We start from the raw sequence: 72,089 nt of genomic DNA, 5'->3' as shown, positions 1-72,089 counted from the left end.
GGTCTTTGCCTTAGGGAAAAGTCTCAGCAGAGCCAGTATCACTTCCCTCATTCTACTTCCCAGGTTACTCAGCGCACACATCTCAGTACACCGAATATCCTAATCCCTAGTAGACTTGCCTGTATAGTTGCTTCCAGCTCCAAGCAGCTGTCACTAAAGCAAGGCTAATAATGCATGTAACCCATTTGTGAGTATGCACCCTGCAAAATGCATCACTTGCTCACTTTTCAGTGAAGCAAGCAGAGCCGTGCAAATGACCGTATTTGATCACACAAGCACACACAGAGAAATGGGCAGCAAACTGGCTCAGAAAAGTGATTTTTGCTATTGAATAAATCATATTCATATTTTATCATATTTCTGGCTTATCAATTTGATGAAAACTCAATCAGCTAGAGTGTCTCAGGTCTGGGGTTTCCCCCCTGATGGCAGTACCAGCAGAAATGGTTAAAGAGCGCTCCACAGCAGAACTGATTGAAAGAAAAAAGGCTTTGCCGTGGACAGGAAGGGTGTTCAGGGGGGGGAATTACTGCTTAGTCTTAATATGTAAGGGGCTATTTTGAGTGGCACTATCTGTTCCCTCTCTCTCCCACACAAAGCAATTGCTCCCACTGAGAGTGGTGCTGCTGAAGCTAACAAGGTAGATCCAAACATGTTCATTATCTGACAAGCCCCTTGCACCAGCATGTTGGTATATCCCCTCCTGATGCACTTCCACAGTTGGATGAAGATGATCTGAAGACACGTTGTCACCAGAAGGGATAGAGCAGCCCCCAGCTACATGCTCCTGTCCTGTGCCAGCGGCAGTGCTCACACAATCATCTGGCCAGCCAGACCCATGAGCTGGCATGCAGTTGGAAATTAACCCTGAAAACTAAGATTGCTGACACCTTAACGCTGGCAGAAAACAGCTAACTGAAAACAGATTTGGCTCACTCAACAGATGCCCATAAGTCAATGCTGGCACAGGGAAAGGAGCAGAAATAGGTAGGCAGGCAGAGGGCAGCAGTGACCATTTCCAGAGGTGCCACAGACTTGCATTAATTTAATCTGTCACTGAACTACACCCTGAAATCCACCCCTGCATTGCCTGTGAGGCCCTGTTCTCTCAGGCATGCTGTTTGTTTGTGATGTCATTTGCATCAAATCGTGGTTTAGGAACAACCAGGGACACCTAGCCAGGGAAGTGGGGGACAAAACTCCATCTTCCACCTGCCTCTCCCCTCAAGAAGTCCTATTCAATCTCCTCTGCTCTGTGGCCCATCCATGCATTCCAATGGTACATAAAATTACCTGAATCCCTAAGGATTAGCACCTGAAATAAATCCCTGCTGTAAAACTTCTCAGACTGCAAAAAGCACAAATAATCCTTTTCTTTTGGTGTAGTTTCTCTGGAGGAGGTTTCTCTTATGACCACATTCAGTGGAATGAATCAAAGGTTTCTCTTGCTCTTTCACAGTCTACCTTCTCTGGTTTAATGTAACTGGGACATCCAGTACAAGTTGCACAAATACAGCTGTGCAAGACTGGTAACAAGAGATGATAAATGAAGTGTGAAAAATCATCTGAATGGCATTTATTATCAAAAGACTATTGATTCATCATCAGCTCATTAGCTAATGGTTACTGGCTTCACCACAGTATGGAACAGGTTGATCACAGCAAACTCCTACAGAAGCTCACACCAGAGATGCAATTGCAACATATGCAAAATGAGGGACAGGCACTTTGGGGCATCTAAACCACAGACTATCTACTAAACTATTTCCTTCAAAGGTCTTTCTCAGTACTCAGGGAAGAAGTGAGTTACATGGAGCAAAACTAGAAATGAGTAGATTCAGATCGGATGTTAGGAAGAGATTCTTCCCCATGAGGGAGGTGAGACACTGGAACAGGTTGCCCAGGGAGGTGGTAGAAGCCCCATCCCTGGAGGTTTTTAAGGCCAGGCTGGATGTGGCTCTGAGCAAGCTGATCTAGTATAAGGGGTCACTGCCCATGGCAGGGGGTGGGAACTAGATGCTCCTTGAGGTCCCTTCCAACCCTGACAGTTCTATGATTCTACATGGGATGAAAGCTATGCCAAGGAAGAAAAGGTCCAAGAAGACACTATAGGAATATAGCCACTTAAGTTCCATGTAAGCATCCTTTTGCAAGCCTGATGAGAGTAAGCATTGTGTTGGTCCTTATGTGAACGCAACAGACAGAGAAAATGCAAACAAAGCTCAGTATTACATGTTTATCACACTTCAGGGCTGTAGGACCTCCACATAATGAGGTCTACAGGATATGCATCACAGACAGCTTGAACACAAAGCCAGAGAAACAGTATACTTTCCAGCTTCTGAAAATAATCAGAGGGCAATTATCAAAGTTTGAGCTATTTTTTTACCTTTGAGACTAGAACAAAGCAGCAGTTGATGAGTTAGTTGTAAAAACAAATGATTCAGGCTATACCGCGCCTCAGAGGGGGTAAACCTGAACCTGAAACAACGTTGCAGGGGGGGGAAAAAGAGAAAGAGAAATAAAACCATCTTCAACAGCAACAAAAAACCAACAACACGAAGCTGCCAGCCAACCAATAAAGAAGGCTTTACCTTTTATTTGATTACTAGCATGAAAGTCACTAAATCCCAACCCTCCTGATGAATCATGGAGAGTGGGTTCGCACAAGCCACCACTCTACATGTTTTGTTTCTTCAGAGTTGTGTGCTGTGGCCCAAAACACTGAATTTTTCTTGAGTCATCAAGGAGTCAGCTATCAGCATTAGGTTTAATCTTATTTGCTGAAAAGTGTTAAGGAAAAGCCACTTAAGCCAAATTACTTAGCTCATCATTGCTGAAGCAGACAAGAAATCCAGCTTGTTCTAGCAATGGAAAAGGGAAACATTTTAAAGCCATCCTACAATATAGCTGCTTGTGATTTGAAAACTAAATAGATAGAGCAGAATAAAATAGAATAGAGTAGAATAGAATAGAATTAACCAGGTTGGAAGAGACCTTTGAGATCATCGAGGCCAACCTATTGTCCAACACCATCTAGTCAACTAAACCATGGCACCAAGCACCCTATCAAGTCTCTTTTTAAACACCTCCAGTGATGGTGACTCCACCACCTCCCTGGGCAGCCCATTCCAATGGGCAATCACTCTTTCTGTGAAGAACTTCTTTCTAACATCCAGCCTAAACCTCCCCTGGTGCAGCTTGAGACTGTGTCCTCTTGTTCTGGTGCTGGTTGCCTAGGAGAAGAGACCAACCCCTTCCTGGCTACAACCTCTCTTCAGGTAGTTGTAGAGAGCAATAAGGTCTCCCCTGAGCCTCCTCTTCTCCAGGCTAAGCAACCCCAGCTCCCTCAGCGTCTCCTCACAGGGCTGTGCTCCAAGCCCCTCCCCAGCTTTGTTGCCCTTCTCTGGACACATTCCAACAACTCAACATCTTTCCTAAACTGAGGGGCCCAGAACTGGACACAGGACTCAAGGTGTGTGGCCTAACCAGCGCTGGGTACAGGGGCAGAATGACCTCCCTGTTCCTGCTGGCCACACTGTTCCTGATACAGGCCAGGATGCCATTGGCCTTCTTGGCTGCCTGGGCACACTGCTGGCTCATGTTCAGCCTACTATCAACCAGTACTCCCAGGTCCTTTTCTGCCTGGCTGCTCTCCAGCCACTCTGACCCCAGCCTGTAGCACTGCATGGGGTTGTTGTGGCCAAAGTGTAGAACCCAGCACTTGGATGTATTAAATCTCATGCCATTGGACCCTGCCCATCTGTCCAGCCTGTCGAGTTCTCTCTGCAGAGCTCTCCTAAATCAATAAACCAAGGTCCTTTTTGAGTACCTCCTTCTCACACCTTTCAGGAAAGTAGCAAGTGATCAACACATCTGAATATCAGATTTTGAGTCTGACTGGTTCCATTTCCTTGCCAGTGTGATTTACTGCCTTTATTACCACAGCTCAGAATCTATGCCTCTTTGTCTGTGCCACCCATAGCACTGAAGAGTAGACCAACAGAACCTATGCAGATTGAGCTCCAGAGGGGATTCTTCATAGTTGCCAATATCCTATGTATGGCAATAGTATTTCCAAACAGCTAAATCTTAGAAGCTATCACTGGCCATTGCTGGGAGAGACAGAAGTTATTAAACATAATCAAACCAGCTGCCACACAAACCTAAAATTGAGAAAGAAAAAAAAAGGGGGGGGGGGAAATAAGGTAGGTTTATAGAAAATGTCAGTAAGGGGGAAAAAAAAAAAAGAAAGAAAAAACCCACACCAAACCAAATCAAACAAAACAATGTCTCAAGGCTAACAGTGACCACAGCTTTTCCAAGTACATTCATACACAATAACCAACAGCCTTCACAACTGACAGCCTCTGCTTTGTGGCCTTTCACAGTTTAAAATGAAAGTGGGTCCTTCAGAGTGAAGGAGAGCAGAAGGAGAGCAGAAACATCTCCTTCTGCAAGGAGAGCAGAAACATCCCAACAAAGAAATAAAGCAGCCCGTAGCTAACATGATGTTAATCTCTACTGCACTTGAGCAGGGTAAGTGGAAAAACAGCCCTTTTGATCCTGATACAGTGACTGCCCTGAGGCCATTTGTATCAGATTTTCCAGAATGCACAATGTGACATGAGAAGTATGCAATTAACCTGGGCCCCAGTTGTCAAAGGTGAAGCTGAACCTTCATGTGCGTGCACACTGCATGTCAATGGGAACCAGGTGTGTTCAGCACCTTTCAGGATTGGAAGCACAGCTATAGTCACACAAGAAGCACCTCTGTCTCTCCCATTTCTTCTTACATCCAGTTTACTCTGTAGGTGCTTTGTCAGAATTCAGCCTTGGCAGGAAACATTCCTTCTCACAGATGATCAGCTCTTTTCATTTTTCAATTAGTCCATTCTAACACTGTTCATAGAAAGAAAGGGCTCTGTTTAGAAAGTGAGGGAGGTTTGGAGAGTCTCCCTCCTTGAAGCTATTTAAAAGCCATTTGGCCATGGTCCTAGGTAACTGGCTGCAGGTGGCCCTCCCTGAAAGTGACCAGACCAGAAAGTGCAAGTGACCCTTGCAACCTCAACCACTTTGTGATTCTGTGATGTGCAATCCCATCCCAGGCACCTGGAGAGGGATCTATAGTTCTGAATTACAAAGAAAGGTTCCCAGCATAGAACTGATTTCAGAACAACAGTCAGAATATTTGAGACCTCACCTAAGGTATGCAGCAAGGGCATTCTGTCTTCAGCCCCAGTCTTGCCCTGGGCTTAAATACCTGTATTAGTTTGGGTTTCACAAGCAGGAGCTATTTCAGAGCTTGGCTGCTAGCAGAAACAGCTCCCAATCCTTGTACAGTATCATCACTGTCCAAGCATCCCAACTGTGCTGCAGACTAGGCTTCTGCACACCCTTGTACAGTATCATTACTGTCCAAGCATCCCAACTGTGCTGCAGACTAGGCTTCTGCACACCCAGCCATCAGAGAGGATTCAAATCCACACATCTCTATCCCTAAAGCTGCTGGAGTTTTGCAGATGTTTAGGGGAAAGAAGATTTTTAGCCTGCCAGAAGCCACATTGTTGGACTAGAGTTGTACTTGTTCTCAAGCGTGAAAGGAATCAACAGTGTTTTTGCAGAGGTGTGTAGAGGAAGATTTGCCTTTGTTGCAATTAGAGAAAGCTATGTTTAGTCTGTAACTCAGACAAGAGTGTAAACACCTTGTAACTGAAAGAGAGAAACTAGGCAGAATTTGGTTGGATGTGTCAAAATATTGTTTTGTTATTTTAACCTATTGTATGCCTTAATTACACACATGCCAGTAGAACATAGCCAATTGAGATGTGACACCTATGCTTTCAAAAAGACTGTATAACTTTGCTGTATAACGGAATAAACGCCTTTGCCTGCTTACATCTTGTCCTGGAAGCTGTGCTCGAGGCAAATAGATCAACTATATGACAACAGAGGTGGGAAGATGCATTTCCGCTTCAGCATCATTAGAGCAAGGTCCTGAGAATCATAGAATGGCCTGGGTCAGAAGAGACCTCCAAAGGTCATCTAATCCAACCCCCTCTGCAGTCCAGAAGGGGCATCTTCAACTAGATCAGGTTGCCCAGAGCCCTGTTGAACCTTACCTTGAATATCTCCAGGGATGGGGCCCCAACCACCTCCCTGGATAACCTGTTCCAGTGTTCCCCTACCCTCATGACAAAGAGCTTGTTCCTAACATCCAAGGATGGCTGGCTCATGCCAGTTCTCTCATTTGTCCTAGATGAATGCAGTAACAACCAATCAACTCCACATACTTGGGATACTACTACCCCTCCATTATCCATGTTTTTTTGAGCTAAAGTGTCTATATCCACTATTAGCAGACCTTTTAGGTACCAGCTGCTGTCCTGTAGATACAGGGATTGACAGAGTGGAATTCTACAGCCCACAGGCACACTTGTCATTTAGGTCCCAAAGGAGGTTTGGAAACATCTAAAAAATGCCTTTTAGGACTTAGTCATCTAAGATTTAGCAAAACTAGGTGCCTAAATCTCTCTGCAGTTCTCTGGGATATGACTGCAGGTTGGGGCACACAAGTTAGAAAAGCCCAGAATGAAAAATGGAATACTTTTAAACAAGGCACAGCAATACAGGAGAATATGAATTATGTAGTACCTGAGAGTTTAACAACTCACTTCCTTTGACATTCTGCAGTGATAAACTACGAGGAAAGAGACAAAGAGACAAGACTATTAGTGTCATTTGTGGGACAAAAGTTTGGACAACTGAAAGAGATTTTTCATGCCTTAGGAGAAATAAGTATCTCTGCAAGTCACTGTTTAACAATGCTAAGACTAGCAAAAGAAGATACATCCAGAGTACTGGAAGGTAAATAATGGCCTTTTTATTTTCCCCCTTTTTGCCATTTATAAACTCCAGATTTAACATTCACCTAATTGCAAGCAGAGCACAATCTCCTCTAAGGATTCAGTTCTACGTCTGTTGCCAATAATGAACAGCATAAATTTAATCTTAGCTCCATAAAAATCTTCTTCCTTTCTCTCAGCAACGGCCATAAAGAAACATTGGGCTAATAAAGGTAGCAAGATTTATTTTGGAGGGTGGTAATACAAAGATGCTGCTCTAGAAGCAATGGTAACATATACCAAAAGGCACACATTTTTATTTCCAGACAGGAAGATTATGACTGCATAGTCTGGGCTGCTGTGAAGCATCAATGACAGGCAAAACATATGAGGATTGCAAAACTGGCTGTAAATTAAGAAATCTTATATCTTTAAGGAGAATCAATTTGGCCTAGACAAAAAGCCTGCTTGAAGACTCCTTCTCCCCTTCCCCACCCCCTTCCCATATAGAACCAATTAAACCCAAACCTTTTTGTTATCTGATTGCAAGCACTTCATCATCTAAGACAAGATTCTTTCTGACTTCATCTCCTTTGTAAAAGATGGATTACAACTTCAGGACACAGGCTTAGCCACAAAGATGATCAGGGGGCTGGAGCACCTCCCCTATGGGGACAGGCTGAGAGAGTTGGGGCTGTTCAGTCTGGAGAGGAGAAGGGTCCAGGGAGACCTTATAGTACCTGAAGGAGACCTATAAGAAAGTCAGGAAGGGACTTTTTGCACAGAGAAGCCAGAGAGCAGCAGAGTCAGCAGGCCCCGTCACAGCAGCAAACTACATTTCTGCACCAGCTGCCTGTAAATACCAGGTTTGGGTGTTTTGCTCCATACCATCCATTTCTGAAACCTGCCACTTCTGAGACACTGGAGAAACAAGCAGAACAAGAGGATTTACTACATAAGGCCTTCTAAGAAAGAAATTAGTGTGAACAAAGATGTCTGAGTTGCTGTTATCTGGAGAGAACATCCTTATTGGTTTCAAAAACCTGCCACATAACTCAAGAGAAACTGAGCCTGGGCAGGGAGCAGAAACAGGAATGAGCTGGTCAATCTGTAGGGCCAGGAAGAAGAAGAAATGCTTTGGGGTTGGTTTCTTTGGTGGTGATGGTGGGTTGGTTTGTTTGTTTTTAATGCAAAGCATCTTATGAGAGTTTTAATAAAGCCTTTGCAAACTCACTGGCACTTCAGCAGAGAACACTCAGTGATACCCTTTTAGCACATTTTAATGGATCTGAAGTGGTATGGGGTGCAGCCACCAGTGTCCCCACACTGAAAACAGATGCTTAACTGTGCAAGTTACATTTATCATCCATACCTGGACTAAATCTCTTTCACTGTCTTCTGTCATAATGAACATTGAATTGCAGTGAGGATTTTGAAAGCAGCAGTACATCACCAGGCCAAATTTGGTAGATACTACTACTGTGTAAGGCATCTGCACAAGACTGAGAAGGAAGAAACAGATGGAAGGACTGCTCTGTAAGTTAGAGAATTAGACCAGATGTTTAGTATGACATTTTCTTAGTCATATGGTGACACTACACAAGAAGTTCACTCTGTTTGTGAAGTATCAAGCATCAGGCTGGAGAAATTTCAGGCAGGAAACTTGTGGAATGAAATACAAAGGCAGAATTGCTGCTCTGGGATTCAATCATTAAAAATGTTGCAGCTAAGAATCCAGGTTACTATTCTGCTCAGTTTGAGCATCTTTGTAGAACTACAGAAGAAGTCTGGCCACAAAATTCTACACTTTCTGGAAGTATGAAAATACTCAGAGAAAAAAAAAATAAGAAAAAATCTTTTGGTTGTCCAAGCTGAAGTTTAGATTTGGTAATCTTAAACCAACTAACAAACTAAACAACAACAAAAGAAAAGAGAAGCAACAAAAAAGCCTCTCTCCATTTTCCAGCTGCAGTCACTTTCTCTCAACAAAGTCCAAATTAACTAATACTGCACCAGTTGCCCAAAGGTTTTTTGTTGGTTGTTTTTTTTCCCCTCCAAGTAATGCCCCCAGCCTTTTCTTCTTTATTCTCATTACAGTTTTGTTTAGAAGTGACCTTGCTACAGCAAACTCAAATAGTGTTCCTTTTTCTCAGTCAAAACTGAAAAGGTAAGCGAACTGTGGATAAGCAAACAGCATTGGTGACGTTCTAAGAGAGCATCCCAAAGGCAGGTCATCTCAACCAAATCATACAGAACAAAATGTTTCCAGTTCAGCCCCATACTGAGCAATGTTCAGAGAAACACAGTATTACAGTATTGCTAAGGTTGGAAAAGACCTCAAAGATCATCGAGTCCAACCTGTCACCACAGACCTCATGACCAGACCATGGCACCAAGTGCCACGTCCAGTCCCCTCTTGAACACCTCCAGGGATGGTGACTCCACCGCCTCCCTGGGCAGCCCATTCCAATGATGAATGACTCCCTCAGTGAAGAACTTTCTCCTCACCTGAAGCCTAAACTTCCCCTGGCATAGCTTGAGACTGTGTCCTCTTAATAACATAGAATAACATAGAATCTTAATAATAACATAGAATAAACCAGGTTGGAAGAGACCTTAAAGATCATCGCGTCCAACCCATCAACCAATCCAACCCACCTAAACAACTAACCCACGGCACCAAGCATCCCATCAAGTCTCCTCCTGAAAACCTCCAATGACAGTGACTCCACCACCTCCTTGGGCAGCCCATTCCAATGGGCAATCACTCTCTCTGTATAGAACTCTTGTTCTGGTGCTGGTTGCCTGGGAGAAGAGACCAACCCCTTCCTGGCTACAACCTCCCTCTAGGTAGTTGTAGAGAGCAACGAGGTCTCCCCTGAGCCTCCTCTTCTCCAGGCTAAACAATCCCAGCTCCCTCAGCCTCTCCTCACAGGGCTGTGCTCAAGGCCTCTCCCCAGCCTTGTTGCCCTTCTCTGGACACGTTCAAGTGTCTCGATGTCCTTCTTAAACTGAGAGGCCCAGAAACACACATATCATCTTGCAGTGCTGTACAGCCTGGTAGGAACAAAAGCCACCCAGCACTTGCAAGGATCACTTAGTTATATCAGCACTGGCTCTCAAGATCTAATTTCAAAAATAAACACAGAGAGCCATGACATGTGCTTCAAAATAGATTTCATTACCACCTGGCTGGAAGTCACAGTATTTGTACTTTCTTCTTCATCAGTAGTATAAGCAAGTAGCTTCACAGCTTTGCACTCAACAAGATGAGCACTGGATGTAATTTCAGGATCTCTGTGACATTCATTTAATCTTTGATATGTAGGTTTGGCATCCAAAGTCAAACAACATTTCTGAGATCAGGCCCTGGAGAGAAAGAGCTAAAAAGCAAGATAAAACAAGCTGAAGGTTTCAGCAGCACAAAGGCAGTGGTGGGTGAAGGTGGAGGTTTGAGCAGTGTGCTGTTTTCTTCTAAGACCCAGGGCACTGACTGAATACAACTGTGTTTGAGTGGCTGCTCTGACTACAGTAATTAGTTCTACAGTTGCTGCATGAAGGTGTCTAATCATTAGGGTTTCACTAGCTACATGTTTCTGTTAGATTGGCTTTGTCCTTTTGTGGCCTTTCACTGATGTGTGTTCAGACTTGATAGGGATGGTACCCTTGAGAAGGCAGATCTTTGCTCTTCAGGGTTTATTTTAGCCACCCAAAGCAAGTGGAGGGAAACACTGAGGCGCACGCCCCCCAGGCTAAGCATCCAGACCAGAGCAAACAGACTGTGGAAAGGTTGCTCACTAAAACAAGTCCTGAAGGAGGCAGGGAGCCCCACTAACTCCTGCTTTCCAGGACACACATCACCTTTAGCCAGGCAAGCCCAGATCAGGAATACAATTGTCCCTCAGCCAGGACAGCCTCTAAACCCTGTGCACTCTGCCAAAGCTGGTTTGAAAATGTGGTTGTTATTCCACATTAGATCAAAACCTCTAGAAGGACTAACTACATCAAAACCCTCACTGCCAGTTTCCACAGAACAACCTTAAATAATAATCGTTTGTTTCACTGCTTTAAAATCATCTCTTAAGTGTCTTTAAAAATCTGGGAGCTCCTTTTTAAGCAATCCTTTGTGGTCAGCTTCACATTTCTTTCCAGGAAGCAGCAAATTCCTATTTCAATGTTATGGACAAAATGATCTTCATGCTGAGAGTGACAATTAAGTGAGTTAAGACTGGCACAACCACCTTCATTTCCACAGCAAAAATAACCAGCTCTTTATGTGGCTTGTTACTCTCTCCCCAGGAAGGCAGGGGATTTGAAAGGAACAGAGCCTAGATTTGGGGCAATGGAGTAAGCAATACTCTTAAATGTTTCTGCAAATGAAATTCAGTGTTCACCAGCATCTGTGACTGCTTTCTATTTGCACTTCCCTGGAGATATTCACACCAGCAGCCCCAGCAGTAAACCCATCACCTCCATCAGAAGGACAACACACATTCCATAATGACATTTAGCACTGCTTTGAATGATGACAGAATCCATCACATCCAACAATAAATTGGTGTTGTGGAGGCACCCACAAAGCAGACAGCAACAGCTACCCACAATTGCAGATTTATTGTATCCAAAAGTACTAAGCACTCCTTCCAACACAAATTGCACATTCAGACTGCACAGCCAATCAAGCTTTAAGGAATTTTCTTTCTAGAAAGATGAACCAATATGCATATGCCCTCACTCATGAAGGGGAAACCTCCCACTCAAGGTTATCCAAGCGTGAGGACTCACTCAATCTGCAGAAGTGTCCTTAGATGGTGTCCCATTCTAAGGCTTGCTGCCAAAAGACCAACTCAAAATGTCTCTGTAGCAGGACTCCATTTATACCCTAAGTTGAGGGCCGACTTTTGCTGTTAATCACACACACAAAGTCCCAAACACCTATTGGGACAGATGGCACCTCAACGTGATGTTCCCTGACCCAGCCTCCTCACTGCTACAGGCTGAATGCTAATCTTCACACCCAGTGCTCCCCTGCTTCTGCACAGATCCAGCAAAACTGAGCACCAGCTTGGTAAGAAATATTCAAGCTCTTTCACAGTTTGTAAGTTGGCCAAAGAACTATTCCTGCACTCCCACGTAGATGCAATGGACCAGATGGAAAAGCACAATGGATCAGATCTGGCTCATGAATGTTCCTTCTCACCTCCATAAACAACAGACAGAATAAGTTAACCATCTTGCTGCTGATGTAACCACTCCCCACAGGGGAAATACCACAGGAGTGAGATGCTCTGTGAGCACATCAGACACTAATGCTGACACTCAGCTTGACCTTCCCCACCTTTAAAAGTATTTACAGCAAAGTTACGAGTCTCCCTCTGTGTGCACAAGAACGGAGGTATTTTTATCAATCAATACCAGATCTTTATCTAAAGGATGTGAATTAATCAAACAGGCATTAATCCAGGAAACCCTTAGGAACTGAGCCATGGAGGAGACCAGTCCTGACAACATGGTGCCTCTGTCACTGGTGTGAAGCACAGCACTCTAAGCCTAAGATGGATGGACATCTAACCTATGTCCCAGCCCCATCACTGGCAGCTTCAGGGTGCCCTGGGATGCCAGAGACAGAAGGCTCTTTGCCCTAAGTGCCATAGTTTGGCACTCAAGAGACCTTAGGGAAATGGTTAACACAATCTGGGGTAGAGGTCTCCTCTTGACAACTAAAAAGCCATTCACTCAAAATCTACTGCCAGAACTACCCCAAGCACAAAACAAACAACCCCCCAAAGCTGTGTATAGTGTTGGCTTTACAAAACCACAGTCAAAGCACTGAATGCTGCAGCTCTTATTTTACTTCTAGCAAAACCTGATGCTACAAAGGGGAAAGTATATAGACAAGGCTACTCCCATGAAACTGAAGCAAGCCTGCCACAGGTTTTATCCATCCTCACTACTCACATTTCAAATGATGTTGCAGAAATGCCTGGATTAGTTCCGAGAATGCACAAGAGTAGTGCTAGATTTACACCTCAGATCAGCCTAGAACATGCTTTCTATCTCCCCTTGTTCCAGTGCCTGCCTTCACCCATGGAGGGATGCCCAGGCACAGTCTGTGGCCAAAGGAGTCACACTCCCAGAGCACCACCCCTGTGTCCACAGAGCATATGCTGTCCATGGACAGGACTGAGAAGAGCAGTGTGGGACACAATTTGACAGAAAATTGATTTCCATTGCACCACAGAAAGAAATCTGTCAATGGAGTGCAGTAGAACATCTAAGCTGTCAAAGGGCTGAGCAAGGCTCCCCCAGACAACCACAAACCCAGATATATACACGATGATCTTAAAGGTCTCTTCCAACCTGGTCTATTCTATTCTATTCTATTCTATATGTACACTTCCTTAACGTAGCATTTCGTGTGACCTCTGTCTCTCCCAATGAAAGCAGTATCTCTGCTCACAAAGCAGGACCCTTCTTTTTATTCATCAAGATTTCAGAAACAAAATTACACTCCAAGCAATTATCCCCAGAGAAAAAGCAACAGCAAAACTGGAATGCATTAGCCATAAATGAGGCAATTAAGTCTAACCTTTGCTAACCTGGCAGGTCAATGGTACAAGCAGTATGCCAGGAGTTATTTGGGTCCTATAGATGCCCTTTAAAAAGCCCATTATCTGGAAATGAGTGACTCTGTCAGATGACAATACAGCAGTCCTTCAGAAATGGTGGGAGGGTCGGGGTGGGGGTGTCTCTCTGCCTGTCCCCCATGCAGCTTTTCAGTATAATTGAACATCTCTCACTGTACAAAGGAAGGCAAAGGTTTCTTTCAGGGGAAGGTCTCTGGAATTAATTACACTGCCTCTTACCAGGGAACGGCAGGGCACCGTTCACAACATTGGCACCGCTCAAAGCACTGCAAAGCGTTGCTTCAATGCTATGTCCACACACGAGTAGGTTTTTAAGAGGGATGGGGAAAAAAGTGCAAAAGCAAAGCAAATGAGAGCAGGGGCACAGCAAGCTGTAGAAGAGTGCCAAGTCTTCCAAAAATGCCAGGGTGAGATGGAACTGAGCCTGAGTTACTAAAAATAAAAAGAAAGCACTCAAACGGCCATCCCCCAGGGCCCATAGGCCAACTGCAGTTATAAAGCAGGTAGGAGAGGCACAGAAAGGGAAAGGTGTGCCTTGATTTCTGTTTGGCTTTCAAAACTAAAATACTCATCTACATGCCATTTAAAAAATACATTTCTAAAAAAGCAGCACACCAATCCCACCCCAGTGACTTCTCCAGATGATATGGCTGGTCTCACAGCAGGCATCGTAACCAAGAATGAGATTCCAGGGCCCAAATATAGCCCTGGGGTCAACTCTTTTGCCTCAGCCCTGAATCTATTTTTCCCCCCCCCAAGTCTGTGAAACAATATAGAATAGAATAGAATAGAATAGAATAGAATAGAATAGAATAGAATAGAATAGAATAGAATAGAATAGAATAGAATAGAATAGAATAGAATAGAATAGAATAGAATAGAATAGACCAGGCCAGACCAGGCTGGAAGAGACCTTCAAGATCATCACGTCCAACCTATCATCCAACAACACCTAATCAACTAAACCATGTAACCAAGCACCCTACCAAGTCTCCTCCTAAACACCTCCAATAATAACCCACCACATTCCATCACCTCCCCAGGCAGCACATTCCAATGGGCAATCACCCTCTCTGTGTAGAATTTCTTCCTAACATCCAGTCTGAACCTCCCCTGGCACAGCTTGAGACTGTGTTCTCTGGTTCTGGTGCTAGTTGCCTGGGAGAAGAGACCAACCCCCACCTGGCTACAATCTCCCTTCAGGGAGTTCAAGACAGCAATAAGGTCACATAGCAATAAGGACACATTCCAGCAACTCAACATCTTTCCTAAACTGAGGGGCCCAGAACTGGACACAGTACTCAAGGTGTGTGGCCTAACAAATGCAGAGTACAGGGGCACAATGACCTCCCTGCTCCTGCTGGCCACACTGTTCCTGATACAGGCCAGAATGCCATTGGCCCTCTTGGCTGCCTGGGCACACTGCAGGCTCATGTTCAGCCTACCACCAACCAGTACCCCCAGGTCCCTCTCTGCCTGGCTGCTCTCCAGCCACTCTGACCCCAGCCTGTAGCTCTGCATGGGGTTGTTGTGGCCAATGTGCAGAACCCGGCACTTGCATGTGTTCAATCTCACGCCCTTGGATCTAAATGCAGGCTGTGATGGGTTTAGGCTATGCCTTTAAAATTTAGTTACAGAATTTGAGCAGAAAAGTAGAAAAATATAAATAAATCACAATTGGATGTAAAAAGAAAAACTAAAGGTTATTCTAAACAATTTCATTGGTGAAAATGTCCAGTATAAGATTGAGTGTACCAGAACAATTCTTTCTGATCTCTTCTCTGCTTGCTTCACTCGGGAGAGATTAATCTGCTTCTGGCTGTCCTTGGCTGCATTATTTTATGTAAGTATAACCATTGCTTTCTCTCTACTCCTTTCTCTTTTGGCAGGGGAGGGGACAGTGGAACAGCTTCTCTGCTCTTTTTGACCAGGGGGGTTTTCATGTTGTTTGCTAATTTACAATTAGCAAACAATGGTTGCATGGTTTAGTCGATTGGGTGGTGTTGGATGATAGGTTGGACACGATGATCTTGAAGGTCTCTTCCAACCTGGTCTGGTCTATTCTATTCTATTCTATTCTATATATCTGTATAACATTGCAAATACTGTATATTGTGTACATATTCATTGCATTCCATTGTAGAGTGTAGCTTTGCTTGTAAGTACAGCTCTCATTTGCTTCCAGCTGAGCTGGTCTGGCAAAGTTAATGTTGGGGGGGGGGGGGGGGAGGGGTGGAATTTCAACCCACCACATTACACAGGGAAGTGTAACAAATGATGTTTCAGCTATGGCCTTGATCCAAAACTACACTGCCCTTCTCCACAGCAGAGAGCAGGAAGCAAACAGAAAACACAAGACTCATAAAACAGGGGAGTACTGTAAAATCATTCTGTGCTCAACTTTTGACACAGACAGTTTGACCACAGCTTTGGAAAACAAGACTGTCACAGCACCCACTGAAAGTAATACAAGCAGCAAAACCAACCACATCCATCAACTCTGTAACTATCCCATAGAGCCCCACTCCCTAAAACCCTTTAATAACATTCATTAGTGTCTCACCCCAGATTCAGATTTACAGCAGTAGACTGTTTTCTCCAAAGAGACCTTTACAGCACACTAACTCCCCAAGAGCTTCCAGTCTGTAGCAGCAGCTGCTCTATGCCAGCCTGTTACACAGGTGAGCTGAACAAAAGGCACCTCCTGGGGAGCAGCACATTTAATGAGCTGGGATCTCTTAACAGAAGTAACTTTTAAAATTCTGTATTTATTGGAGCTCTCAGTAAAAGCAACAGACCATTAATTAAGCTGCTTTTTGGCTGGCTACCTTATCAGAACTCCCTATGGTAATCTGCACGAATGTGTATGTTTCATGGCAGCAGCTTTTGGTGTACCTGATCTTAGAATCATAGAGCTTTACAGTCTCCTTTTTAAGAAAAATATCTCTGCAGTAGAAGTGACCCTGTGGTCCTTCCAATGAATTGCAAGACAAAGAGTGTATTGAGCTCTTCTCAGCAACGCCAGTCTCCTCTGTTATTAACTTCCCACTCAGTCCACTTAATGCGTGCCCCACTGACGCTGGACCTAGCAGCTTGTTTCTTACAAGTGCTTAAACAAAGTCCTACCAATTCATCTCTGTTCCCATTGCTTTTTATTTGGGTTTTGTTTTTATTATTATTATTTTTCTCCATTTCATTAACTGCTTAGGTCTGGTTTTTTCCTCCCATTTATGTTTTCTCAGCAGTAGTTTTCATGCACCTCAAGCCACCTCCCATTCAATAGTCACCAAAGTCTCAGTGCTGTCCCTGGCTCCATGTTGACTCAGTCCTGCTGAGACAGTCCAGGATTGGGTCTGCTCACACTGCAGCCTGGACATGCACTGCCATCAGCTTACAAAGGGAAAAGCATTAGCACAAAGAGCAAGAACCTACAATCTCTACTTAGTGCTTCTGAAATCAATAAGAGCTCTTGTTCAGATCTGACCTTTAATCAAGCTACACAAGACAACAGTTTAAAAAACACCACAAAGCCCAAAGATTACTAACAAGCAGTGCTGGTAAATCTCAAAAGCCTAAGAAAACAGCAAATGGACAGGACAGACCTAACCTGAGTATTTGGCATGACTATAACTCTGTAATGCAAGCTCAGCAGAGCAGACTTTCTTACTTGCAGACAACACGTTGAAAGTCAGCTCCTTCTGCCATTTAAGCTTTACCCACTTCGGTGAACTGGCAATGAGATGAAAGAAAGAAGGCTCCTGAGTTTTTCTTGGAAAATAAATATTGTATTTAATTCTACCTCCAATTAGTCACTTCTGCAGCACCTGGGAACATTTCCTGTCCTCCTGAATTCATAGCAAAGCTTTCACTGCCAAGCACCATAAACATGGCGTTCACAGGACTGTCTCCACACACGCTTTCTAGTCTGAGACTCCTCCTCTTCTGCCTACAGTTCAGCTTCACTTCAATGGCAGAAGTGACCATAACAGTTTAGGCACACCAATGGTCTTGTGGGGTACATCCAGTGCCCAGCCACGGTTCTTACTAGATACCATACAGAGATAAGCTTGATTTCTGCCTCTTCCAAAGAGTAACCTTTCAGCCTTCCATGCCACTGCTTTCCAAAATGAATCTTTGCCCACAGCTCATGACTCTGCCTCTGTTTTTGTGGTGCATCATGTAATGTTCAGGACCTCGCAGACCATCAGCAGCATTCTCCCTCTCTGTGATTCTAGCAACACATGACCAGCACCTGCCCATTTGTGAAATACTCCTAGTGCTCAAACTCCAGGAGCACTCTGTGAAGTTGATGCTAATTAATCCTCCAGTCCAGTTGCACAGAACTGCCAGAAGGTGCATGGACACCGGTGTTAAGTGCTCTCAGGACTGAACAGTTTCAACCTCTCCCTGGAAACCCAGCAGCTTCAGGAGAACAAGCACCAAGCAGTCCTGTCACTTGGAAGTCGTAAACACATCATGGCAACAGGTAGCAGGAGGTACCTCAAAAACCAGGAGGGAGAAAACTGAGGTGAAGGGGAAGAGTGTCAAAGCCAGAAAACACTTAATCTGAAAGACTCTTAATCAAAAGGTGCCTTTAGTAGCAGTCCCCAGAAATCACAACGTTCCTGTTCAAGCTAATGCCCGTGCTGACAATTACACCAGAGGGCAATTCCTGGTGGAACATTTGAGTTTGGAATTGTTACAAATCTCTGCATTCCAGTTTATGCTAAATTAACACACAGAAAAAGTAATCAAGGAATTACTTCTCTGCATCTGTTTGGGTTATTCTTGCCTCAGTGTGCTGGAACAGACACTGCATTCCTTATTCATTTCTCCCCAAAAAAACCAAAACACAAATGATTGCCAGCTTGTTTCCACACTCCAACCTGAAATAAAAATAAGGATCCCACACACTTCTTGAGCAGCCTTTATGAAGTGACTCTATTTTGGAACAAGTTACATTAATACAGACCTTCTTATGCAGAGTCTCAGGAAACGAAAGAAAACAAACAAACAAAACCAAACAAAAGCAGGGACTGCAAACTCCTCTCCTCTTTTACATCCTGGAAAGGCAGCCCAAAGGATTTGCTTTGTTCACTCGAAGGCTTCTTTTCATTTGGCACTTTTGTCAACAAAATTCAGGGATGTTGTCAGTGTTCCACCTTTTCCACCAGAAAAAAAACACCACACACCACAACACCACCACCAAAAATCCAAACTAGAAATACCAGGTAGGAAATAGGGTTCTGAATGTTTAGCATCAACAGCTTTTCTTCCATTTGTCAGGATGTTAAGGTTAATCTGTCCTATTGACAAACTATAAATGAGAACTGTAGAACAAAGCATCACAGAATCAACCAGGTTGGAAAAGACCTCAGAGCTCAAGTCCGACCTATTACCTAACACCTCATGACAACTAAACCGTGGCTCCAAGTGCCACATCCAATCCTTTTTTGAACACCTCCAGGGACGGTGACTCCACCACCTCCCTGGGCAGCACATTCCAATGACCAATAACTCTTTCTGTGAAGAGCTTTCTCCTCACCTTGAGCCTGAACTTCCCCTGGCACAGCTTGAGACTGTGTCCTCTTGTTCTGCCACTGGTTGCCTGGGAGAAGAGACCAACCCCCACCTGTCTATAATCTCCTTTCAGGTAGTTGTAGACAGCAATAAGGTATCCCCTGAGCCTCCTCTTCTCCAGGCTAAACAATGCCAGCTCCTTCAGCCTCTCCTCATAGGGCTTGTGCTCAAGGGTTCTCACCAGCCTCGTTGCCCTTCTCTGGACATGTTCAAGTATCTCAATTATATTCAAAAATACACAGGAAAATACAGAATACATGAATCCTTAACACCTAATACATATACAGGATACATGAATCCCCCCCCAAAAAAAAAAACACACCTTCCCCCAACCAGACTAAACCACAACTCCCAGTGCTCGTTTTCTCCTCCCTCCTGTAGCCTCCCTTCCATGAGGCCTAAGCAGGCCACGATTGTGCAGGGGAAATTAGTCAGGGCTCCAAAGGCCACACACAGGACTCCTTCCCCATTGTTAGCAGAAGATAAGGACTTCTGCTGGAGAGCAGGCAGGAGGGAGACAAGAGATCGAGTTGGCCTTGCTCCCAACTCATAAAGAGATAGCAGAACTATGGGGTTGAATAACAAAGTTACAATTCTCTGGTCCGTCTCGGGACCTTTCTGGCCCTCCTGGAAGACTCAACTCTATGTTTGTTTTTCTTTGGAGGCACCAGCCTCCAACCATGACAAATGCATGATCCCACTAGCACTCTACTCCTTCCCAACCAATTGAGTAGGCAAGACAACTTAGTAATATGAAAGCAAACAGAAGCAGAGATTCAAAAGCCATGGTCTAGTTGATCAGATGGGGTTGGCTGATCAGTTGGACTTGGTGATCTTGGAGGTCTCTTCCAACCTGGTTCATTCTGTGATGTCATTCTAATGCATCTCAGAAGAGTAACAAGAAAGTCCAACTCTTTTTGTCTTTTGCACATCAAATCACTTAGGAGCTGCACATTCATTTCCAAATGCCTTCTCTGTGAGAGAAAGTTTCAATTAAATTAGTTATTAGACCAAATTAATTGAAGTTACACGATTCCTATACGGATGCACTTGGGTTTTGTTCAAGAGTCTCACTTGCTTGATCTTTCTAATTGACCTAAGCAAAATCAATATATGAGAGCTGATGCAGCCTGTTTGGTAGCTGAAGGATTCCAAGTCATTTAGTTTATTTGGAGAAAACTTTCTCTGCCACACACAGCCTGCCAGAATTGGCATCTTCTCTTAGCTGAGATTCAATCATTTGACTTGATAATGAGGAGAGGTGGGGGGGATGCATCCCTTCACTCCACAGTATTAAATGACTAATTAACTTTTTTCCTGGTACCATTTTAGGTGAGGAAAAGGAGAACTTAGATAATAACAATTTGTCAGAGCTCGAGGAAAGCCTCCTGCCACACAAAATGGTCACAGCGGTTTAGCAAACACTGTGAGCTCCCGCAAGCTGCTCCACACAAGACTTAACAACAAAAGGTTTGCTGTAGTTTTGACTCATCTTCCCTCCCTTCCCACTCACATCCCACTAGATTTTATAAGTGTTTACCATGTGGATCTTGCATTCAACATTTCCTTCAGGTTTTCCTTGTGTCTGCTACACCCTTCCTTGTCCCCTTAAAATCCTCTCCAGTCTCTCCTTCCCTGTGTGTCCTGCCTACTCCAGCCTCACTTTTCCCATCATTTCCTCTCCAAGTCCATTCCCAGGCACTTGTAAATGTGACTGCTCGTCAGAGACAGAAAGGGAAAACCCAGGCATCAAGGGAACCTTGCTGCCTAGGCCTAACCTAAAATAGACTGACACAAGAGCAATTAGAACGCAATTTTATGTAATAAGATGATTTATTCATTAGTACAAGGGAGGGATAAAAGCTTACAGCTGAAGAGAAGCAGGTCTGTTACAGCTGTCAGTTCCACCATCAAAATGTATTAGTCATTTAATTACTATTAAAAAAAAAAAAACCAAAAAGCATCTTATAATTACATGTATATGCCCTTCCTTATAGAAGGAGGCTTTGCACAGAGTTATTTGCAACAATTAAAGTGTCATGAGATGACTAGTCTGTCAGTGAGTTTGATTGACCCATGTATTACCAGACTTTTTTTAATACATACTAGTAAGATGTTGGACTCAAAACACCTATCTGCTTCTCCCTAGTAGGAAGGTTAGCAAGCATCAGGTACTTCAAGCACACTCATCAAAGACATCTACACATTCAGAGGGTTTCTTTCCAAGGAGAGCTGCATTAACAGGGGTCTTCTCAGTGTGGCCCAATGGCAAGCCAAGAAACAAAAAGCCCAAACTTAAATACAGAAAATTCCATTTAAAGATAAGGGAAAAGTGGTGTTGGTTTTTTATTATTATAAAGGTGGTAAAAAAGTAGAACTGACTATCTAGAGAGGTTTGCAGTTTCCATCCTTGTAGAAAATTAGCTAGGTATGGTCCTGAGCTCGCAGCTGATCTTGGGCAGGAGCTAGGACTAGACGATCTCCAGATGCCCCTTCCAACCTCATCCACTCTGATTCTGCGACATGCTGGTTGTAAGTGTCTGTTGCTGGTCTAATATTCAAACAAGAAAGTGGCACCCTAGTCAGGGTAAGTAAGCACATAAATGGATATGCAGGCTGAAGCAGTTTACCACTATTTTAATAGATTTCTCCTTTTCACAGCTTCTGTACATCAGATATCTACCTACTCACACACTTGTGGTAGCTGTGGCATGCCCCTAGTTGTTCACATCATCTTGGGGAGTATTAAATTACAATGTCAGCTTTCAGGTTAGTTACAATTATGTATCTTTCTGCATCTTTGTCATCAGCAGTTAGTAGACTGAGAACTTGGGGGCAAAGAGGCTTTGCCCTAACAGTTGCTGACTCCTGGCGAAGAGCAACTGAGTTGAGTCACAGCACAAAAAAGAAGTGGATGCAAGTGCATACACACACGCAGTTTTTAATCATCACCCCCAGGAGGCTGCACTTATTTCACACAGCAACACTTCGAGTATGAGGATGCAAACCCCTTCTCCTGCACAAAAATCAACAACTACAAACACACACCATTCCCAACAGGCATATTACACACTTGTTAAAGGGAAAAAAAAATTTGAAGGCATCAGTGTCTGGAGAAAGTGAACTAATAACTGCGGCTCGATTGCTGTCAATGGTGCGGGTGAACCATGGATGAGACCTGATGCTGCAATGAGAATGTTCTGCATCCTTTAAGTGACTGCTTAAAGAAAGCAAGGTTGGAGTAGATACCTGAACATTAATAGAGAAGCCACCAGTGTGCACTTGCAGCCCAGAAAGCCAATCACATCCTGGGCTGCATTAAGAGAAGCATAGCCAGCAGGTCAAGGGAGGTGATTCTCTCTCTCTACTTGGCTCCGGTGATACCCCACCCGGAGTACTTCAACCAGTTCTGGAGCCCCTATTACAGGAAGGATCTGGATGTGCTGGAGCATGTCCAGAGAAGGGCCACGAGGATGATAAGAGGGTTGGAACTCCTCTCCTATGAGGACAGACTGAGGGAGTTGGGGCTGTTCAGTCTGGAGAAAAGAAGGCTCCAAGGAGACCTTATTGTGGCCTTCCAGCGTCTTAAAGGGGCCTACAAGAAAGCTAGGGAGGGACTTCTTAAGGTGTCAGGTAATGATAGGACTAGGGGGAATGGAACAAAAAGAGAAACAGGTAGATTCAGATTGGGTGTTAGGAAGAAGTTCTTCCCCATGAGGGTGGTGAGACACTGGAACAGGATGCTCAGGGAGGTGGTGGAAGCCCCATCCCTAGAAGTTTTTAAGGCCAGGCTGGATGTGGCTCTGAGCAACCTGATCTAGTGTGAGGTGCCCCTGCCCATGGCAGGGGGGTTGGAACTAGATGACCCTTGAGGTCCCTTCCAACTCTACCAATTCTGACTCTAAGCCTTCTATGCTGATACTAGCAAATGAAATGATGCAGTTCTGTAAAGCTGTGTTCATAGGAACAATACCCAAAGACATTCAGTGGGAGCAAGGGACTCGGTGCAGAGGAAGACAAGATTAAGCAAGACAAGATGCCCAGACCGCAGACTGAAAATGAGTTGAGATAAATCATTACACTAATGAAAGCAGAACAACTTCTTTTCCACCCTGCTCCTGCATGGAGCAGAACAGTCACTGGCACAGAAGAAACAGCACAGCTGAGGTGAACTGATCCGTTAACTGCGTTTGAAAAGGAGACTGAAACTTAGCCAAGTAAGTCCACGCCAACACCACCTCCTTTTGCTTGTCCCATAGATGGTCACACACCAAATCTAAGTGGTGTTAATGAGCTAAACCTAATCTGCAGAAAACATTGGCACCGATCTCTGGATGATCATTGTCTATGCCCCTACAGAACATTTTTAATGGGAAAAGACAAACCTCAAAATTAAAAAGGTGTCAGTAATACAATGTAAACTTATGCCAAACAAACTAATTCCCAGTGCATTGGGATGTTTTGGTAGTGCACTGCAGTATGAAACTTGGCATCTCACTGGAATTCAGAAGAATTGCCTCCTCACTTTCACATTTAAAGAAGATGGAAAGTGTTCAAAAAAGCAAAACAATAACAGCAAACTGCTCCACAAAAAAAAACCCCAAACAAAAAAACCCCAAACAACACCACCCAAACCAGAACAGAAAAACCCACCAAAAACCCACCCCACCAAATAACCAAACAAAAACAAACCCCAAAAACAACCAAAGAAAACCAAAACACAACAAACTCACTGTCAAAGCATCAGAAGCTTTCAACTTTTTACATCATTTTAAGTGATTAAAGGCTTTTTTTTTGTTTTCTTAAGCCTTTCTTTTTTTTTCCTCAGAATTATTTGGTATAGCAGGTGTAAACCATGAGGAAAAAGATTCCACTCCAGTGCTGGAGAACACCATGAGGAATACATGGACTATACAAAAGTTATTTAAACAGAAGACTTGATTTCTGACATCTTTTTAGTTGTAAGAGAACTAAAAACTCATATTTGAGAAGCTGGCAGCTTTTCAGCAAGTTTTTAAATAGTATTTTCCGAAGTCAGCTGCCCAGGGAGGTGGTGGAGTCATCATCACTGGAGGTGCTTAGGAAGAGACTTGATGGGGTGCTTGGTGCCATCATTTAGTTGATTAGATAGTGTTGGATGATAGGTTGGATTCAATGATCTCAAAGGTCTCTTCCAACCTGGTTAATTCCTACTCTATTCTTCTGATCTAGTCCAATAAAGTGGTGAACATTAAACATTTGAAAGTACTTTCAACTTATCATATGAGCAGTGGACTTCAGAAAATATCTCCAAAACTCCCAAGCATAACCTTGCTTTTTTTAAAGGTCTGCATTTAAATAGGTCTATCCTTAAGTTTCCACAAGTCTGAATTAAAACGTACAGAGTTGCTTTCAACACTCAAATTGGCATTAATTAGATGCATTCTCAAAACAACAAATCAATAGCATGCATGGTTTGGTGCATAAAAATGTTCATGGCCATGCTTTGGCAATAGGGTTCTTTTAACATGGCTCAATGCAAACATCTTTTGAAGCTCTTTCTCACATCTATGCCCTGTTTCTAGTAATCCTAAATTAATGCCAGCTTAGTAAAAGACAACCTTCTCTCCAACACATTTAGTGGAAGGCAACAGGGAAAAACACATTGGCACAGCAGGACAGGTAAGAGCTTCCAGAAGGGAAAGTAGAATTACACTCTGTGAAAATAACAGCTAACTGGTTGTCTTGCCAACAGGCATCAGAAGGCCCCCACCCCAAAGGCCCAACACAGATGGGGAGAGGGAAAAGACACAACTGAAAGAGGCGACAGTGGGACTCCTCCTACCCATTGCACCATTTCAAGGCTTCTGCTGGACACAAACCCTCACACAGCTAATGAGCTCTGATAGAAAATTCCTTTCACTTTAATGGCAAACCTTGGGAGTAATTTGTCATGGTTTGGGGAGTTCTCCACAAGCAATGGGATCAATTGCACTGAAGGAAAGAGTTTGGCTTCCAGTAATCATTTGCATTTCACTCTGCTACCCTAGAGTTAGTGTTTCTTCACATTTAGTGAAATCTCAGTAGGGCATACTTTCGAGAACCACAATCCTCTTCCTTTGTCACTGGTCCACCAAATTCCACTTCTGTAAAGAGCAAACTTTCAGACATCTGTCTCAAGTGTAAGTTCAGCTTCATGTTTCTTCTGCCCCCTATGATTTCTTTACATGCTTGGCTTTTTCGACGAGATCTTTTTTCACGTCGTGCAATAACAGAGACTTCCTCAGTGTGCTTGGTGAAGGCTCTGTTATTTCAACATACACCATGCAGTACAAGTTAGCTCAGTAGTAGATTAGAACAAAACAGAATAGAACAGAACAAACCAGGTTGGAAGAGACCTTCAAGATCATCGCTTCCAACCTATCATCCAACACCACCTAATCAACTAAACCATGCAACCAAGCACCCTATCAACTCTCCTCCTAAACACCTCTAATGATGGTGACTCCACCACCTCCCTGGGCAGCCCATTCCAATGGGCAATCACTCTCTCCATGAAGAATTTCTTCCTAAGATCCAGCCTAAACCTCCCCTGGCTGCCTGGGAGAAGAGACCAACATCCGCCTGTCTACAACCTCCCTTCAGGTAGTTGTAGAGAGTTGTAGAGATACACTTTTCCTCCTGTTTTCCATTAATAGCACAAAAACTTCCATCATCATTTAGCTTAAACTTTCTCAAGAGTCTGCAAGAAACTTAATATGAGTAAAGCTTCACCTTCAGTTCCAACCAAAACCCACTGGATGACTAACAAAAAGCCACCAAATTCACATGACACTGCCCAGACATTGACTGGATACATCTATAGTGAACCTACAACTTTCTTCTATATTGAAGAGCAACTGATTTTAATGTTTTCCAGGAAATGACAAAGTCTTTCCTGTGCATACTTAATTTGGGAACTACTCCAGAAGTCATGTCAATGCCCTAGGCTAACAGCAAACACACATACACTCATCCATACTCTTCCACTCTGAGTCAGTAGCAACATCGCGTTCGTACCATTCCTGTGCTGAAAGGACAACACTCCCAACACTTTTTTATCCTCAATGAAACATCAACACATTGATTCAAAAAGCAGAAGAACAGAAGCTAGCTGGGTGTTCTTTCCCCATGGCAAATCAGACATATAGGCAGTGCACTCTGAACAGAATGTTTCCTGACGGGATGAGACATCTGTGGGCGTTTGCAGCCTTGTATCCAAACAAAGCTGGGTGTATCTAATCATACACCCAGAATACTCGGGCTGCAAAAAACAGTTACTGCTTGCAGCAATGCATTTGACAACTAGCTAGAGGTAACAGGCCTCTCTATAAAAGAAGTTAAAATGGCTTAAAACTGATTTAGAGGTGTACCAAACAAGACTTTACAACTGATAAAGCCTATACTGAAGTCATCCTTGCAGGCAGAACCTATTACTTTGAGTGCTGCAAGTCTCTGCAAATGTCAAACTGTCTAATACAGAGCAAGTCACGTGTGTGGCTTCCAATGAGCAGGCCAGTGACTTTTTAAGCTTCCAGGGCTGGAACTGCAGATATATCTTGGCTGCATGCAGTTAACACAGGTCTTCTTTCCCTACCATCTGCAAAAGAGAAATTCTGATCCAAGTTTCTACCTTTTAATTCACCCAATTCAAGGTATTCCAAGTTCGTACATTTCTTCTTGATGAAACCAACCTAATAGTGACAGCTTAAGGCCAAGTGATACATTGAAGAAAGTTACAAAAGACAAAGACAAGTAGACCAGAACCCCATAGCAGTTACACATACCTACTCCATTCCTGCCAGATAGTTGCCTTATCTCACTGCAGTATTGGAAGCTTCAGCATCCTTAAGCCACACATTCCAGTGCTTAACTATGCTGAATTAGAATGGGTCTTTCCCTACTGTTTAACCTTAATTTCCTTTGCTATAAAAATCAACCTATTAATCCCCAAAGTGCAGAAGTTAAAGTAACTCCATTTTGTTCACTTCTGTTCTGGCTTTTACCTCTTCAAAGACTTAAAACTAGCCCTTTCTTTTCCCAAAACTTTTTTCTAGCTTGTAAATCCTGGTTTGCAGACCTCTGACTTTCTCATACTTCTCCCTGAATTGTCTCTAATGAGTATTTATTCTTTCTCAATGCATGATGGCCAAGTCTGTGAAAAGTACCCTGGTGAAGAAAAATGGTATCCTCATTATTTTACTGAAAAGACAAATAGCAGCACTGAGGTCACTAGAGATGCTTTGAGTCTCCAGAAATCCTGTCTTTTCCAATTGATTTACTCTGAGGTTGCTTAGCACTTAACTTGCTAAAGCTTACTTAACCTGGTTTTGAGGCAACTATGATCAGAGAATCAATAAGGTTGGAAAAGACCTCAAAGATCATCAAGTCCAGTCACCCAAGACCTCATGACTACTAAACCATGGCACCAAATGCCACGTCCAGTGCCCTCTTGACCACCTCCAGGGATGGAGAGGCTGAAGGAGCTGGGATTGTTTAGCCTGGAGAGGAGAAAGCTAAGGGGAGACCTCATTGCTCTCTACAACTACCTGAAGGGTGGTTGTAGCCAGGAAGAGGTTGGTCTCTTCTCTCTAGCAACCAGCACCAGAACAAGAAGACACAGTCTCAAGCTGTGCCAGGGGAAGTTTAGGCTCAAGGTGAGGAGAAAGTTCTTCACCAAGCGAGTCATTCATCATTGGAATGTGCTGCCCAGGGAGGTGGTGGAGTCACCATCCCTGGAGGTGTTCAAGAGGGGATTGGATGTGGCACTTGGTGCCATGGTCTAGTCATGAAGCCTGTGGTGCCAGGTTGGACCCTATGATCTTTGAGGTCTCTTCCAACCTTGGTGATACTGTGACTCTATAATCGATGTGTGGTTAAAAGACAGAATGCTGTATATCTTGCACAGCAACGTTTGCAAATGAAAGCGAGTTACCATACTAAGATTTATCAAAATGACAAAAAAAGCAGAGATACTAAGCACTGACAATTCAGGGATCATTCTCAGAACTAACACAGCTGTTCTAATGGCACAGATAAACCACTTGTTCACAGAGTCCCTCAGAAAAAAAAGGCAAGAGTGAATGAAATAAAAGCTGGGAAGCAGCAGTCCTAGGGGAATCTAAATACAGATATCAGAATGCATACATGAAACTATCCTGTACATCTGTTCTGAAGGCTGGGCAGATGCAGCAGAAGGGGAGCCTGCAAGCATTTCATAAAAATAAGGTTTGTTTTGGTGAAAAGTGCCACCTCTTGGTGGAACATGGTGATTATATTGTTGCTTTTTCAAGCCTGTGCCTAAAGCCAATATTCCAGCACTTTAAGCTTGTATGACATTTACCACAGCATAAGCTTGGAAGTTCAGCAGCAACTGAAGATATTGATTCTATAGTAATGACCACGTGTACAAAGATGTTGCTCATGTATTTATATGCTTGTAAAGTTGTTTCTCCTCACTACATGGGTTCCTGAAAAAGCAATGAACATTACTACAGCAAATTCATCCTCCTGAAAAATATAACTTCTGATGTATTCATGTATCTCTACCTACCCATCTATATTAAGAGATACTAGTTGTCCAGCTTAAATAAGCTTTAAATGAATTAATAACTTAAGAGTTACAACGCTGTGGGCATAGTATGCTATTTGCTTAGCTTGACTTAGCATGAGTACCAGGATTTGCTGAAGCCTTGGGCCACAAGCTGTAAATCTTCTCTAGGATTTACTTAACCATACCCACCAAGTCAAAACAAGGCCTCCAGATTCAGTGTACATCAAAAGATAAGGAGGCCTCAAGGCTAAAACTGTAACAGCAGCTGCAGCTAGCCAAGAGAAGGGCCTGCTGCCTAATAGTGGAGGAATCCAAGGAGTCAGGTGGTGCTGGAAGATCTCAGGCCAGAATCACCACTAGATCAAAGTGTGTGTGAAAGGCATGTGAGGATGGCACAAAGGGCAGATGCTCAATCTCTAAGGGTTCAAACACCCAGTGGCTTCTTGGTCTGGGGTCTGCCTCTGGAGGCACCCAGCTCGAGCTGACCCTGCTAAGGCACTGTTCCATTAAATTGCTTTTAGAAAATTCCAGGCCTGAGACTCTACATTGGATTGGGACTGCACTACTTTAACACACACGAAGACTGGTCCTTTCTGCAGAGCTTTTCAAACTTCAAATTAAGTTAATAGGTGGTAGGTAGTGTTGCTGGCACGGCACCTAAAGAGAAGAGACATTCCAAAATGAAATCACACCTCTCCAGGATTTTAAGCTGAAAGGGAACCCCCAGAGAGCAATGAAACGTTACCTTTTCTCACACTGAAGTAGATACTAACCATTCAAGGGCCTGACAGCACTGACTTGACTGAATGCTGATTGCTTACTGCTTGGGTCAGCCCAGGATCACTCTGCCCACAGATCTATGCAGCAGGTCATCTTCAGCAAATGAACAGATGCATCTCAAAACGACTTGCACAAAGTACACATCTTTGGTTGAGGCTGATAATCTGCATGGCTTCAGCAGCAAGTGCTCCACTGAGGCACTAGAACTTGTTTCACACATTTTAGGGTCAGAAGGACACATCTACTACACACAGGCAGGAACAATCAACTCTGCATTCTCTCCTATGACTGGCTTACTGCCACCTTACTGTTGAGCTATTTATCTGATTACACACTAAAAAAAGAAATGAATACACTTATGAATCATAAAATGATACTAACGGCAGCAGATGATGAAATTCATGACTCAGGCTGCTAAGATTACCACGTTCCAAATTACACTACTTGCCTTTCTTTTATTTATGCCTTTGCAGGTAGTGTAATTTGTAGTTGCCATCAATTAAATGACAGCTGTACATGGAACTTCTAAAAGGCAAGAAATTCATCATGATGTTGAGCCAAAAAGCAAATACAGACGTCAACAGGTTGACTTTATAAATGCCCCGAGGCACAGTGTTAAGGTATTAACACAACATGCTGGTCTGCCAGTATGCCCTGACTGGAAAGTGGTTCATATTTTCAGTAAGCCAAGTTCAGCATTTGGGCCCATCTAACAGCACTAACAGGCTGCTTCCTCCTACTGTGTTCTTGCAAAGGACACGAGAGGTCTTAAGCACAAGCCCTGTGAGGAGAGGCTGAGGGAGCTGGGATTGTTTAGCCTGGAGGAGGCTCAGGGGTGACCTCACTGCTCTCTACAACCACCTGAAGGGTGGTTGTAGCCAGGAAGGGGTTGGTCTCTTCTCCCAGGCAACCAGCACCAGAATGAGAGGACACAGTCTCAAGCTGCACCAGGGGAAGTTTAGGCTGGCGGTGAGGAGAAAGTTCTTCACTGAGTCATTCAAATGTGCTGCCCAGGGAGGTGGTGGAGTCACCATCCCTGGAGGTGTTCAAGAAGGGATTGGACGTGACACTTGGTGCCATGGTCTAGTCACGAGGTCTGTGGTGACAGGCTGGATTTGATGATCTTTGAGGTCTCTTCCAACCTTAGTGATACTGTGATACTAAAGCAGCATCTTCTTGTAGAGTTCGGACTGTCAGGAAATAATGCTGCTTCCTTGTGCTTTGAAATAGGTGGTAGGTGTAGACACTATCAAGGACTTACAACAAGTTATAGTGCACATTTCTTCAGCTCCCTATCACAGGATGTCAGGGGTTGGAAGGGACCCAAAAAGATCGAGTCCAACCCCCTGCCAGAGCAGGACCATAGAATTGCAGGTCACAGAGGAACACATCCAGATGGGCCATGAAAGTCTCCATAGAAGGAGACTCCACAACCTCTCTGGGGAGCCTGTTCCAGTGGCGTTGTGACCCTTACAGCAAAGAAGTTCCCCCTCATGTTGAGGTGGAACCTCCTGGGCAGCAGTTTACATCCACTGCTCCTTGTCCTATCACAGGGAGCAAGTGAGAACAGCCTGTCCCCTCCCCCCTGGCACCCAGCCCTAAGAGACTTTCACTGAAACAGAGACACCCAGAAAGGAAAAAGTAATGTTCAAACAAAGTCACTGGTATGCAGTGTCTCCTTGAGATGCCTCCAGCACTTCAATCTTCAGTAGTGGGAGCAGGTAACTTTATTTATTTTTGAAGAGAGGTTTTTCATCCTGTCTTTAAAGTTACTTCCCTAGTAAAACTGTGGGACAATACACAGCACATATCACAACAAGACTAGAGGCTTACTATTAAAACAAGGCTGCTCTCCAGAAAGCCTCTACAGCATAGCAGAGCCACAGAAAACATACAGTTGGAAGAGAGCTCAAGGATCATCCATTCCAGCCCTCAACCCAGCACTGAAGGGACTACACTAAATCACGTCCCTAAGTGCCAGGTTCACATGCTGCTTAAATACCTCCAGGGATGACAACTCCACCACTGCCCTGGGCAGGCCATTCCAATGTCCTTCTCTGTGAAGAGGTATTTCCTAATATCCATCCTGAACACATCCATCCTGGCACAGCTTGTAGTCCTCTCACTGGACACCAAGGAGCCTTTCAGGTAGCCTCTTTTCAGGTAGTTTTAGAGAGCAATGAGGTCTCCCCTCAGCCTCCTCTTCTCCAGACTGAACACCCCCAGCTCCTTCAGACACGCCTTCCATGTGCTCCAGGCCCTTCACAAACCTTGCTCTCCTCTGGACACACTGCAGCACCTCAATGTCCTTCATGTACTGAGGGACCCAGAACTGCACACAATACTTGGTGTGACCTCACCAGTGCTGAGTGAGTACAGGTGAGGTCACACCTCACCAATCTGTTCCTGATGGCCACAGTGTTTCTAGTACAAGCCAGTTCTGTGAGGGGGAAGGAACATCAAAACCCCAAATTTCAAATAAAACCTCTTCTAGTTCCAGCATCCTCCACCTGCATCTCCTGACACTGAAGTCAGCAGGCTTTTACTTTGCTGCACCCACCCATCACAGCAGCTTGACCAAAGCATCTTCAGTCTATCTGCTCCAAATGAATTCTGCCATTTCTCTCCTGCAGAGACTAAATTGATTCTGTACACTGAAAAGTGAGGTACTTGCACCTAACAAGTCCTCTGAGTTTTGCCAGCTCTATCCACTTACATTGTATGTCAGTTTTATGTTGCACAAGGCTTCTTGCTCGTTTGATCAGTGTTTCAGCTGGTAGGACTTGCAGAGTTTGTGATTTAACACACTTCATGCAAATAGCAGCATAAAAGTTGAAGTGTGATAATCACCACTAAAAATCCTTCTATCAAAGCTCAAAGCACCCAAAGGACTCTCTACTAGGTACATAACTCTTGAATTTTCCTTCAAGACTTGCCCCTGTGTCTACCTTACTCCTGCCTTGGCAGGGCAAGGGGAGGGGCAGGGGGGGAGCAGGCAGTAACAGTCCACCACAGGGTAGGTAAGGCAACGTTATCAAAAACCTCAACTTCAGAGATTTTAACACCACAACAGACTGCCTTTGAGAGCAACAGAGTAACCTTATCACCAGAGTGAGGACAAAGAACTGATAGCTGCTAAGAAGTTGGTTAGTAAGAGAAGCTGCAGCAATACCTGGAGGACTTGGCACGTTAGAGAGACAACATTACAAATGTTCTCTGAGGCCTTGTCTCAACCTGAACAGCAGCCAGCCCATTACCATGGGTATTCAGGTCTGGCAGGACAGCTGTACAACATGACCTCAAATCATCCTATTTTGCCAAGGCCTCCAGCAAGTAAGAGAAAAATAAATTTAAAAAGGAAGTCAAAGCAACAAAATTACCACAGAAAAGGCTGAAACAGAAACATGGATGCTAAGACTGCAATCTACATTTAATTTGAAGGGAAAGGCTGCCTCATACACTGCACCAAGAAGTTTCAAAAGTTTTATTGCAGGCTGGGGTTTTTTAATTAAAAAAACCCAAAGAATACTCATCTCATGTGCTAGGTTCCACATGTAAAATCATATTACTCACAGCTGCTGAGATTTTGAAGAGACTGCCATTTTATTTTGTTTTTAAATCAAGCATACATGGAGATTTCTGGTTTCCAAAATCCAAGGTCAGGAGTCTGGTGGATTAAGAAGTACACTCTAGGTGGCATGGATTCTGGAGCATAAACACTGGGCAAGGATTTATTCTAATCTACATGGCACAGCATAACACAAACCATCAAGTTAAGTTTTCTAACCTCTGCCAAGCATTAAACATTAATTAAAGGCAGGCTTTTATTAACAATGAAAGACTACAATCAGAATATGGAGAGCTAAACTTTATTTTCACTGACCAAAACCAAAGTACCATTCTCATGCAATGAAAGTATTTATCAACACCAACCAAAAACTCTACATTGAGAAGTTACTTTTAACCAAGGTTTTGTTATCAGTGGTTACATGGGTCATGCTCTTCACCTGGCCCATGTGAAACTGGAATCACATCAAGTCCCAGGAAGCAGTCATCCCTCAGCACCTGCTCAGCACACAGTCTGCTACAGCACAACAGTTTCTGGAGAAGAGATTTAACTCTATCATCCTGCAAACAGAGGGAGAAAGATTTCTCATCAGTAAACAAAACACAGTCAATTACAAGTAACAACCAATTATTTGATGAACACCTCTTTTAAGTGCTTCGGGCCCAAAGCCCTCACAAAAGGTTGTATCATAGCATTCCCAACGGTCAGCAGCACTTGACAGTCATAGTGCTCATTAACAACTAAATGAAAGCAAGCATTCTGCACCAGCTCTGTCAGTCTGGTGCCAGCAGGTATAACAGACCAGCATAAGTAGTTACACTATTTCAAAATGTTGATTCACTGAACTATGAATTAGAGAAACACTGCAAATGGTCTTTCTAATGAGGAGAATCAGAATAGGTACTATTGCCTTCATCTTCTAACTTCTGTCCTATTGCTTATGTCTCTACAAGAGCATGAAGTCAAAAAGAACACCAAAGGACTCTAAATCAACAGTAGCTGTTTTGCTATTAATCCATCACTTACACTCAGGCTCTTTGGATTTGTCAAAACAGATTACATGTCTAGATGCTTAGAACATTAACAGTGCTAGACTCCATACATCCAACAGAAAAACACAGCTGCTCTACATATGCATAAACAGAAGCTGATGAGGGAGGAAAAGCACACGCTGGATTTGGAAAAGGGGACAGCATCTAGGTTACCAAAACTCAATGGCAACAGAATTCTTCCATCAGAAAGCTTGCTTGTTCAGTCACTAAGGCAGCAACTCTCTGACCAGGGTCAATAAAACAGCAAAGCATGAGTAAGCAGCACACCTCTCACCTATCCTCATGTCACCTGAGTAGAACCACCATTGTGGTGCAAAGGAATGGAGGCAAGCAGTCAAAAACTTGAAGCAGGAACAAGCAACCAGTTTCTAACCTTTTCACTAATTATCAGAGTGACTCTGAAGAATTAGCCAATCCCTAAATAACCTGAACCCTGGGTGAAAAGATGAGATCTGAACACTGATCTTAGAGGCATAAAGGATTGTAAAATACTCACAAATCACCTTAAATTCTCAGAGGGAAAATAAGTAAGAATTCAAACAGGTGCAGGAGTGAACCATAACTACACACTAAGTGAAGAAACTCTGAGCATTTCATGAGATTGAAGAGCTTTGTACTTGTGCATTTACATTTCCTGACACTATCAAATGTCTGTCAACAACATATATTCCCTTCTCACTATCTTCTGGCACTAAGGAAACTGAAAAACAATTCCACATGAATTACTGCTATGGGACAAGGTTTCATCATGTTTACTCCACTTCACTGGGCTTGTTCTTTTGTTTTTTTCCTAAACACACAAAACCAGATGCTGAAACACACTGATCACTGAAGTCTGGCTTGACGAAATGAACGGCTACAAGACCTTATCTCCACACTTTGCTTTTTCTCAAGTTACCTAATACAAATATTGCAGGTTTAAAGCTTCTTTTCCCATGGTAATTTTATATTTGCTGAAAGTAACAGATATTTTACTAGTTGCAAGTGTGCAATTCCTCTGGGCACAAGACAAAAATGGAAGGGAAATTACCAGCCTGTCAAGAGCCTGCAGATGGGCATGGAGATTAATTCTGAATAAGCTGATTATAGATAAAGCACTTAAAAGCAAAATAGATTTTTTCCCCAAGAACTGGGACAAGGATTAACAGCCATAGGTCTAAGAGATTCCCCAAGACACAGCTGAAATGTATTTATTAATATTTCTTAGTAAAACCCTCAAGCATGCTTCTGTGCACTGCAAGTAGCAGGGACTGCTTTCCAGTGGACTCTGGTGGTAGGTACACAACACACACACACATCCAGGATGCATCCTCAAAAACTGCCAACAGCAATACCTTGATGATATTGAAAATTGATGATACCTGGAAAGAAGATGCTCCTCTTGAGACCAGAGCTAAATATCAAGAAAATTCTTGTGGCTTTTACCTTCTAAAACATTCATCTTATTTTGTGCATGCCATTTAGAATTATCCAACTAGTCCATTAAGAACATTTTCAACCCAGCACTTAGAATGAAATGTTTGACTTTAAATAACAAATAAAAGAGAAAAATCAATTAACCACCTCTAAAGATGATCATTCCAATTTTCCTCATCTGACAACTAACATACCATGACAACCACATCCAACTCAGGTGTTCCATCTTCTTTTACATCAAACTCCTGGTTTTGAACACAAAGCTGTAAATGGAAAGATACATAATGTGTAAAATTGGTGGGGTTTTACCCTTTCAAGTAACAAAACCAAACATCAGACAACAGATTGTTACGGAGAAATGGCAAGGAAAGGCTTCTTTCCCAGTTTTACAGCAGGGTAAAACATTCAAGGGGCTCAAATTCTCCTCACATACAAACAAGGGGGAAAAGATAAATTATCAGAAGAAACTTTCAGGGGTCAAAATAAACAAACTTCTAAAAGCATCCCTCTGAGTACCCTCAAGCTGTACATTTAATTATACAATCCTCTTTAAGCAGTGCTGAGTGGTAAGTGCACTCTAACAGAAAAACATGAATTCTGTACCCATAAACAAAGCAAAGTTTTTCTTCACTATTGCCTAGAGCCATGCCTTAATAGGGCATTTTTCAAAACTCTGCCTGCAGGTTAAGCTGAAAATGCCACTATTCTGAACAACTATGCAGCAAAAGGAGGCAGGTGACACTGATGGTCAGGAGACTTGAAAAACCATCATCTCAGGTGTAGAAGTGGCACTACTGTTTAATGAGGAAGAACACCATTTCAGATATCTCATGTGAAAATGGCAACTGTTTAATGTAACACTAACAGTTGAGATAGAATTCTCCATTAAATGATCAAGGCAACACCAAGTTCAGGCTGAAGATTAGTTACATGTGGAGAAAAATTTGTTTTGAGCAACTGCTTCCTAAATTGGGGCTAAAACATAATGAAGAGTGACTTTCATAGGAACCAGCTTCATCTTCTCACTACAGTGACAGCTTACATTTCTGTTAAGAAGTGTTTTCATGATGCTACAGCACGGAGGTGATTACTGAAGCCATCACTGTGCAGCTAAGGCAACTGCCAGTTTCCCAGGAAGACCCCTGTGCACCTGGAGCTTCAGCTGGTAGTCAATGAACCAGCTTCAATTTATCAATTGCTCATGAAAAAATCATTGCCTGGGAACATCAGCACTTGCTGGGTAGCTTGGGACTTTTCAAGTCTGGGAGATGTGAAGTTTTCCCACTCAGAACACATGGCACTGATACCATGACATAGGGAGGCAGTAATACAGTGTGAGAAAGCAGAAAAGAGATGGAGGAGAGGCTGTGCAACACACCACTAAGACAAAAAAGTAAACTCCTTTCTCCTCCCTAGCCTAACCCACTAACAATCAAAACACACACTAAAAAGTAAAAAACAAAACCTCTATCTAATCATGGTTGCCAGTACAAAACACATGACAGCCCCATCAGTGCCTTCATCTTCCCTCTCTGTCTAGGGAATTCCTCAGGGCCAAGGTCACAAACACACACACCCACCACACATGACAGCCCCATCAGTGCCTTCATCTTCCCTCTCTGTCTAGGTAATTCCTCAGGGCCAAGGTCACAAAAACACCCACACACAGCCCCCCAACAAGAACAACAAAATCAAGAAAAAAAGGCTCATAAAGAACAGTACAAGGAACAAAAGCATAAATTCTGTTCCTATTACTATAGAAACAACACTGTATACTTGACAGAGAAGGGCAGTGGGTCTTCTGCCCATAATCACACCTCCCATTTATTCCACACCTAACAATCAGCTGAAAAGATCAACAGTTATTTTGCCAAGACAGTTCTAAGAAAAAGTTGGAGATAATATTTGTTGCTCTAAGCCTGGGGTCCACAATATTACCAGAAACTCTCCCACAAGCCATAACGTACCCAGAGCAGAAGGCATCCATAGGCATACATGTCTGAGGCTGGTGAAGCTGGCTCTCCCATTTTCACTTCAGGAGAAACTAAGCTCAGGGTCCCGACGACCATACTGCTTGCTGCAGCACGCTGTTCCTGTGGGGCAAAAACTGTACCCATAGCATTAGGCACAACTGACAGCACATTGAAGCAGATTTATCTCTCCCTCTGCCTTTTACTATGTCACATAACTTTACCATAGAGTTCTGTGCTGACCCAGACTGAAATGCAAAAATCTTCCTTTACTGATTAAAATAAAGAGTGGGAAAAGAGAGGTAATGTCACACATCTGCCATTGGTAACTGTAAGCAAAGAATAGGATGACAGCTTTTACTCCATAGGAGAATTACTGAAGCTCACAAGGTGTTCAGAGTACAAACTGCAACAGTTCTCAAATTAGAAAAAATAGAATCACAAATATTAAGAGATCATTGGCAATGTTTCAGAGAACTTTAGTTCTGAATTTCATTTCTGAGGACTTTCCTGTTTTTATTTCTCTTTCTGATCTTTACCTGAGAATAGCTGCTTCTTCCTTCCTAGTTGCTAGCATATTTTAGGACTGTTTCTTGTCAATATAAAAGCTAGACCCTGGGTTTCTATCCCCCTCCATGACAGCAGCCAGTACTAGCTATAGCCAGACTGAAAAAGACTAATCTCTAGATTGCCAAGAGTACTTGGCAACACATCAGTTACCAGCCCCATTCATGCATTTGTTATCCTGCAGAAAGTACAAGCCCTGAACAGAAATTACTCCCCTATGGAGAGGGCACAAACTGGATCCAGAATGTGAATGATGAGTGGAACTTTTCTGCTCTATCACAAATGAGCTGCTCATTTCAGCACAGCCCATACCTGCAGGGAGGTGTAAACACAGGGATAGCCTTCCTCAGCTCTTGCAAATTTCACAATGACACCATCTGTACTGAGCACAACCTTCCAGAAAATTCAGCTGTCAACAATTTTTAAAGCATCTTTTTAGCACATTGTGAATTGAAATTTATTTCAAGGAAAGCACTTTGCTGTCTGAACATTTGACACTAACCAGATTAACAGCTAATGTATTTCTAAAGCAGAAATAAGGGTTCTCAATGAAATTTATTATATTGATGTTTATTAATAGCCATACTAGCCATAGTATTATAACATACATTACTAATTGGGGAAAGAAAAGAAAAAAGAGAAGAACCAGCCCTCTAGCACAAAAGTGGTTTAGCTCAACCAACTTGAGTTTAGAAGGTCAAAAGTTGACTACAGAACAGATACCATCACCACTTGGTGTGTAAGCACAATGAATAATAAGAACATAGCTTACATTAAAAAATGCTAGATTTTCTCATAGCAACTGTGGAACTCTACTATTGAAACTGAGGACTAAATCAGAAGTACATAAAAGTGCATGTAGTCAACATGTAAAATCCTGTTAATCCACCAAATACCATGGCAGATTGAAACACATACTTAGAATCCCATCCATCAAAGGCACTGACTTCAAATGAGCATGACTAACCCTTCCTTGAAGGTGAGTTCTTACTCTGCTGATGTTCACAGTATCACTAAGGTTGGAAGAGACCTCAAAGATTGAGTCCAACCTGTCACCACAGACCAGACTAGACCATGGCACCAAGTGCCACATCCTACCCCCTCTTGAACACCTCCAGGGATGGTGACTACACCACCTCCCCGGTCAGCCCATTCCAATGGTGAGTGACTCTCTCGAAGAACTTTTTCCTCACCTCGGGCCTAAACTTCCCCTGGCGCAGCTTGAGACTGTGTCCCCTTACCATTAACCATACAAAACCAGAGTCACCAACAACTACTGCAACTTCTTTGTTTCACTGTTTTGCTCAGCCAGAGCTCACTCTCAGCAATTCTTTTGCCCTTGACAAATTTCACCTGGAATCACACTAGTCAGCCGTATTCAGGATACAAACCATGAGCCTCATCGCTGTGCACAATGGTTATCAGCACACCTTTCTGAGCTGCAAACAGCTGTCTGGTTTGATATGCAACTGTGACTAATTTTTTTACCTCTGATTTTGTGAAATCGAAGTCTCCAACGATTCCTTGCTCACGGTTCACAGCAAAAACATTATTTCCATGCAGAGATCCGTGCACTATGTTAGCTCCATGCAACGTCTGTAGACCTTGGGCCACTCCTTTCATGACTTTTAATGCCTCCTGATAATGATTTAATTTGGGTATTTATTACAAAGGTTGATATGGAGAAACCAAAGCACAGTATTAAGTCAGTTCCTGTTTAGAGCTAAGACTTTGGGGCTTTTTTTTTAATGTTTGTACATATTCCAAGTTCACACAAATTCTGTAATTCCACTTTACACAACGTGGATTTACTCCCAGTAAGGTTATTATGACTTGCACAGCAGCCAGGGGGGTGGAAAATGCAGTCACCAATTGACAAATTACAAACCTGAAAATATGGGAAAAAGAAAACAAATGCACACGTAGAAAAAAAAAATACACAAACAAACTATACAACTTGGACCTTTATGGACAGGGAATGGAACAGAACTAGAAATGGGTAGATTCAGATTGGATGTTAGGAAGAAGCTCTTCACCATGAGGGTGGCGAGATGCTGGAACAGGTTGCCCAGGGAGGTGGTAGAAGCCTCATCCCTAGAGGTTTTTAAGGCCAGGCTGGATGTGGCTCTGAGCAACCTGATCTAGTGTGAGGTGTCCCTGCCCATGGCAGGGCAGCTGGAACTAGGTGGTCCTTGAGGTCCCTTCCAACCCTGACAATTCTATGATCCTAGTTACAGCTTCTTGCAGAAGGAATGACTATCCAAAGTGCACACACATTGAGTGGAGAGCATGGAAAGGAAAAGGAGAGGGATGAATGAGAGGAATGGAAGAGAAAGATTTACACACAGGAGTTCTGTAAAACTTCAATACATAGAAATGCTTGTCCATGGATATCTGAGACATTCAACTCCAGTACTTTAAAAATGTACTTGTAATACAGCTGAGGCATTAATTTCAATAAAAGAAAAAAAGTGTACTCAAGCAAAAGCTTCTAGAAAATTATAAACTACTGCCTGACAAGATGCTAAGAATACCAGTCAAGCTATCCTGTGCAACTTCCTTTATTCACTGTCATCCACCAAAGGGAGTACAGTGATGAAACACAATCAGCACTGTAAGCTACAGCAAAACATCAAGAGCTCAGTTCAGAAACCTACAAAATAAAAAGTTAATAGTCTAAAGTTATACTTACTTCTAAAGTTAAAGGTGTACCAGCCTGTAAAGCTTCCAGACTTGCTCCTGGGTAGTATGGGACCATTAAGTACACCAAGGGATCAGACTTCAACACGAAGAAGAAAAGGAGAAGTAGATTGTTTCAAATATCAGGAATATTAGGAAGTTGAACACACACTAGATGTGACATAGATCAATTCATTATCTTTACTAAGTTGACAATTTCTCTAAACCCAGAAAAGAACTATTTTTCTAATTCAATGCTCTAACTTAAAACATATTAAGTTTTAAGGTCCAATTGCAAGTTTTTCCCAGCTTAAACCAGAGATCATCGATTTGAATCTTGCCTCGCAGGAAAGAAGGAACAACAGTTGCAGTAATCCAGACTTCTCCTTCTGTTGATTCCAGGCTCTGTGATACTTGACAACTCTTTCAATCACTTTGGCTTCTGAGCTTACATCTGCAAAGTAACCCTAAAATACAAAAGAGAAACTCAAGTTATCACTATTGCCTATCATATTACTGCATTAAACTTTTCATTAATTAAATAAATGCCTATTGTTAGATGCCAGCAAGTAACAACATCTACTTAACACAAAATTCAGTTCCAACTGTCACAGACTGTTCCCATAATTTCTTCTTATCTCTTAGAAAGCCTGTAAAAACAAATTTGGGAGTGTCTCTCTATTTTGAGATTTAAATGAGCCAAGTCAAAGGCAAAAAGAATAGATAGATCTATGCCTCTCATAATACTACAGCTCCTGGCTTCCCAATTGCTAGCAGAGTGGTAGAGAAGCAGCACAAAGGAAAACCAGCAGTTCCTGAATTTGTCAGTAAAATCATCAGCAAAAATAGCATCTGAAAAAAGAAGCAGTAGTAGTGAACAGGAAAAAAGGTCCACCAGATACCAGAAAGAACAGACAGTAGAGGGGAAGCACTGTCCACCACAGTACTACTCAAAAGGAGGAAGAGTCAGTAGGTAACACAGAAGCAATCCAGATGGAAAACAATGCTTTGTGTTCCACGTGACGCAGCAAAAATACTTGCCATCAGAAGAAGGCTGTTAAACACAGAGATATGAAAGGAACAGCAGAGTTTATTCAGAACTTGCACATTGCAAAGCCAAGGCCTCAGTGAAAGCCAGTGCCAACATTACCTTTAAAAGCACCTTTTGACCCTGAATTCCTGAACACACTAAAAGTCGCTTCGTGCTCAGCTCCTTCACGGGCTCAGCATCCAAAAGCTCTCGCTCCAGGCTGCACGTCATAAGTCCACCAGAGTTCTGAAGCATGTGCACACAGAAATATCCAAAGTAAGTGCATGGATTTAATACCCAGTAAGATTCAGAGGCTTCAACTATCTCTCCTCTTCCTCAAAAAACTTAAAGCAGAAAAACAGCTGGGACATGTTAAAAAGTTACAGCATCAGTTACCAAGAGACTGGCCATGATGAGGCAGCTATTGAAATCACAGAATCATGACATCTTTGTGGTTGGAATAGACCTTCAGGATCATAAATTCCAACTGTTAAACTAGCACTGCAAAGTCCACCACTAAACCATGTCCCTTAGTACCACATCCTTATGTCTACCAGGACAAGAGGACACAGTCTCAGGCTGCGCCAGGGAAGGTTCAGGTTGGATGTTAGGAAAAAGTTCTATACAGAATGAGTGATTGCCCATTGGAATGGGCTGCCTGGGGAGGTGGTGGAGTCACTGTCATTGGAGGTTTTCAGGAGAAGACTTGATGGGATGCTTGGTGCCATGAGTTAGTTGTTTAGGTGGTGTTGGATTGGTTGATGGGTTGGACGTGATGATCTTGAAGGTCTCTTCCAACCTGGTTTATTCTATGTATTTAAATACTTCCAAGGATAGTAACTCCACCACTTCCCTGGATAGCCTGTTCCAATGCTTTACAACCCTTTCAGTGAAGACATTTTTCCTATTATCCAGCCTAAATCCTTCCTGGTGCACCTTGAGGCCATTTTCTCTTGCCCTATTGCTTGTTACTTGGGAGAAGAGACCAATATCCACCTTGTTACAACCTCCTTTTGGGTAGTTGTAGAGGACAACAAAGTCCTCCCTCAGCCTCCTTTTCTCCAGGCTAAACAATCCCACAAGAACACCCCTCATAAATCTTGTGTTCTAGAGTGTTCACCAGCTTCAGTGTCCTTTGTTGGGCACACTCCAGCACCTCAAAGTCCTTCTTGTACTGAGAGCCCCAAAACAGAACAACAGCATTTGAGTTGCGGCTTCAAGAGTGCCAAGCAGAAAGATACACTCAATTCCCCAGTCCTGCTATCCATGCTATTTCTAATATGAGCCAGGGCACTATTGGTCTTCTTGGCCACCTGGGCACACTGCTGGCTCATGTTCCACCAGCTGCTGACCAACACCCCAAGTTCCTCTTCCACCAGGCAGCTTTCCAGCAATTCTTCCCCAAGCCTGTAGTGCTACATGGGGTTGTTGAGATCAAAGTGCATTTGTCCTTGTTGAATTTCATACCACTAGCCTTGATCCACCAATTCAGCCTGTCCAGATCCCTCTGTGGAGCCTCCCCACCCTTAAGCAGATCGACAACTCCCACCTAACTTGGTGTCATCAAACACTCACTGAGAGTGCAACCTATTTTCTTATCCAGATGACTGACAAAGATACTAAAGAGAACTGACCCCAACACTGAGCCCTGGGGAACACAAATGCATTCTTCAAACATTCATTCACAAGAGGGGGGAGTAGGAAGACAACCACAACAAACACCACTCAGGATATATGTCCCCCAAAGACTGTGCAGAGCACTGTTGGTGCAGAGCCTTGATAGTGCCTGAAACAGTAACTGAAAGTGCATTCAAACATCATCTCTGCTTACCATATAGTTCAGAATTCCTGCTTCTGGATAAAGAAGTGGTAACTCAGGGAACCACTTCTGTGCCAAACAAGCAAGCTTCTCCTAAACAAAGGAAACAAGGCCCACACTGTCAGGTGAGTGGTTTCTGACATATATAAATACACACTGAATTTTGCAATGTATACCCAGGACAGTCAAACATACAATAACCATGGCTGTACCTCTTTCAACAACATCAAAGTAACACTGGCATTTGCTTTTCTCAAAAAACAGACACACAGCACCAAACACAAACAATCCCAAACAAAAAAAGGCAAACAACAAAAAACAAACTAAAACAAGCCACCATCCACAAAACCACCAAAAAAACCCAAATAAACAAACCAACAAAAAAACAAACAGACCAGCACACACAACCACATATGACATGGCCTAGTCATAACAGTTCCTTTTCTTGCAAGAAATAGTCTTTCCTCAGTAACCAGGCTTACACTTTCACCTGCAGCTCTTCTGGGTTGAGAACTTTACCCCTCTATGGAGAAGGGAAAGGGGAAGAAGGCCTTAAACTATCTTCAAACAGAGATGAAACTGATCATGCTCCACGCCTTCTCCCCTAAGTTTCACCATAAAAGGGCCATCTTAGCACTGAACATTACAAAACTCACCCATTAAAGCAAATGAAATGCAGGTGTGCCACACAGATGTTTGGTTTAGTTACCTAAGCAGTTTAATACTTACATATTCTTCTTGCTCCTTGGATATTTCCTGAAGAACCCTGTGTCGCAGGTCAGCAATTTCCTCTTTAATTCTTGTCATTTCAAATGCACTGTAGTCATTAGACTGCATGAGGCATACCACAGTCAGTGTTTAATTCCCATTCTGCTATTATACCAGGTAACCTACTGTATTTAGACTAACATGCAGCTTCCATATCAGTTCTGGAGTTGAAACTATTCTCAAATGCTTATTTTACTCAAATCTCCTCCCTGGAAACACTAGAGGATCTCTTAAAAATTCGTCACTGAGAAAGGTGTTCCCTTTATTAGTGTGACAGACTAAATATTCTAGCCCTTTGCCTACTGGTTTCAGAAGTCAAAGAGGGTTGTTTGGTAGTTTGGTTTTTTTTCCAGTAGCTGATCACATACAATCCTAAGAGCAACATCATTCATCTACCAGCAATGCTAGGTTCCATAACCCATTCACTTGTTTCACTCCTAAGCAGGCATTTTCCTCATGTTACTTCATTATTCAAGAATCCTCTTCCCAGGGGGCTTCATTAGCATGTCTCATTTTAAAATCCCTCTTGGAAGCTTACTGCCCCTTTATAATGCTTACAGAGAGACACATGTCGGGTTTTTTTCCCCCCTTAAGCATTAGGGTAATTGATGAGCAATCATATAAGCAGCGCTGAAGCTGAAGTAAGAGGACACAGTCTCAAGCTGTGCCAGGGGAGGTTTAGGCTGGAGGTTAGGAAGAAGTTCTACACAGAGTGTGATTGCCCATTGGAATGGGCTGCCCAGGGAGGTGGTGGAGTCACCATCATTGGAGGTGTTCAGGAGGAGACTTGATAGGATGCTTGGTTTGCATGGTTTAGTTGATTAGGTGGTGTTGGATGACAGGTTGGACACGATGATCTCAAAGGTCTCTTCCAACCTGGTTTATTCTATTCTATTCTAATATTTACAAGTCTTTGCACTTTTGAGGTGGTATAGAGGGGAACCCTGAAAACTTGAACAGATTATTTCAATCACCAAAGAGGAGATAAATGCATCACTGACAAGTGAAAACTTAAAATCACACAACCAGCACAGTGAAAAACTCTGGATAAAACTGTGAACAGCACCAGAGGGATATTCAAAGCACAGTGCCATGGCTGAGGACTGAACAAGAAAGTGGCTATGGACTGACTCTTCTTTCATTTGATGTTCTAAGCCATTCATGCTTGGTCTCAGGGCTGTTCTATATAGTTGTGACTTACTGTGACCAGACAACATGGTTTCTAAAACAATTTAAAAACAACAGGCAAAACCACCAACACTGTATTGGTTCTACAGGAAAATATTTTCATACTTCCTCAAAGTTCTTCTTTTCAGCCAGCTTGCACCTTAACTGGGCCTTTAAACTTTTCAGAGTTTTCTTAACTGATAGCAAGTTGTCAATATTGGGTCTTCTATTCAGCCATTCCTCACAATGCTTTTTGAGCTAGGGGGAAAATAAAACAAAGGAAAAGAAAGAAGAAGAAAAAAAAATTAGCCTGTGTGCAAGCACTCCATTTTTATATGATTTAGTCCAATGCATTAGAGAAACTGCCTGAAGCCTGTCTGAATTCAGCTTCTCAGGGTCTGTCTCCACACAAGAGGGGATTCTTCTGTGTTTCATTCTAATGACATGAACAAGCTTCTGCCAAACCAACATTCTACTCGCAGCTCAATCCCCTGAAGTTACTTACTACTCATTTGTAACAAGTGTAGAGATTGCAGCTTCCACTGCTTTATTTAAATAAGCAAAGCATGGGCTGAGGTAATGCACAACTGCAGTTCTTAAGTCAGTCTCTCATCACCAATACACTCCTAGAATTTCCTTATAAAATGGTAAGAGGGCTGGACGCAATGATCTCGAAGGGCTCTTCCAACCTGGTTTATTCTATTCTACTAAGAGATTATGTCAGAATGTGTTACTAGTACAGATCAGTGAGACAGAAATAAGCAGGGCATATACTTACCTCAACACCAACTGAGTATCTGTTTTGTATGACAGTGATCATACTTTGCTCCTGCTGAACTTTGTGCATAAGTTCATTGCAAGCACTCGTAACTATTCTCTTCTCTGCTTCATCCTGCTCCTGGATGGAATTACACAGAGGGAGGTTAAAGACTGAGGTAATTCTTCATTTATACACACCAATGTTTAAGATGTAAAACCCTTACTGAGAAATTCCATTGTTAATGGGGGAGGGAAATCAGATTTTGTCTCTCTTCCTGGAGAGATCCTAAAGGGGAAGTTAGCAAGGCTAAGAGTTAATCCAATAGCTTCAATACAATTAAACTGATTCGTCTATGCAGAAGTCCAATCTCACATCCTCCATGCTATGAAATACATTTTAAGGATAGCACAGTTAAATAGGTATGAATCATGAAAGCATGCAACTACTCTACTCCATGAGAGTCACTGTTCTATCACAGAGAGAAGTCACAAGCAGAGTAAACTACTGCGTTGCTGTTAGTATGATGCTACAAAGGACAGCTTCACATTTTGCTGACGTGACCATTCTCTGGCACACAGAAATACTGCCAGTAAGGCAATAACTGTTGCCCCATACAAAATTAAAGTGAATAAAACCTATTCATTTTCTGAAGACTAGGGAAAGCAAATTTATCCATACACATTCACCCAGAGACAATTTCATACAAACTCACTTTTCATCACAAAAAGCAACAAAACTCAGCACAGCTTAAAGAAAGCTTCTCTGCACATAATGAGCCAGTTTTCCCACTACTGCTTAGTTAGGCCAGTCACACAAGCAGCTAAGTTCCTGTAACCCAAAACTGTCCTCTGACAGCTGCCTGGAAAACACATTCTCTTCTCTCTGTGGAGCAACCTGAATGACTTTCTCCCACATTTCCATGAAAAAAGATGCTGCCTTGTAGCAAATAAACTCATCTGGTACACTAAGAAAAGCTCCAAACTGAAATGTAGGAATGTGTAAAATACATAGAAGTCATGGCACAGTAGGTATGATTAGAACTTACATTTAAATCATTATCCAGTTCCTCACAAATAGCCAACTCAACATTTTTGAGAAGTTCATCTGCGTTGCCAATCGCTTCCTCTAAATCTGAAGATGCTTCTGACATCATGTCAAAACACTTGCAGAAGGGGAAAGAAAATAATCAATTACTTAATTAAAAATCAGCCTTGCAAGTGAAAGCAAGAATTTAGCAAGTAGGCAGCAAAAAACAAGTAAGAAATACAAAGACTACTACTGGAAATCTAATCAGGACGTGTGTCAGATCTCACCTTTAACTGCCTCACACTTGAGTGATGTAATGACTTCCAGAACTAACAGAGTTAAGACTCACCAGCCAAGAAAAGAGCTGATTCTTGCCTTGGTCAGGTTGTTTTTTCCTGTTCTCTCATAATTTAATTTTTTTGTGTTGGGTTTTTTTTAATTTTGTTTCTTGTTGTTGTTTAATAATTACTACTAATAACAAACCAAAAAACAACCAGTAAAAGAATCCCAATCTCTCTCCTATTGAGTTTAATGTCAAAAATCAACATACATGCTGCCCCCGCAAGGATACACCAGATGCTTAGTATGGCAGTTTCACTGCTGAGTGGGATTTCCATTCCTATACAGCACTACCTGAGATAAAGGCATATCTTGTGACCTATTTCACAGTTTATCAAGTGTGAAACAAGGTTAAAAAATTCACCAGTAAATCCTATGTGGTTTACAGAAGTCAGAAAGAACTTAGATCCACAATAAAGGACAATGAAGGTGCCAGAGAAATATCAGTAAGGTCAGTTTATAAATATATTGAATGGGATTTTCAGCTAAGTTTTGTTACTCAGATCTGCAGAACAAAAGGTACCCCACTGGCAAGCAGAATCAAAATATGGTCCTGGATTTAACTTACAACTTACACAGTTGTAATAAGACCTGCAACATTTTTTACCTATCAAACTGTCATTTTCAGAGTCTTTAGTGGAATACATTTTATTGCCTTAACCTTAAATGACCTTAAAAGAAAAACCTTTCAGCAGCACAAGTTCAAACAGTAACCTGTTCCCCAAAGCCTCAGAGCTCACATACAGGAAAGGAAATGTCCAGTCTCTGAAAAATGTCACTGTCTGCCATGGACCAATTTCCTACTGACTGATTTTATATGAGATTAATTTGTACCCAAAGAGAAGAGGTGTATCTACATAGAATAAGGGAAGGGGAAACACTTCATAGAAGTATTTCCTCTACAAGACTGCTCACCTATTTTTTTCTTTAAAGGAGCTAGAAGTTAAATTGCAACAGAATAGTTGCATATCAAAAGCTGAAATTAAGATGGATAATTGAAAGTGTCTTCCTTGGTCTACCTACCAAAGCTTTACCAACCCATGCAAGAAGTGTGTGCTTTTCATGTCTCTGAACTGTTTGCAGAAGAGCTCAGACTTTAAACAGGTAACCAGAAGTTCAGCACTAACAAACTGTAGTCACTTTCATACATGCTGAATCACTCTGAACCGCACTCTGAAGCAACCACTGAAAGCCCCCACAGGTTTGTTTACCCCTCTAATGACTGACATGGTTACAAGCATCTGCAAATAATTATATTCATTAACATTACACTGCACATGGCATGCACAAGTCTACACTGCTGCTGAACAGCATTTATCACCAGGTCAAAGAACACTTATCCATAACACCACCTGGCCACATTAAATGCTGGGGCAGAAAAACTATTCACTATGAGAGAGCACAATCTTTGTGGATTAGGACCAATTTGGGCCTGCAGGAATGGAGGGAGAACATCTTACAGTCTTCCCAGGAAGATTAGAAATCCAAAACTGAGAAAGAGCATAGATTAAGCACAGATATAGGAAAGCCTGAAAGTTACCTCCCCTCTTCATGACTTGTTGTGTTTTGTTTGGTTTGAGGGTTTTTTGTTTTGGTTTTTACAAGTAGAACTCAGGAGATGGTAACTCACCATCTATATCCTTTTAAGCAAAGTAACACCCACTCAATTTCCATGCTCCAAACCTCTTACAACTCAGTCTGAGAGACACTGCATCAGAACAGTACTGCAGAAAATACTGCAAGCCAGGCAAATAGAAGTAAACTATTTATCTGCATGCTCAGCAGTTCAATGGGGTGGGGGAGGCAATCTATTATATATTTGGTTTGCAATCTGCACCTCAATCATGGCACTTCAGTCACAGAATGACCAGATGGAAGGTTTTGTTTATAAAATATTTATGTGGGGTTTTGTAATTGATTTATTTATATAAAGTACCTACCACCATATTGATAAGCAATCTTTGCATAAAAGTACTGATCTTAACACAAAAGATATCCTTTTGTAAGGAAGATAAACTCTGGTTCACCACAAAGGTACACTAAAAAGAAACTAACATTCCAGACTTCTACACATTACCTTTCCCTCTGTATCCAGGCATTATCATTCAGTGCTCACAAAGACAATTGCCCTGCCACGGGAGGTTGCTCCTCACAAGCTTAGTTAGTGTCCTACTTTCTATTTTTCACTAGCTTGAGAGACTGATTGTTCAACTTACCTTTAAGATGCCACCAAAGCAATCAGCAAAAATTTGCAGAGCTGTGTCCGTATTGTTTCTGACCTGGATTAATTTATTCCCTTTGGCACTCTTCCACTCAAAGAACTGCTGCAATGCCTCCTCAGAGTCACCTACTTCAGAACCTTGACCAGCCATCATCTCCAGAGAAAGAGACAGTTCCTGTGTACCAAGTGAATCAAACAAGAACATTTGGATTTTAAAACACAAGCACACACCTGGACAGATGGCATGGCAAAGGAAAAGCCAGGTTCAAAAGGAACAGTCTGAAGGAGAGAGTAAAAGAATTAGCCCATTTAACAGCAGCCAGACATCAGTAATAGCACTGAGAAAAGTGCTCAGCAGTTTCATACCCATTGTTGCACCCTGTTTATAAAAATAATAGCACTGGTCATGTCATCAGGCTGTCCTCAATGAAAGAATCCTGGAAGTTACATCTTACTCATTCCCATTTATTTTTCATACTATAAACACAATTCCCTGAAGCATTATCAGCTTCAGCAGCACATGGACACAGAAGCAGGCTGCAGCAGGATAACAACATATGAAGGCAGCTCCAAAGCCTACAGGCACTTGTTTCAGTTGCTACCTGTAAACGTGAGAAATCAAAAGGAGCAGAACAAGCTACTGCACACTATCCATGGGGCAGAGGAAGCAGCTTGCTCACAGACAGCTAACATGGAATGACTGACAACTGTTCAGCTCATATTCCAGCTTGCTTTAGAGGAATCTGTGTATACCCACACTCTCAGCCCTCCTCTTAACCATTGCAGTATTATCATTTGGAAAGCAGGGATCTCACCAACTCTTGGTTTGGGGTTTTTTGGTCCCAGCCAGCTGGACCAGTTGTGGCTAGAGCTGTTTGAATTTTTCTGTTGTGTAGGCCAACAAGAGCTCTCACTGAAAAGTACAAAACTTAAGTCAGAAGAGATGCATGATGCAAAAGAGAGATTTGCAGTACACAGCTCCAGTAGGAAGCTAATGACCCTCTAAGCTCCTGTTCTTCTGCAAGATGCTAGAAATAACTACTTGTTTCTCTAGGACAGCACAGTATGACTTGGGGTTGGATCCAATAATCTCTTGAGGTCCCTTCCAACCTCTAATATACTGTGGTACTGTGACCTCTTCAGCTCTAACTGCAACCAAGTTTCTCAGTGATACTTGGTAAAAACCACTTTTTCCTGTTTCCCTGCTTGGGAAAACTGTTTTCTCTTCTAGCTCCTAATAGAAGAGATGATGGATCATCAACACTATTAAACTAACACAGAAAATTCACTTAACACATCTAGCAGCATTTCAGTATTCAGACATTTGCAAACAACTGTAACATTTCACTACAGCTACAATTATCTAGAAGATGCCTGACGCCTACCACCTAGTGGATTAGCACAGCATAACCTTTAGACACAGATAAAAAGAGTAATTTTTTTTATAAATGAAATAAAAAAACCCCAAGCAAAATCAACACAGCCACAAAACCCCGAAACAATCAAAACCTCACCAACAAAACAAAAAGACTCTATAAACCAACAAACTACAGCTTTCCTCTGTTGAAGCAGAATCCACACAGGACCTCCAGTGACAGAAGCCATAAACTTCTACCCATCCACTATCTGTTCCAATTAAAACACCAAACTGTGTAACAGACTAGAACCAAAAAAAACCCACTTTAACTTTTTGAATGCCACTGGAAAATAAATTCCATTAGAAATGGAATCAGCAATTCCATGAACATGTGAACGCTTCAATTTATTAACGCTGCTCCAACCTTACAGAAACTTTTATGTAGCCAGTAATCATGGTGATTTTTCCTAAGAACCCAGTCTCATACATGTGTGTAAGAATACATCTCAGGAATTTTAGTCATGAGGTCTGTGGCGATAGGTTGATGATCTCTGAAGTCTCTCCCAACCTTGGTGATTCTGTGAATGGGCATAAACAAGCTGTCAAACTAATGTCAGCCTTTTCCCCCCTGTTGTGAAGAAATATCCAACGGCGAGATGGGTGAGGGAAAGACTCGCAGCAATCAATATGATTGATAAGCAAGCTTCACCTTTATTGTTAGAAAGCACAGCTTATAAAGCATCTCAGCTAAATATGCACAGATGTCATTATTCCATTGGCTATTAGTCCAGGGTTACATTATAATATCCAGCCTACTTACAGTTAGATCTATGTGCAAGCACCTCTCTAATTAGTTTTGTTTTACTTATCCTTTATCTATACTCGCAGCTGCAAGCACAGCTTCAAGGCCACGATGATCCCCCTACATCAGCACACCTGCTCACTGCGAGCAGCAAACATCTAGATGGAGTACAGCCTACACACTTTGTTCAAGCAGCTGTTCCATAGGACTATGCCCCTGCAATTCAAGCCATTCCTCAACACCCCCCCTCTCTCCACACACACTTGCACAGTCAAAACAAAAGCAAGCAATCTTTCTAAAGGTAAAAATAAATCATTTCTAACAGCAATGGCCAGATACATCAACTTGATTGTTTCCCTTGGTAGAAGCTTCTACTGTCTCTTGAGAGCTTATTTCCCCACTTTTTGTTGTTGGGCTGGCTGGAAGGAAGTCTCTCAGTATACAAATGTGCTTCTGCAGTATTTTAACTCTCATCTTAAAATAACAAAAATGCTTTAGACATTTCACACTTTGCTACACTAGTCCAAACTACACAGCCACCATAACAGGAAGGGCTAGGAAAGCTTATAATCCAACCACAAAATCCAGGCCTAGGAAAGCTTATAATCCAACCACAAAATCCAGTGAGACAATTAACTGCACTGGCTTTTTAATTGCAGGTGCTCTCATTAACACCTGCATTCTACTAAGTAGAAGTCATAAAGTCTTTTTAGCCATTAAACACCGTAAGAGGAAACACGCCACTCATGTAGAATATCTATCTAATCTGCATCTAGAAACACACCACATAGGACACCAGGATCCCAAATAACACTGAGAGCTACAGGCATCAAGTGCACAACTTGACTCAGAAGTGCTATCTAAAGCTTCTCGTGTTGCTGGTCAAGGTCTCCAACAATAGAACATTTAACACAAACATTCTCCACAGGTTCTCAGCGTTTCAGAATCATAGTATCAGTCAGGGTTGGAAGGGACCACAAGGATCATCTAGTTCCAACCCCCCTGCCATGGGCAGGGACACCCCACACTAGATCAGGCTGGCCAGAGCCTCATCCAGCCTGGTCTTAAAAACCTCCAGGGACAGCACCCCAACCACCTCCCTGGACAACCCATTCCAGGACTTCACCACTCTCATGATGAAGAACTTCCTCCTCACATCCAGCCTGAATCTCCTCTCCCCACCTCCAGCTTCATTCCGTTCCCCCTAGTCCTATCACTGCCTGATAGCCTGAGAAGTCCCTCCCCAGCCTTCTTGTAGGCCCCCTTCAGATACTGGAAAGCCACAATTAGGTCCCCTCGGAGCCTTTTCTTCTCCAGACTGAACAGCCCCAACTCCTTCAGTCTGTCTTCATAGGAGAGGAGCTCCAGCTCTCTGACACGTTCCAGCACATCCATATCCCTCTTGTAATAGGGGCTCAAAGCTGAATCAAAGCTGATAAAAGCAACCTCCTTACCTGTAATGTTCTTGAGCGCTCAGAGAGGGGCAGCTGATCCACTTCGAAGATTAATTCTTCCACTGCTGAATACAAGTTCTGCTGCACCTCATGCCTCTTGGTAATCAGTTCATCTCTTTCAGCCTATGCAGAAGGAACAGCAAGTCAGCAACTCAGACCCAAATGCTACATACACAGTGTGGGAAGTAATAAAAAGCACTAATCCCTTCCCTATCCTGGGAAGAAAACATTTTTAAAAATTTTAAAAACAGAACCAAAACAAAACAAACAAACAAGAAAAAAAGAAACACCACACCACCACAACTTGGAAAGTCTACTGTGGATGGCAATTAGCAAAGAAACAGAGAACAGAAGAGTTAGCCAAGGCACTAATATCAGTTTCACAGGGAGGCAAAGAACAGCAAACTGAGCGCTTCCTCCTAACAATCAATATATATCTGCAATATAAACATGTACACACAAACACAAGTTCTCAGGGATTTTAAATATCGTTTATCCAGTGAAAGCTTAGAAGTTGACTTAATCAGGAGTTTAAGTATTCACAAAAGACAGAGTAGAAATCTTTTGCCTGTAACGGAGAAAGGCAGAACGAGACCAAATGGTGGAACTTGAAAGATGGAAAAACTCCATCTGAAAACACAACTCCCAAGTTGCAGCATACACTGCTTTAAAACTTACATTAGCAATGAAGCAGATCTCTTAATTCAGCCACACATGAGTGGGCTGGATAATAAAAGTCACCAGATTAAGTTCTGCCATAGAAGGTTAACACAACGTGTTGCTTCAGCACTTAAAAACACGAAACCACCACGAAAAGGATTTAATAAGCACTTCTGTACTTTTTGGCTACCTCTGCAACTGCTATGGCCTCACCTGGGATCAGGGAGACACCCAAGGAAGGCTTGCCCATGTGAATCCCTAAGCAGCTCTGGTTCCTGGGTAACTAGCTGTTGTTCTACATGTTACTCCCCTATACAAGATGCAGCACTAAAATGTCATCTCCTTATTAACAATTTGCTTAATGTTATCAAGTTTAAACATTTGATTTAGTTTTTAGCATACAAAACCCTTTTTTTTCTGGCTACAGCAATCAAAAGTATGCCATGCCAGAGGGACCTGGACAAGTGTAAGAAGTGGATCTGTGCAAACCTCATGAAGTCCAACAGGGCCAAATGCAAAGTCATGCATTTGGGTCAGGGTAACCTCCTGTATCAATACAGGCTGGGGGATGAAGGGATTGAGAGCAACCCTGTGGAGAATGACTTGGGGTAGAGTGATGGATGAAAAGCTGGACATGTGTGCTTGCAGTCCAGATGGCCAGCTGTACCCTGGGCTGCATCTTAAGAAATGTGGCAGCAGGTCAAGGGAGGTGATTATGCCCCTCTACCCTGGTGAGACCTGACCTGAAGTACCGTCTCTCACTCTGAAGTCCTCAGCCTAAGCCAGACTGGAACCTGCTGGGAGTGGATCCAGAGGAGGGCCACAGAAATCAAAGGACCTCTCCTAAGAAGAAATGTTGAGACAGTTGGGGTGGTTCAGCCTGGAGAAGAGAAGGCTCTAGGGAGACTCTACTGCAGCCTGTCGGTACTTAAAGGGTGCTGATAGGAAAGATGGGGACAGACTTTTTAGCAAAAGAGAACACAAAGAAATGGTTTTAAACTAAAAGAGGGCAAATTTAGACTTAAAGTCTAAAGATAAGAAAGACATCTTCTCAACAAGGGTGGTGAAGCAGTGGAACAGGTTGCCCAGAGAGGAGGTAGATGCCCCACCCCTAGAAATATTCAGCGTTAGGCTGTACTCTAAGCAACCTGATCTAGTTGGGGGCATCCCTGCTCACTGCAGGGATAGTTGGACAAGGTGACCTTTTAAGGGTTCTTTCCAACCCAAAGCAGTCTGTGATTGTCTGGTACAGGTATGTTAATACTTTTCCCTGCACAAGTACCAGAACTTACTGGGGTTCTCCACACGGCTCCTTATTTTCTAGTCCACTTCATGAGCTGTAAAATTCAGTGTAAGACAGCAATACTTAAACATATTTTAAATGTTTGAGGCCATACTCAGAACTAATTGCAACATATTTGCTGCCATTCTCCTAGACACCATCCCTTCCCTGCCTTACCACAACAACTGCCACAGGTTGGGGAAGTTTCCTGTTCCCCAAAGCTCATCCATCGCCACATACAAGAGGCAGCACATAACCATCCTTACCAACACAGCCACATCTACACACCCAGGCAGGCTTCTTCAGATCTGTGATTGCAGAGCAGCTGCACTAGATGGCAGCTTTCCCCTACACAAGTCCATCTTTCCGTACAACCACACTCGCCCCGCTCTCCCTGTGCCTCCCCACACAATCAAAGCATAGCAAAGTCGTGGCACGCTGTTTTAACAAAAGCTTTTGAAGACAGACACCACAGCCGCACAGCTGAAGCTGTTTCTAATACAAAACAAAACCTTTTTAGCTAACATTTGCCGATTCCCTTGTATTTCTTTACAAAACCCAAGGGTGTCAGAAAGTCGCAGTTTAACAAACAAACAGTAACACTCCAATGCTATCGAGCAAAGGAGAGACGCTTCCATGACATGCTCATGCTATCCAGCTACACTTAAAACACCCTGATAACAACTGTTAAATAGCTCCCTGAGGGAAAAAAACAGTAATTCCAACCTACCACATTTCTGCATAACTGAATCCTCTCTTGAGCCAACTCGTACTCTGTCCAGGTTGTTTCCATTTTTTCCAAGGAAGATGGAACAGGAAGACATCCTTCTGTAACCACTTTTATAATTTCTGAGAGCTGCTCCTGAAGACTATGTTTTTTGTTTGTGTGCCTAACATGTAAGGAGAAAAACAAATTTTACCAAGGCTTTTTTTTTTTCCCCAGAACTTAAGCAGTTTAAAAAAAATAAAACAACATTGATGCTACTCAGACCTTGAACACACCAATTTTGAGGTATCACCTTCCATCTTAATAACTTAAGTTTCTTTTAAGAGGTAGAAGCAGCTATTTATCTTATTCAGCTGTTGAGTATTTCTGGAGGAAGGAGGAATGACCAAGAATACATTCATTATATCTCAACATTGATAAGGTTGTACATGAAAACTCTCTCCTGCTCTTAATTTCCCTCTGGTCCTACTTCCTCTCTTGGTTCTTTGGGGGTTTTTAGCTAATTTTCCACAGACACATGCAACAATATTTTATTTCCTTTTCTCAAAGGAGCTTATGGTCATTTCTATTTCAAGTCCTCTTCCCACTGCAGTTTTGTCCCTAGAATTACCCTAGAACTAGAAGGCTAATTTGGTCTGCACAAAGAGATACACTTGGTTCCATGGTTTAGTTGATTGGGTAGTGTTGGATAATAGGTTGGACACTATGATCTCAAAGGTCTCTTCCAACCTGGTTTATTCTATTCTATTCTCACAGCAATGCAGATGCCCAAGGAACTATGACTACCCACTTAAAAAAACTAGCTACATTTACTAATTAGCATCTTGCTGGAAGATAAAAATCCAAGTTTTTCTTGCAACAGCTATGGTAAAGGAGCAGAAGTGAACTGATTTAATCTGATCAAACACTGGAAAGCAGGTAATGCAAACACCAGTGTGAGCTCCTTTCCTCCATATACAACACTGCATTTTCATAGAACATTAACAAAACACAAAACCAAACAAACAAGGCATGCATGACTTCAAGAGATAAGCAGGTCAATGGCAAGTAGTACTATTGTAGAAAGAAATACATACCTAGCTTGTTTCAATGCCTTCACCTTAGCAGTCAAATTTCTCATCTTCATGCCAATGGAAGTACTTAGGATTTTCTGGGATGCTTCCTTCTCTCTCTGAATTATTGATCATTTTTGGAGCAGTGTTTTAACAAAGACAGATGAAGCCAGATCAACAGCCACAGCAGTCAGAGCCAAAATTACTAATGTGCAGACCACAATTTACTTTTGAAAGCTAGACAACCACAGGTGTGCAGGCACACGTACACACAGACCTCTTCAAAACACTAACAAAATACAAACCAATGGGGATAATTTTCTTTAATCATTTTTTAAGGATTAATAGTTCTTTTTCTTCCTGTCATTTCAGCAGTGATGTCCTCAAGTGTATTTCTAGAATTATTCCCCATTTGCCAGTATATCTACAGACAGGATTTATTCTTCCCTTGCTGAAAAATTCTTACCCCTTAGCTCAGGGAAACAAAGTCCAAGACCCTCAGAAAACTTATTCCCATCACTACTTCACCTCAAAGTGGTGCTGCAGAACAAGTGGTGCTGCTGTACAACCATCCTGACCTTCCTACAAGGAATACTCTTGACCCAAAAAAAGTCCACACACCAAAACATGCTACGTTCCTCAAAGGGCAAGCTAAATTAAAAAGCTGTTACTCTCATGTCACAGAGATGCCTTTATAAACCCCAACTCAGGTAATGAAAGACAAAACTTCAAACATTGTTAGCCTTTAAGATTTGCTACATTTACAAGAAAAAAAAAAAATACAACACACTTACATGCAAATATGAACTATTTAAGTACTCCTAGGTTTGATTTTGAGTCCCTAAAATCCACCCTCACACATCACCCTTCTAAAGCAAATCACTGCCTATGTGTTTTCAGAGAGTAAATACTTTCTCATTGAAAAGAGTATCTACAACCTTTTCTTTTAAAGCAGTGTACTTGCAGTTCAACATGAAATACCAATCAGAACTTGTAGAAAATGGGGGGGTGGGGAGGTGTGTTTAAATCAGATGACTATGTATTAAAAAATGCTTCTAAGAATTCCTTGCATTTGAGTGTTTTTTAATTAGGTGCAGATGTATTCTGTTGCTTGTTAATGTAGTTTGCATAAAAGTGCACAAACATCCTATCTTCACTGGATGGAGAATCTGTGCAATGACAGGTTACCACCTGCAGAAATAGAGGTGTTCTAGGTAGAGGTAACTGAGCAGCAAAGGCAGTCACAAGTAGTTTGATTGCTAAAGAAACATCTGCCTGCAAGCTCAGGACTGGGGGCATCAAAGGGATTTACACAACGGCAGGTTTTCCTTTCATGTCTGTAGAAGTAAGTTTGCAGAACATTTTTCTGAACTCATGCAAATATAGCAACCTTTCACATAGTACCTTCCTATTACTGCTGTGGATAACACTTAAAACCATTCACAGTATTTTTAAGCCTATCACTGTTACTATGTACTGTGCTTCTCAGATAGTGCTAGGAAATTCCCCTGGAAAGAAACAGTCACCTTTTCTATTAAGTAGCAGTTACAAAACCAGTATTTTTTATTAATAACCATTATTTACCAGTTCTAGAATTTCACAGCTGCTATGATTTGGTGAAGCTTAGGAATTTTCAGCCCAACACTAGCTCTTTTTCCCCTCTTAAGTTGGGGGGCAGAGGGAAGGGGAAAGGCAAAGATTACTTCCCTATACAGAAAGTATGTCTTTAACCACAAAGCACTGACAGCATCCCCCTGCACCACAGCAAGACATGACTTCACTCAACCAGCCTAATCCTTCTTTATCCCAAACTACAGTGCACAGATGAACTGCACTATGATGAAACCATAAGACAAAAGCACGGTCAGAAACACTCACAAGGAGAGAAGCATCCTCTTCACACTTCCACATACCTGAAGTTCAAGTTTCAGCTGCTCATTCTGCAGCTCAAGCTCCCACTGCCTCTCTAAGTAATTAGCATTCTCCCTTCTGAGAGCTTCCATCTCTTCATTCAGTTTCCAATCTGGCCTCATTTGTGCAGAGCTGATGTCTGGAACTGAGGCAGAAGCTTGTAATTCTTCTCTTTAAAAAAGTAATTAAGAGAAGTTAGTTAAAAACAAACACCGCCACAATATTGTATGAATTCTTTCATGCTACTGTAGCATCAGTAAACAACTAAAGAACACCACCTCAGAAAGACTACAGAAGCACATACACAATCACACCTTATTCCTTCAGAATGGGTATCCCTTTGCACACTGCTTCACAAAGACCATTCCACAGCATCAATGAGAAACACCACATTACTTGAAGACAACACTGTTTTCACAGTCACTAACTCAGTCTTCCTCATCCAAAACACATCTTATGATATTCCACTGTGAACCCAGGAAAGACCATTGTAAACCAGATATTTTCACTACTAAACAAGCCAAAGCACTTTCAGGGTATTGGTTTGGATCTCTCCCTAAAATTCATTTTGGTAACTAAGAAGAGCCATATGAAGCTATCTGCCTCTGAACACTGTACAGCACCAAAGCTCCACTAGACCCCACCTCAACTTCAACCTCATGTGCATAGCTTTGTTTACATTCTAACTTCTTCCTTGATTTCCTGCACAGATGTACCACCCCAGAAATGCCTGCCATGTGCAAAAAAAGCTAAAGGATACCAGAACACACAGAAATTAAAATTAAAAATGCACTGGCTGCTGTCTCCTCAGACAGTCAAAATAGCTTTGTACACAGAAGTATCTCAACACTATGTGTCATGAAGAAAGTTGGGGGGGGGGGGGGAAACAACAACTATTGCTTAAAAATCAGATTTGAAGCATATCTGTAACTCAGAAAATAAGGCAGATCAGAGTAACAGAATAATCCAGGATGAAGCACTTCACTATAATCTTAGACTTTTTAAAGGAGCACCCCATACCAATATTAGATTTGTTAACAGCATATACTTGCTTCAAGGATGCAATTTTAAAAGAGATTTGGATACCATGCTGGTATGTGGAAGGGCATGCCCTCAGGTGATTGAGAAGTTTGAGGTGCTGAAATGATGGGAAAACCAGCACCTTTTAAAATGCTAAGCAAGTTTTTTTGGAGAATACTACTTTTTATGCCACCTCAACTTTCCAAGTGCCAAGCACTGTCTTTCCCACCCACAAACATTTTTCTCAGCAGCCTGTTGCCATGGCAGTCCTAGCAACTGTAGGACTAATCTCTTTAAAAAGATTTCTGATAACAACTGTAACTGCCAAGTTACCACCACCTCTTGTCAATGTAATTACAAGTTGCAGAGACACCGTTTTCCCTGAGAGCTTACTTCAAACTGTGCTTGCTGGCTTTATTTCTTACAGGCACACACTGATACATCCCCACACAACTGAATCATCCAAACGTTTGTCCTGCTAGGTAAGCGCACTTTTGCGTTCCACCTTTGCGCCCAGGGAATTTTTAGCAGAGGTAAATAAACAGGACCTAGCTACAAAAAAATCTCAAGAACAGGCCTATGGAAATGGCTCAGATGCTAAAAAGAATATCAATGCACTACCCATCACCACAAAAATCCACTAGAGGTCTGACGTCGCTTTCAACTTAAAGCTTTCCAGTATCATCTCCTCTGCTTGCTAGCTGCTATCCTTCCCTTAAGACATGTAAGAACAGTCTACCAAAAGGAAAGAGGGAAGAACAAGGTATCCAATCAGCAGTAACACTAATCAATGCTTTTCTACAGCTTCCTGCCTGAATTACCACCACCACACAACACACAGACTCACAAAGGCTTCCCCTTCATTAAGTAAAACATCACTCAATGTTGGCAAGACAGAAACCAAACTTTGCTTTTTAGGTACTCGATTCCCCCTCCATCTTCTCACATGCCCACATCCCAGCAGCTAAGCAAATCAGATTAGCCACACCACACTTTCTATGACATCCCACAGTCTTACTTTGGGGCAGACATACGGTTTCCAGTATCATTCTGTTTCCTTGTGGCAACAGTTACGTGGTAAAGATGCCCTCTTGGGGTGTCGTACAGTCCACCATGAGGCCTGTTAAACCGCGGCAGAACTGAGGCTTTTGTCTTCTGATGAGGATTTTGTGTGACATTTCCTCTTCTCTTTTCCACATCTTTAGTGTTTCCTGGAGATGACCATTTTTCAGCAAGCCCTGCCCTGGCCACTTCTTCTCCAATATCTGTTTTTTCACATTTTGCCTGGGCAATAATGGTACCATCTTCATGTTTGGCTTTGTAATGTATTTTAATTACTTTTTCATAAACTAGGCTGTTCAAGAACTTTTTCCCCTGTAATACAAAGATACAATGAAGTTCTGTACTAGACACTTCAAATACTTTTAGCTGAAATACTTTTAACACACGTCCCTGTACTCAGCACTGGTGAGGCTACACCTCCAATACTAGGTTCAGTTTCGGGCCACTCACTACAAGAAGGATATCCAGGTGCCAGAGTAAGGGTAACAAAGCCAGTGAAGGGTCTAGAGCACAAGTCTCATGAGGAACACCTGAGGGAATTGGCATTGTTTACTCTGGATGAGGCTGAGAGGAGACCTCATTGCTCTCCACAACTACCTGAAAGAAGGCTGTAGAGAGGCGAGTGTTGGTATCTTCTCTCTAGCATCAAGTGATAGAATGAGGAAATGGCCTGAAATTGGGCCAGGGGAAGCCCAGAGTGAATACTGGCAGGGAGGGGGAATGTGGAAATACACCTTACTGTAAGGGTCATCAGGCATTGGAATAGGTTGCCCAGGGAGGTAGTAGAATCACCATCCCTGGAGGTGTTCAAGAAACATGTAGATGTGACACTCAGGGACAAGGTTTATAAACAACCAACACAGCACCATACAATCAAAACCCCAGGGAATTATGACAGGTGAAAACCTCTGTTCTCAAGTAATCACATTAAGCAATGTCAACAGAATCACAGGAACAGACTATCAAAAAAGGGGTCTCAGGATCTCCTCTAAATGACAGAGGGATATGACAAGGCAAGCAGGACAGCCATTTCCTGCTTCCTCCTCCATAATTGCTGCTCCCAAGACACTGGTGCTGCACAGTGAAGCACAGGCAGTACCACTGACAAGCCTTGAAGAAGCATGCCATCAAGATTGTAAGAGATGCCCCAGAAAGGGAGATTGCCACTGGTAAAACAATCAAGGGTCACCAGTGCCACTCAAATGCTCAAAGCTTTTACTCATCCTGCTGACATCAGCCCCCAAGCCTTTCATATTCATTGTTGGCCAGGGACAACAGAGTTCCTATTACCATCGACACTGACCTGCTCTTTTCTCTCCCAACCATAAGTTTGTAGAGTACCCAGGCACACAGCATTCAAGTAGCTTAGAAATGCAAGTGAATTTACTGCAGCCTCTATGACCAAGGGAGGTATTTTCCTTCTCATGGTGGAACAGACCTACTTGGTCTTTTCTGGGTCAGAAAGAACTCAGGTCAGCCATAAATAGACCTGAAGCTCTGAAGATGGTAAAAGTGTGCTCTAAAAATCATCAGCCTGCACAACCTGAACTGCTTTTGAAAAAAAATCATTTTAGTTTCTGCAGTATGTTCAGGGCTACAGATGAGACATTCTTTACCAGCATGGTCAGCCTCCATAAGCATCCAGCTTTCTGGTATCTTGCAGCAGCTGCTACAGATTCCATCATCTAAATGCTTCAAAATCTGGTTACTCACCTGGTCAAACATGCTTAAGTTCTGATTACTTGGTATCTGCAGTCCCCAGAGTCTGTACTTCTTGGCAACACCTGGACTCTGCAAGTTTGGTGGAATTTCAACTATGTGTGATCTATTCAGAACCTCAGAGTTTCCATAGTCAATGTAAAAGACTTGAAACTGGAACAATATAAAATACAGATCAGTAGAGGTTACACATTTCTCCTATAGAAATATGCCCTGACAACAATTAGAACATAAGTATTGTAGCACACCTGCATGTCCCAGAGATCAGAATCCTCCACATAACCTGCAAACACCCTTCAGAGGAACAGTTAGAGAAATCATTTTATGTTGTCACCTGTCTAAAAGCTGAGCAACAAAACTTTAAGTAACCAAACTGATCTTTGCTAGTGGCTGTTGTGTTTGGTATTTTCTGGGTCTTTTAACTGGTTGGGGTTTTTTTCTTCTTGTTGGGTTGTGTCATTTTGTTTGTGTTTTTCTTGTTTGTTTTTTTTCCTCTAAGGGCTACAGTTATGAAGCAATACAGAAGACTTTCTTCAATGGACAGATATGTAATCTAATGTTTCCATGACAACCATCTTGTCCAGAAATTAGCATTTTAAATAGGAACTACTAGCCCTCTCTATCAGTCACCCAATATTGATTAACAAGCTTTTCAGGTCATTTGCATCAGGTCACAGAAAGGCTGCCATTTTCATCACTCAGAAGATTTCAAATTAAATTACATTGCTTAATAACATTAACTGCCACTTGTGAACCTCTTTATCAAGAGATACAAACAGCAATTCACAAGTATTTCATGTTTTGCCAGCCTCTTCATCAGCATTTTTCAAAATCACAGGTCACCTGGGTTTCTGTCCCACACACATATTCAGTGTGTCAGTGCATTCATATTGCAAGTTTCAAGAAGGTGTTGCATTGATTCCTATCATCCTGCATGTAAAGCTGATATACAGTTAAAGACTTGAGAAAAAAAGGTTCCTGCCTTTTCATTGTTGATCACTTGCTGTACCACACATCTGTACCAACACCTGTCTTCAGAAAAACAGCCACCATAAATCTGGAGATAAGGGAGGGGAAAAAAAAAGCATAAAATAACATCATTCTGAAAAATGTAAGCATAGCCCAAAATGGTATTTGTAATACATTACAAATCTTTTCACATTCTGTAATTATCCAAGCAGCAGTCTGAGAACAAAGTAATGCATTTGATGTCCTATTTCTCAACACAATATACATTAATGCTTCAAAAACATAATCCTCTACTCCAAAAACAAGAGCTCAAGTTTTCCTACTGTAAAGACACCAACACCTCACACAGCAGAGTGCTATGTTGCTGGTGGTGCATCCTCTTCCTTTTCAAGAGGAATGTAGAAGGGAATTTACATACACACACAAACAGCTCAGACAACTTTATTTAAACCTTACTCTGCAGTAAGCCATCAGTAGTTCACACATTCAAAAAAACCACAGTTGCCATCATTCTTTGCATGCTTGTCACAGAGCTGCTATTAACTACATCCTTGTTCTCTTCCTAAGGGTACTTTGTCCAATGCATTTAACATTACAGGCTTTTGTAAGATTCTCTGCACTTCCTCAGATGGGGCAAAGAATCTCTTCTCTGAAAAAGCATTGCTCTCTTCTTAAGGATAACCCAGAACATAAGTCAAACAGGCATCTTCTTTAGGAAAGCCAGCAGCTCTTAAGCTAATACAGCAGACAGCAGAATCAAAGAGCAAGGAAAGACCTTAGAAAAATTAAAATTAAAGCTTTTACACGCAGATAAGAAACATCCACACAAACACAACCTACTTACCTTACTAAAATCAGGTTTGTCCAAAATTGCATTAGCCTGAGGACAAGCTTTTGCCAGTGCATAACTTATTTTCCATACGTCATTGTATTTACTGACACTCTGAGAAGTATGGAAAGAAGGTACAAGCTATTAACTGTCACTTGTAGTAGATGCTTGATGGCTGATAACAACCAAAAAAATTAGATCAAAACAGTTCTACTGTTGAGACAAGTAATGCCCCACCTTAAGCTCTCAATCTTTATTATTCTAGGTGCATTTTGAGCCTACTCTCATTTTCTTTCAAAAGCTGACACAAATCTAACATTTCTAACAGCTGTATTACATTCTTCTGTAAGCAGTATGCAGATGTTACTTATCAATCCTTCCTTGCAAATTCTTGTATACATTTGGTATTCTTTCTCTTTCCTTAATCCAAGGAGACACCAGTTCTACCATACCTCTAATTCTCTTCACATGCAAGACTTGGACTTTGGTTTGGCTGAGAGGAGTCTTTCCAGTCACAATTTGGTATTTGAACCACCATGAAACTGGTTCAGTTGCAGTAACATGGCATTTATTTAGACAACAGTCTAGTCTCAGCTTAAAGGAAAGGATCCAGACCTCAGAACAGGAAAGAAAACACTAATGCAACTAAACAACCTTAGAAGTATGCACCTAACTTTTGTACCTTTCAACATTAAACACTGTGACTAAGTCTCAAAACACCAGAATAAGAACATAAAGAACTATCTATGAGTACTATATCTAAAAAAAACTTTATTAGGAGTGAATTAATTCTCTAAACTGAAAGTAAAGTTTGCTCCCCTTCCCCAAGTTCCTATCAGGAACACATAAGCAGCATTACCTCCTCTAACTGGCTCAAAGCTACACAGAGCTTGACTATGGAGCATAGAAAAGGCAATCTTTGGTTCTCCTTCTGAGTTTTCCTCTCTTCTTGCTGCACCATCCACATTAATGGAAACAAATCACTGAGTTTTACTTTTTCTCACTCACTCTGTCCAACATCCTTCAGCCCATCCACACAAAATTTGAAAGGATCCTGGCTTCCTTGAACCATCTTCATTGATACTGCCCTAAATGCTATTAGAGGATTCACCCACTGCAGGGCTCCAACTGCCTCCTACAGTAGTCTTCAGTCAACAGAAAATATTTTAACCCTCAATTTATTTATGTACTCACACCTACTGAATAGTCAATAAAATCCAGCTCTAATTCAAAAGCAAGGATAACCAATTCACATTTCATAAAGGAGTAACTCATTGCAGTTTAAAAGGGAACAATCCTTGTCTTTCTGAAATATACATTAACTGTTGTTTTAACATCAAATGCTACCACTTAATCTCACTTGTACATAAACTTGTCTCTTAGGTAAGACTGAACATCTCAAGTAAAATCAAGTATTTCTCTGAATTCACCTGTGCCCAGAAGGTTACAGCATCTTCCACATGGCAGCCCACAACATCTTCAACTTTAGGGGAAAGAAGAAGGAAGGAAAAAAAAAAGCCACAAACATTATTTTCGAAGGTGACTAAAGATTTTGGATTGTGTGGGGGTTTGTTGTCGTTTTGGTTTTAGAGGGATAGTTGGTTGGGTTTTTTTTTTATAAACCACCTCACCTTACCTTTCTCAGACTGTGTGTCTCCATCCATGACAACAGACTCTGAAACGCGGCAAGATGTCTGGAGCTAGAAGTTCTGGTGCTACTCCAGAGGCCCGTGGAGCAGGTTAAATTGGCACACCTCCCTCGCAGGCCTACACGACTCGTCCCTGCTCTCCTATCACCTCGGCCTCACGTCTACCCTCAGCCCTTCGCCCTCGCCACCACAAGCACACCAGTTCCTTTAACTGAAAATCGCTTTTTTTTCAGTGAGGGTGCGACATGAGGCTGCCACGGCCTCAATTTCCTGACAGCACAGCTGGGCTCCCTCCTCTCCGCGCAGCCCAGTGCCCCCAGAGACCCTGAGAGCGAGGGCCTGGTACCGACGTCGCGGCCTCCGCGCTACCTAAAGCGGCCGAGCCGCTTAGCTCCAGCGAACCCCACCGCAGCCAGCCCTGTGCCGGCGGCTGCTACCCCGCGCGGGATTTTAACAGCCACCGGACGGCCTGGCCCTGCCCCCCGACCACTGGCTGCCTGCTGGGGCGGTGCCTCCCTCCTGCGGCGCAAGTGACGGGACGACGGCGTTTGGGGTGTGCGGCGCCGCTGTGCCTGTGCGGTGGAGGGGCTACGGCTCCCGCCAGCAGGCAGCCCCTGGCACGAACGGAGTAAGCCTGCTTGGTGCCGGGGCGTGCGGTTCCAGGCTTGTGCCACAAATCCCTCACCACACAAAAAGGCGGCGATCAGCGGATGCCATTCCTCGGGTTTTGAAGCACGACTGATGCAGAAGTGAGGCTCCTGAGCTGACCATAGCCTCTAGTCCATCCTCAATGTGCTCCTTGAACGTGCTCATCAGTTCCCCTTGGGCGATGTGTCAGTGTTCATCTCTGTATGGTTTCACATACCGTGTATTTGCCATTTTCCTGTTTTGAGATTGGAAAGGGATGACACTATCAGCGAGGTACAGGTGCTGGCGTTACACAGGCCGCATGGGTGATGGTTGGGCCGGGGACTCTCCCTCGGCAGGTAACTGAAGGCGCAGATGAGCTCAGTCCCCAGCCAGCGCAGGTACAGCAAATCTAAAATTAGAGCTAAAACCATGTAAAGCAAATAATGATTTGCTCTACCAGAAGGCAAGTATTAAGGGCTCCAGGTTGATGCTTGGCCTCAATGTTCTTAGAGCTCTTTTCCAACCAAAACAATTACGTGGTTCTATGATTCTAGATGAAAGAAGTATCTTTACCAAAAAAAGATAACCAAGCAGTTAAACTTGAACAAGATTGCCTAGACTGGAAAAAAAAACCACCTTTGTTGTTGTTTTCAATAATACTTGTGCTGAGAAAAAATATGTTCACTATCTGCAAAGTTACCTCTTTTCTCCAACCACATGGCTAAAACAAACTACTAGAGATACTCCAGGGACATACAGGCACAAGACCTGCAATCTGTTTAATATGCACAACACGCTGTAAAGACACTGACAACTTGACAAAGTAATTCTGCATGGATGCAGTTACTGGCTGTGAATTCACACACCACATTTCCCTTCCTCCCAAACCTGAGACAGATGGATGCGGTTTATATTTAGCATCAGAGAAGCACAGAATGGGAATGAGCCCCTTGCCCTCCACTTAGGATCACTGACCAGTCTATTATCCTAAATAGCCCAAGTTCACAGCATAATTAAAACTGGCAAACAAATGCTGTTCTACACTCTATGAGTGTTAGAATAATGGTGAAATACTCATTTGAAAGCCAGATTATGGAAGAAAAAAAACAGAGAGAGAAGTGCTTGAGCATTGCCCAAGACCTGGGCAGTTAGGGTTTAACAACTTACAGCACTCCTGTGTATGCCAACAAACCACTTTCCCCAGGCTAATGCCTGGGGTAAGAGTCACAAACAGTTAATGTGTCTAGCTGAATGACAGATATACACCCACAAATAAATCATACAGATGAACTGATAACTTATCTGTTCCACAATACTACGTTCAAAGCTCACACCTGCTCTTGGAAAAACAAACCATCAATGAGTACCTGCTATAAGCTCTGTATTTAATGACCACTGTCATGTATTTAATGACCACCGCCAATGGCAAACATACCAGCATTCAGGCTCTGCTGTTACCTTTACAAATAAAATTTATTTTTTATAGTAGAAGCATAGAGATTTTTCATTATGAGTTGCAGGTTGCAAGTATGATCCTGCAAAATGACATTTTTTTAGGCTAAAATAAAGGGTCAGGCCAGTTAATGTGCGAATTACACTTATGACATCAGTGTCCAGCTTTCAGAGCCAGCAACCTAAGATGTATTACACCTATTTTTGCATGCACAGATTTGAAGTGTTAAAAAAATCTACAGAACAGTACCACATGAATACAAAGAAGTCAAAAGTATGTCTTCTAGTAAGGAAAGTGAGTTTCTTTTACTTGGGTGCCATCAACTATAGTGAAAAGAGGTCAGAACTCCTAAACAATATTTAATTCATGTGGTATTTTTATGATCCCACCAAAATTCCAAACAACAACAACAAAATAGTAAATATAAATTATTTTTTTTCATATCATTGAAGTGGAAATGTTACATCAGTTTAAGCATAAAGTAATTTGTGTATTTTGATAAAACCAGTTCACAATGACCGAAGTGCGGTCTAGTTAAGACTGAAATTGGCAACCACGTAAAATTGACAAGTATTTTTAACTCGATGTGAATGAAAGCATGTATTATTTCCTATAATATATTATTTCCTAAAAGTAGACAGTTATCAGTATGAAAAGAAATGCTAGTTTTCTGTAACTATTAAAACCTCTTAACAATATTTTGCTGTGAGAAACCTCATCTCCGAAACACATACATTTCTGGAACTGCATTTCCTAATGGGTATAGCCACGGGGATAAACACAGAAGCAAAGCAAATTTCTGCTATTAAGCTTGTAATAACCTCTCTGAAGATTGAAATAAAGCATTTTTTCTATATTTTTTTTATTTACTCTTTTTAACCAATTTTATTTACATGTGTTTGTTTCTTGTAATTCAACTGGGAAATCTCCATTTACTTCTGAGACACGGGATTTGTAGAAATGATTGCTTGCTAGGACCAGAAGAGGGAGCTCAAATTAATATTTTCATTTATTAAGGTAAAGCAGGTTGTAACAGCATAGAATTTAAAGTTACTATTAAAACATTTGATATATTATGCATTTAAAATAACCAATTAACCTCTCTGTAGTAACGGCAGAACAGCTCAGAGTTAAGGTAAATTAGCCTCTTTTCAAATCTTTTAAATTTGGGCAATTGAACCTTCCATTCCCATCTCACTTGGATTCCAGCTGCCTCAAATAGTCACTGTACCACTTGCATGCACTCCTGGGAACTCTCCTTCCCTCCCACAGCTGATACCTGAACAAACAAGCAAATTACCCTGTACCAAATGCATTCAACTTCACCTCTTTTCCCCTGCCAATCAGGCACATAGAAGTATTCTGATGGGAATCAGAGCTTTGTAAGCATCTCCCAACTCTTGCTATACCATCTGAAAAGTCTTCAATTTAAGAGGCAAATTTGTGTATTTTTAAAGACAGATTTACACTTCTGTTTTCAAAAGAGACTAACAAGGTGAGCTCAGGTTCTGTTCTTTCCTCCCAAAAGGCAGCCTCTGCCAGTGATTCTGTACCAAGTTCTTGCTGTGCTGCTTTGCGGGTTTAAACCACCCTACAAAGTTACAAAATCTTAAATTTGCCTGTCCCCTACCTTTAACACAACATACATTGCCACAGGTGTGAATATGGACAAAGAATACGAAACCTCTTCTTGATGGACTCAGTCAGTGTTGGATTAGACATGATGGAAAGAGAATCTGCAGATATGTTAAATGGTGTGTTATTTGTTTACTTAATGTTTTCAGGAGTTTACTGTAGTGGAATTGCTGCCATGGACAGTATCACACTAATAGAACTGGGAGAACGGCATCACTAGGGAAATCTGGGATAAAATTTACAAGCAGGATCCCTTCAAGAAGCTAGTAAGTACAAGTGGAAATGGGTTTACAAGCATATAGAATTTCACATGTGAAAAATATTTTACATTGGCAATAGCAGAGCCTAGAGAAGCATGAGAGAAGGGTATGTTTGAATTTCATGTAAAGGCAATGAAACCAACAGGAGAAAAAAAAATATAGATTAAAACATCAGTATAATGGGACAAATCCCACCAAGTAAAAATCCATACAGAGATGAGTTCCAGGGACTCTAAAAATAAAGTGCATCATAAAAGACTAAGAGTAAGACACATACTTTCTTTGCCCTACTACAATGTAATATTTGAATACATGGTTGTTCTTTCAGAGCTTAAATAACAGTTCTGTAAATCTCTAAATATGATTTTCCATTCTCAAAGGAATACATATGTAATAATTCTGGAGATTAGAAATGCATTCAGTACCAATCTTATTACAAGATAATCAAAAATTCATTTCAGCAACAGACCAAAACAACAGAAAAAAATAAAGGAAAGTGCACATGTATGCACTGAAAAGAAAACACTCTTCAATACAACAATTAATCCTGTGCCAAATAATATCTCTTTATTAATCTCATGGCTTCTTTGATGCCACTGGACTTTTTTCTTTCAATTTAGCCGCCTTCTCCTTTTTCAGCTGTAACAAAGAAAGACAGCATAGTGGTTTAAGCATTCATTTTTAAGTTGGCTAGCAATGCAGTATTGAATCTCCACATCCAGCCACAAATTCACCACAGCGATACACACAGGGGAAAGAACTACAGCATCGCTTACTTTGAATCACTGGACAAAGAAGCACTACCATAGCTCTGCAGCTCATCCCCCTTTAACACCAGGGCTGCTTTTATCTCTGATAACGGCAACCTAGGTATTTATGTATCCCTCAAGGCCAAAGCACCTCCCAAATGTTCAACGGTTTATCTTTATGTCAGCAAAAGGTAAAGAAGTTTTATTACAGACGTGTAACAGACACAGAGCAACCAGCATGCACAAGTTGCATGGTAAGTTTGTTGCTGAGGTAGATGCAAAACCACCAACTCAGCGTCTCCCCACAAGATCATGTCTCCTCACAAGATTTTTTGCCTACACAGTAGGCTATGATTTACCAACACACATACATTTAACTCTGCCATTTTTCAGTAAGACTATTAATCCAAATAAATAAATCTGTTGGTTCTGGAAGCAACAGTTGTTCTGTTACATTAGTGAATGAAATTCTATTTAGAGCAATGATATACAAGGGATGCATGGACTTTTGCATCTCATCTAACAAGATATGATGTTGCTATATGAAATGCAAAGAAAAAGAAAATATTTTTTACATGCCTTTTTTCATCCATAAAATAGTGCTGAAAGGAAACTATAGGCCCCAGCCTTGATTTGGATGTCTACAAATGAACTTCACAGCTATGTGATCCTGTTGTGGGTCTACACTGCACTTTCCCATATTTGGAAGCTAAAAGCTTGTACCTGAAATTTCTACTGCTTTTTGCAAAGAAAATAAAATCTTAGGGGACGGGGAGGAAAAGTAGCAGTTTGGATTTGACAGTAACTTATTTTCTCCTATAAACTCATAACCTATTTGTAACATCTTAGCATATTTTGTGGTGATTTCCAAAATAAAGAAAATTATTTACAATTTCACAAAGCTAGAAGAGCTTTCTCATTAACAAACACCTTGATGTAAGCAGCAAGCTTAACAGCAGTGAAGATTTTAGAAGTTACTTATGCAACATTGCCTTATGAAAGAATTCATATACAGTCGAGACATTCTTCCAGCTGAGATGGTGGAGCTAAGGAGCTGATGTGGG

At 42.2% G+C, this 72,089-nt stretch overlaps 2 protein-coding genes across 2 annotated transcripts in view; both read right to left on the bottom strand.

The window, feature by feature from the left end:
- Positions 1-33,053: 33,053 nt before the first annotated feature.
- On the bottom strand, positions 33,054-66,313 carry STK31 (serine/threonine kinase 31). The gene is made up of 23 exons (XM_054161283.1): positions 66,286-66,313; positions 66,080-66,132; positions 64,665-64,763; positions 63,834-63,908; positions 62,846-63,004; positions 61,089-61,444; positions 59,041-59,221; positions 57,164-57,258; positions 56,091-56,250; positions 53,419-53,541; positions 49,801-49,980; positions 47,265-47,381; positions 46,238-46,357; positions 45,586-45,717; positions 44,254-44,355; positions 43,537-43,617; positions 41,826-41,951; positions 41,017-41,142; positions 40,689-40,775; positions 39,485-39,634; positions 37,427-37,552; positions 35,654-35,722; positions 33,054-33,551 (listed from the first exon to the last, which is right to left on the bottom strand). The coding sequence occupies exons 1-23, from the start codon at positions 66,311-66,313 to the stop codon at positions 33,402-33,404; spliced, it is 2,895 nt and encodes a 964-aa protein (XP_054017258.1). The 3' UTR covers positions 33,054-33,401.
- Positions 66,314-70,155: 3,842 nt separating this feature from the next.
- The window catches only part of FAM221A (family with sequence similarity 221 member A), a 9,453-nt gene continuing 7,519 nt past the window's right edge, over positions 70,156-72,089 (bottom strand). The window contains exon 7 of the mRNA XM_054161186.1: positions 70,156-70,915. Within this exon, the coding sequence (XP_054017161.1) occupies positions 70,853-70,915 (63 nt within the window). The 3' untranslated portion in view covers positions 70,156-70,852. The remainder of the gene's footprint in view (positions 70,916-72,089) is intronic.

This window comes from Dryobates pubescens, chromosome 4 (genome assembly GCF_014839835.1).
Source record: "Dryobates pubescens isolate bDryPub1 chromosome 4, bDryPub1.pri, whole genome shotgun sequence".
Taxonomy (NCBI): Eukaryota; Metazoa; Chordata; class Aves; order Piciformes; family Picidae; genus Dryobates; species Dryobates pubescens.
Note: the sequence above shows the minus strand (reverse complement) of the source record. Positions and strands in the feature narration are given on the sequence as shown.

Bases quoted from the DNA above. Each gene is read 5' to 3' on its own strand.
- STK31 (XM_054161283.1), bottom strand. From the start codon at position 66,313: ATGGATGGAGACACACAGTCTGAGAAAG. The intron at 53,542-56,090 runs GTAGGTTGGAAT...CCTTCTGCATAG, and splicing joins TTCAGTTATGCAGAAATGTG to GCTGAAAGAGATGAACTGAT. The intron at 47,382-49,800 runs GTAAGTTGAACA...CCCTTCTGCAAG, and splicing joins GCTTTGGTGGCATCTTAAAG to TGTTTTGACATGATGTCAGA.